The sequence below is a fragment of the Triticum aestivum genome, chromosome 4B (assembly GCF_018294505.1).
Source record: "Triticum aestivum cultivar Chinese Spring chromosome 4B, IWGSC CS RefSeq v2.1, whole genome shotgun sequence".
Taxonomy (NCBI): Eukaryota; Viridiplantae; Streptophyta; class Magnoliopsida; order Poales; family Poaceae; genus Triticum; species Triticum aestivum.
This window is the reverse complement of record NC_057804.1, coordinates 550,769,237-550,832,152: the sequence shown is the minus strand read 5'-3', so window position 1 is coordinate 550,832,152 and position 62,916 is coordinate 550,769,237. Positions and strand designations below refer to the sequence as shown.

General features: G+C 45.4%; 2 protein-coding genes and 1 long non-coding RNA gene across 3 annotated transcripts; all 3 read left to right on the top strand.

Moving 5' to 3' along the window:
- Nucleotides 1–11,675: 11,675 nt before the first annotated feature.
- LOC123095192 (uncharacterized) lies at nt 11,676–14,934 on the top strand. Its single transcript, XM_044516998.1, has 10 exons — nt 11,676–12,346; nt 12,484–12,807; nt 13,354–13,461; nt 13,625–13,666; nt 13,751–13,849; nt 13,935–14,026; nt 14,240–14,353; nt 14,454–14,486; nt 14,573–14,623; nt 14,705–14,934. Coding segments are annotated over exons 1-7 (1,251 nt in total). The 5' UTR covers nt 11,676–11,761; the 3' UTR covers nt 14,241–14,353; nt 14,454–14,486; nt 14,573–14,623; nt 14,705–14,934.
- A 2,499-nt stretch (nt 14,935–17,433) lies between these two features.
- On the top strand, nt 17,434–18,720 carry LOC123095190 (uncharacterized). The gene is made up of 2 exons (XM_044516997.1): nt 17,434–18,104; nt 18,262–18,720. The coding sequence occupies exons 1-2, from the start codon at nt 17,949–17,951 to the stop codon at nt 18,481–18,483; spliced, it is 378 nt and encodes a 125-aa protein (XP_044372932.1). The 5' UTR covers nt 17,434–17,948; the 3' UTR covers nt 18,484–18,720.
- Nucleotides 18,721–24,550: 5,830 nt separating this feature from the next.
- LOC123095189 (uncharacterized) lies at nt 24,551–25,691 on the top strand. The gene is made up of 3 exons (XR_006446118.1): nt 24,551–24,593; nt 24,677–24,775; nt 25,018–25,691. It is a non-coding gene; the product is annotated as an uncharacterized lncRNA (long non-coding RNA).
- Nucleotides 25,692–62,916: the final 37,225 nt, after the last annotated feature.

Here is a 62,916-nt window from a genome sequence, read left to right as displayed (position 1 = left end):
ATAGAATTCTCTATTCACCACCACCAAGTTAGTAGAACTTCATGATGAACTATAATGCAAGGGATGACGAACACGATTCCCGAGCTCTTTGTGATGCTGAAATCGACGAAGGTAGAAATCAAGAAAGAGCATCAAGTGTTGATGATTGACAAGACCACTAGTTTCAAGAAAAGGGGCAAAGGGAAAGAAAGGGAACTTCAAGCAGAATGGCAAGCAAGTTGTCACTCCCATGAAGAAACCCAAAGCTGAACCAAAGCCTGAAACTGTGTGCTTACACTTCAAAGGAAATGGTCACTGGAAACGGAAATACCCTGAATATTTGGTAGATAAGAAGGATGGCAAACTGAACAAGGGTATATTTGATATACAAGTTATTGATGTGTACCTTACTAGTGTTTATAGTAACCCCTGAGTATTTGATACTTGTTCGGTTGCTAAGATTAGTAACTCGAAACAGGAGATACAGAATAAACAGAGACTAGTTGAAGGGGAAGTGACGATGAGTGTTGGAAGTAGTTCCAAGATTGATATGATCATCATCGCACACTCCCTATACTTTTAGGATTAGTGTTGAACCTAAATAAATGTTATTTGGCGTTTGATTTGAGCATGAATATGATTTGATCATGTTTATTGCAATACGGTTATTCATTTAAAATCAGAGAATAATTGTTGTTCTATTTAAATGAATAAAACCTTTGATGGTCATACACCCAATGAAAATAGTTTGTTGGATCTCGATCGTAGTGATACACATATTCATAATATTGATGCCAAAAGATGCAAAGTTAATAATAATAGTGCAACTTATTTGTGGCACTGCCGTTTGGGTCATATCGGTGTAAAGCGCATGAAGAAACTCCATACTGATGGGTTTTTGGAATCACTTGATTATGAATCATTTGATGCTTGCGAACCGTGCCTTATGGGCAAGATGACTAAAACTCCGTTCTTCAGAACAATGGAACGAGCTACTGACTTGTTGGAAATAATACATACTGATGTATGCGATCCAATGAGTATTGATGCTCGTGGCGGGTATCGTTATTTTCTGACCTTCACAAGATGATTTGAGCAGATATGAGTATATCTACTTAACGAAGCACAAGTCTGAAACATTTAAAAAGTTCAAAGAATTTCAGAGTGAAGTGGAGAATCATCATAACAAGAAAATAAAGTTTCTATGATTTGATCACGGAGACAAATATTTGAGTTACGAGTTTGGTCTTCAATTAAAACAATGTGGAATAGTTTCACAAACTCATGCCACCTGGAACACCACAACGTTATGGTGTGTCCGAACGTTGTAAGCGCACTTTATTGGATATGGTGCGATCTATGATGTCTCTTATCGGTTTACCACTATCGTTTTGGGGTTATGCATTAGAGACAGCTGCATTCACGTTTAATAGGGCACCATCTAAATCCGTTGAGATGACACCGTATGAACTATGGTTTAGCAGTAAACCTAAGCTGTCGTTTCTTAAAGTTTGGAGTTGCGATGCTTATATGAAAAAGTTTTTCAACCTGATAAGCTCGAACCCAAATCGGAGAAGTGCATCTTCATAGAATACCCAAAGGAAACTGTTGGGTACTCCTTCTATCATAGATCCGAAGGCAAAACATTCGTTGCTAAGAATGCAACCTTTCTAGAGAAGGAGTTTCTCTCGAAAGAAGTGAGTGGGAGGAAAGTAGAACTTGATGAGGTAACTGTACCTGCTCCCTTATTGGAAAATAGTTCATCACAGAAATCTGTTCCTGTGACTACTACACCAATTAGTGAGGAAGTTAATGATGATGATCATGAAACTTCAGATTAAGTTACCACAGAACCTCGTAGGTCTTCCAGAGTAAGATCTGCACCAGAGTGGTATGATAATCCTGTTCTGGAAGTCATGTTACTAGACCATGATGAACCTACGAACTATGAGGAAGCGATGATGAGCCCAGATTCCACGAAATGGCTTGAGGCCATAAAATATGAGATGAGATCCATCTATGAGAACAAAGTATGGACTTTGATTGACTTGCTCGATGATCAGCAAGCCATGTTAAATAAATGGATTTTCAAGAGGAAGACATACATTGATAGTAGTGTTACTATCTACTAAAGCTCGACTTGTTGCAAAAGGTTTTCGACAAGTTCAAGGTGTTGAATACGATGAGATTTTCTCACTCGTATCGATGCTTAAGTCTGTCTGAATCATGTTAGCAATTGCCACATTTTATGAAATCTGGCAAATGGATGTCAAAACTGCATTCCTTAATGGTTTTCTTAAAGAAGAGTTGTATATGATGCAACCAGAAGATTTTGTCAATCCTAAAGGTGCTAACAAAATGTGCAAGCTCCAGCGATCCATCAATGGACTGGTGCAAGCATCTTGGAGTTGGAATATACGCTTTGATGAGTTGATCAAAGCATATGGTTTTATACAGACTTTTGAAGAAGCCTGTATTTACAAGAAAGTGAGTGGGAGCTCTGTAGCATTTCTAATATTATATGTGGATGACATATTGTTAATTGGAAATGATATGGAAATTTTGGATAGCATGAAAGGATACTTGAATAAGAGTTTTTCAAAGCAAGACCTCGGTGAAGCTGCTTACACATTGAGCATCAAGATCTATATTGATAGATCAAGACGCTTGATAAGATTTTTCAATGAGTACATACCTTGATAAATTTTTGAAATAGTTCAAAATGGAACAGTCAAAGAAGGAGTTCTTTCCTGTGTTGCAAGGTGTCAACTTGAGTAAGACTCAAGACCCGACCATGGCAGAAAATAGAAAGAGAATGAAAAGGCATTCCCTGTGCCTCAGTCATAGGTTCTATAAAGTATGCTATGCTGTGAACCAGACCTATTATATACCTTGCTCTGTGTTTGGCAAAGGAATACAATTTTGATCTAATAGTAGATCACTGGACAGCGGTCAAGAATATCCTTAGTAAGGACTAAGGAGATGTTTCTCGATTATGGAGGTGATAAAAGAGTTTGTTGTAAAAGTTACATCGGTGCAAATTTTTACACCAATCCAGATGACTCTAAGTCTCAATCTGGATACATATTGAAAGTGGGAGCAATTAGCTAGAGTAGCTCCATGCAGAGCATTGTAGACATAGAATATTTGCAAAATACATACGACTCTGAATGTGACAGACCCGTTGACTAAACTTCTCTCACGAGCAAAACATGATCATACCTTAGTACTCTTTTGGGTGTTAATCACATAGCGATGTGAACTAGATTATTGACTCTAGAAAACCATTTGGGTGTTGATCACATGATGTTGTGAACTATGGGTATTAATCACATGCAGATGTGAATATTGGTGTTAAATCACATAGCGATGTGAACTAGATTATTGACTCTAGTGCAAGTGGGAGACTGAAGGAAATATGCCCTAGAGGCAATAATAAAGTTATTATTTATTTCCTTATTTCATGATAAATGTTTATTATTCATGCTAGAATTCTATTAACCGGAAACATGATACATGTGTGAATACATAGACAAACATATAGTCACTAGTATGCCTCTACTTGACTAGCTCATTAATCAAAGATGGTTATGTTTCCTAACCATAAACATGAGTTGTCATTTGATTAACGGGATCACATCATAAGGAGAATGATGTGATTGACATGACCCATTCCGTTAGCCTAGCACTTGATCGTTTAGTATATTGCTATTGCTTTCTTCATGACTTATACATGTTCCTGTAACTATGAGATTATGTAACTCCCGTTTACCGGAGGAACACTTTGGGTGCTACCAAACGTCACAACGTAACTGGGTGATTATAAAGGAGTACTACAGGTGTCTCCGAAGGTACATGTTGGGTTGGCGTATTTCGAGATTAGGTTTTGTCACTCCGATTGTCGGAGAGGTATCTCTGGGCCCTCTCGGTAATGCACATCACTATAAGCCTTGCAAGCAATGTGACTAATGAGTTAGTTGTGGGATGATGCATTATGTAACGAGTAAAGAGACTTGCCGGTAACGAGATTGAACTAGGTATTAGATACCGACGATCAAATCTCGGGCAAGTAACATACCGATAACAAAGGGAACAAAGTATGTTGTTATGCGGTTTGACCGATAAAGATCTTCGTAGAATATGTAGGAGCCAATATGGGCATCTAGGTTCCGCTATTGGTTATTGACCAAGAATAGTTCTAGGTCATGTCTACACAGTTCTCGAACCCGTAGGGTCCGCATGCTTAAGGTTTCGATGACAGTTATATTATGAGTTTATGAGTTTTGATGTACCGAAGGAGTTCGGAGTCCCGGATGAGATCGGGAACATGACGAGGAGTCTCGAAATGGTCGAGACGTAAAGATCGATATATTGGACGACTATATTCGGAGTTCGGAAAGGTTCCGAGTGATTCGGGTATTTATCGGAGTACCGGAGAGTTACGGAAATTCGCCGGGGAGAAGTTTTGGACCTTATTGGGCCATACGGGAAAGAGAGAGGGGCTGCCTAGGGCAGGCCGCACGCCCCCCCAAAGCCTAGTCCGAATTGGACTAGGGGGAGGGGCCGCACCCCCTCCTTCCTTCCCTTCTCTTTTCCCTTTCCTTCTCTCCTACTCCTACTACATGGAAGGGCTCCTAGTTCTACTAGGAAAGGGGGAATCCTACTCCCGGTGGGAGTAGGACTCCCCTAGGGCGCGCCATAGAGAGGGCCGGCCCTCCACCTCCTCCACTCCTTTATATACGGGGGCAGGGGGCACCCCATAGACACACAAGTTGATCTACGGATCGTTCCTTAGCCGTGTGCGGTGCCCCCCTCCACCATATTCCACCTCGGTCATATCGTCGCGGAGTTTAGGCGAAGCCCTGCGCCGGTAGAGCATCATCATCGTCACCACGCCATCGTGCTGACAGGAACTCGTCCCCGAAGCTTTGCTGGATCGGAGCCCGGGGATCGTCATCGAGCTGAACGTGTGCTGAACTCGGAGGTGCCGTACGTTCGGTACTTGGATCGGTCGGATCATGAAGACGTACGACTACATCAACCGCGTTGTCATAACGCTTCCGCTTACGGTCTACGAGGGTACGTGGACTACACTCTCCCCTCTCGTTGCTATGCCATCACCATGATCTTGCGTGTGCGTAGGAAATTTCTTGAAATTACTACATTCCCCAACAAAGTTTTCACTTCATCAGCTGTGAAATTTGAGCCATTATCAGTGATGATGCTGTGGGGGACACTGTATCAGTGTACGGCCCCGGATATGAAGTCTATAACAGGTCCAGATTCGGCCGTTTTAACTGGTTTGGCTTCTATCCATTTGGTGAACTTGTCCACCATGACCAATAAGTATTTTTCTTATGGCTTCCCCCTTTAAGGGCTCCGATCATATCCAGCCCCCAGACCGCGAAGGGCCAAGTTATGGGGATTGTTTGGAGAGCGGTAGGGGGCATATGACTCTGATTGGCGAAGAGCTGGCAACCGACGCAATGTTGGACAAGGTCCTGTGCGTCTGCTCGGGCCGTTGGCCAATAGAAGCCTGTATAGAAGGCCTTGCTGACTAGCGCTCGAGCCGCGGCATGGTGTCCGCCCAGTCCGGCATGGATTTCAGCCAAGAGTTGCCGCCCTTCCTCTTCGGAGATGCACCTTTGGAGCACTCCGGTCGCGCTTTTCTTATGGAGTTCCCCTTCGTGGACCTTGTAAGCTTTAGAGCGCCGGACTATGCAGCGTGCTTCGTTTTGGTCTTCGGGGAGCTCCTGCCTATTTAGGTAGGGCAAGAAAGGCTTCGACGGGGCAATTACGGCCATGATTTCGTGGGCCGAAGATGTTATTTCGGTGGCAGAGCCTCCAATTGTGTCTGATGGTTTGGAATCTGGGGGTGTGTTCGGATCCGTGCTGGTATTGCCGGACTCCCCTTCCCATACTACGGATGGCTTGAACAGCCTTTCCAAGAATATGTTAGGTGGGACAGGGTCGCGTTTGGCGCCGATGCAGGCGAGGACATCCGCTGCTTGATTGTTTTCTCGAGCCACATGGTGGAATTCGAGCCCCTCGAACCGAGCTGACATTTTGAGGACGGCATTACAGTAGGCCGCCATTTTTGGATCCTTGGCATCAAAGTCTCTGTTTATTTGTGATATTGCGAGGTTCGAATCCCCGCGCACTTCCAGGCGTTGGATGCCCATAGAGACTGCCATCCGAAGACCATGCAACAAAGCCTCATATTCGGCTGCATTGTTGGAGTCTGTATAAAGTATTTGGAGGACGTACTGGACCGTGTCTCCCGTGGGAGACGTCAGGACTACACCTGCTCCCAATCCGGCCAGCATTTTAGAGTTGTCGAAGTGCATGATCCAGTTGGAGTATGCGCCGTACTCTTTAGGGAGTTCGGCTTCCGTCCATTCGGTGACAAAGTCGACCAGTACTTGCGACTTGATGGCCCACCGTGGTTTGTACATTATGTCGAACGGAAGGAGCTCGATGGCCCATTTAGCAATCCAGCCCGTAGCATCGCGGTTGTTTATTATGTCATTGAGTCGTACTTCGGAGGCTACTGTGATCGAACACTCTTGAAAGTAGTGTCGCAGCTTCCGGGATGCCATGAAGACCGTGTATGCTATTTTTTGATAGTGTGGGTATCGGGATTTGCATGGGGTGAGGGCTGTGGATACGTAATAAACCGGCTTCTGGAGCGAGTACTGGCCGACTTTTCAGTACCTCTTCGGTGAAGCACAGGGGGTGAGCAGCCTCTCTGTATCTGGACGTACTGTGGCATGCCGTCGGCTGTTGTTGTGTTTGGTGTTTATTCCGAACTGGTATTTGGTTGGTGTAATCGTTTTGGTGACTGCAGTCCCTCGCCGGGGTGTGTCCTTTAGATCCGTAGATGGACCTAGCTGCGCCAGCTTTCTTGTCCAGGTGCTCACGTAGGTCGTGTGTGGCGTCTGTGGCTGCTTTGTTGCGGTTATGGAGGTTATTCTTTGGTGGAACGACCTCGTCGTCGAATTTTGGTAGTAGCTTACGTTTTGGGTAGCTCTTTGTATGGCGATCATCGCCATATCTTTCTTTAGTGTCTAGCACTTTGTTCCATCTGTGGTTGAGCATTTCCTGTGTGGCCTTAAGCCGTTGCTTCTGCTTCTTCAGACTTCTAGCTGTGGCCATAAGCTTCCTGTGGAGGTTTTCTCGTTCCACGCGTTCTTCTGGGATGATGAATGCATCATCGTCCGGACTGTCTTCTTGTCCTGGGCCGGTTTGACGAACTCGTCCCTCTGGATCATTATCTTCGGGCGTCTGCTCCGAACTGTGTTCGGCGTGACCTGGTTCGTCCTGCTCCATCGCTGGTTCCGTGTGGTCGTTGTTGCTTTCGGGGTTGACCGGAGTATCGATCCTTCTAGCGCTCTTGCTCATATTTTTACTGTTGCTAGACTTGGAACGGTGTCTGCGCCGTCACTTTGGCTTTTGCCCGGGGGGTTTATCTTCCGTATTGTCACTGTCGTCCTCCTTGGGCGTATCCACCATGTATATGTCATGTGATGAGGCGGAATTCTGGTACCCCATAGATTCTGAATCTTCTCCTGCATCGTCGTCCATACCATCGATGCCTTCGGAGTCGAAGTCAAGCACGTTGGTTAAATCATCAACCATGGCTATGTAGTGGGTGGTGGGTGGGTAACGAATTTCTTCGTCGCCTGCTTCCCACTCGAGCCGGACATAGTTCGGCCCGGAATTTTCTATCAAAGAGAGAGTTTTTAACAAGTTCAGCATGTCGCCAAAGGGCGAGTACAGCAGGTCTAAGCCATACTCATCATGACTGTTCGGCGTTCCTGGCACGATCTGCTCCAGATGGCCAAGCGAATCGGTCCACAGTGTGAAGCCGCCGAACACGAAGATCTGTCCGGGGAGGAAAGTCTCACCCTGGACAGCGTCGTTGATGATGATTGAAGGAGCCATCAAGCCTTGCGGCAACGTCACAGAGGAACTCTCAATGAAAGCACCAATGTCGGTGTCAAAACCGGTGGATCTCGGGTAGGGGGTCCCGATCTGTGCGTCAAGGCTGATGGTAACAGGAAGCAAGGGACACCGATATTTACCCAGGTTTGGGCCCTCTCGATGGAGGTAAAACCCTACTTCCTGCTTGATTAATATTGATGATATGGGTAGTACAAGAGTAGATCTACCACGAGATCACAGAGGCTAAACCCTAAGAGCTAGCCTATGATCGTATGATTGTAATTGTGATCGGCCTTCTAAGGACCAATCTCTCCGGTTTATATAGACACTGGAGAGGGCTAGGATTTACATGGAGTCGGTTACAAGAAAGGAAACACAATATCCGAATCACCAAGCTTGCTTTCCACGCAAAGGAGAGTCCCATCCGGACACAGGCTGAAGTCTTGAGTCTTGTATCTTCACGCTTCAATAGTCCGGACGTTGTACACAGTCCGGCTGTCCGGATACCCCCTGATCCAGGACTCCCTCAGTGTGACTCACCCATAATGGAGTATGGGGGAGCAATCAACTAGTATTCTCGAGCCAACGTAATCAAGAAAGGTGGTCCAACTTGAGGAAGACAAGATCGCTATCATCTAGCTCAAGTGGACTATGTGCAAGGCAAATGTTTGCCCTTGATAGGTTTTCTATTTTACCGGTCTCATGGTGGTAGTTGGCAGACCGGGTTATATATTAATTGTCGTACTATCAAGGGGGCTCTCAAGTTAGTAGCTTGATCATATCGTTCGTAGAAAGCTCAAGCCATTGTATCCTTGCATCATCTTTTTTGATTCTTGTTTGGTGTTTCTCTTTGTGAGTTTTAGAGCTCATGGTCATTTTCATGACAAGCTCGAATTCATCGAAAATGGAGTTCATGTGCATCTTCTATGATGTTTTCGATGTTGGAGTTTTTACCGGTTCTTCATTCATAGAGGTTTCGCATCTCTATATCTTAGGCATACTCCCTCTGCCACTTCTTACTATAACAGTTCTCTGCTTGGATAGTTCTCGTCGTCAACTATCCAAAGCTTGAGTTTGCTCAATTCGGAGCTCATATGCATAAGCTATGGTAGTTCTGGTTTTCTTGATGCATCTGTTTTGCTCAGGGGCTTGCTTGTTGCACCCCTACGGTAGTACCGCTCTGGCCAGCGGTAGTACCGCTTGTAAGCGGTAGTACCGTTCCATGTCAGGCGGTAGTACCGCTTATAAGCGGACTTCTGCTGTTCCAGTACCGCGCGCACTTCCGCTTCTTCTGGGGGTTCTGTTTTTCATGTCGGGTTCAGTGGTATTAGGGCGGTGAGGTGCAACAATACCACCTATAAGCAGTAGTACCGTCCCGGTTGGGCAGTAGTACCGCTACTGTGATACAACCGTTGTGCTCTGCTCCGCCCTACCGCCTCTGCTCCTGTGTTTTGCATCTCCCGCGGTAGTACCAATGGGATGAGTGGTAGTACCACTTCGGAGGCTCTTCCGCCCCGAGTTTCCTCGCCTTTGCTCTTTTTCCTGGATCTACCGCCCGAGCAGTAGTACCGCTCCATGGAGCGGTAGTATTGCTTGTGTACGGGCTGAGCACATAACGGTTAGATTCGGGAGGTCCTATAAAAGGATGTCTTCTTCTCCATTGAACCTTATCCTTCCAGCTTGTGTTCTTCCCCCATTGTTGACCTTCTTCGAGCTTGCTATCTCTCAATCCCTCCATGGATTCTTGCTAGTTTTTTTGGAGGGGGGGGGAGAAGATCTATATCCACATTTCAACTAATCACTTTCTCCTCTATGTGAGGGGAACCCCTTGGATCAAGATCTTGGAGTTCTTGGTGTTCTCCTTCTTGTTCTTCCTCTCATTTTCCTCCATAGCTTTCATTGCTTTGGTAAGATTTGAGAGTGAGGGACTTGGGAACTCTGTGTGCCCTTGCCATTGCATTAGTTGCATCGATTTGGTTTCTCCACAGTGACACATGGAAGTGAAAACTTGAGAAGCTTATTACTCTTGGGGTGCTTGGTACCCTAGATCTTGTTCCTCTTGGGTGCTTGGGTGCCCTATACGGTTGGTGGTGCTTCGGAGCTTAATCATTGTGGTGTAAAGCTCCGGGCAAGCGTCGGGGTCTCCAATTAGGTTGTGGAGATTGCCGCGAGAAATTTGTACGCATTCCAATGACAGCCCCAAGGGTTGCCAAAGTGTACGGGTTCAGTGACTGCCCCCAAAGGTTGCCATTTGTACGGGTTCGATTACCGCCCTTAAATGTCTCTTAGTGGAATCACGACATCTTGCATTGTGCGAGGTCGTGAGGAGATTATGTTGGCCCTAGTGGCTTCTTAGGGAGCATTGTGCCTTCACACCGCATCAAACGGAGATTAGGATCTGGAAGGGTGTGTACTAAGTTTAAATAAGTTTTATGTACTTTATTTGAACCCAATTTGTGTTTATGTGCACCGAATTTGTGCTTGTGTCATTTAAATTAGTTTTACTCCGCGAAATATTGCAAATCGTTGACCAATTTTTAGAGAAGCAAAAGTGTTCATCTAAAGAATACTTGATCATTTACTCCTCTAAATTTTATGGGAAGTGTTGGAGTGGCTCTCCCTAGCTGTTTTTAAGATGCACGTTTTTCTCTCCCTAAAAAGAAACGGAAATACTAACGTCCACACGTGTGGGCGTTTGCATCTCGCCCACACACGTGGATCCACGTTCGTTTGTGGTTGCACGAATCTTGGTATGTTTGTGGTGCCATGTAGGACTGAGCTGATGTGTGGGCATTCATCCGGTTGTCCACACGTCCACTTTCACCACACGGAGGGACCGGTGTGTCAGCGTTTAGCAGTTCGTCCACATGTCAGTTTTCACTCATGCGCGGGGGCTGGTGTGTGGGCATTTATCAGTTCGCCCACACGCCTGTCTCCTCTCCCACACCCAAAGCTGCCAGTTGCCATGTATTTTGCAGGGTAGATGGCAACTGCCCTAGTGTGCTTGTAAGCAGATGTCAACTCTCTCTTTTACCCGAACATGCCAGTTGCCATGTGTTTTGCAGGGTAAATGACAACTGCCCTAGTGTGCTTGTAAACAGATGGCAATTCTCTCTCTACCCGAGCATGTTATTTTGTCATGTCTCTTTGTAGCGCTACACGGCAACTGCCTAGTGTTAGTACTTAGTAGGTGGCAACTCCTAAAGTTTTCAAATCATGTCAACTGTAGTAAACTAGATCATACATGGCAACTGCCAAGTGTAGTAGGTGGCTACCCCTAAAGTTTTCAAATCATGGCAACTATAGTAAACCAGACCATACATGGCAAGAGCTGCAGTTGTCTAAAAATGGCATCTGGCACTTAACCTGAGATGTCAACTACAGTTGAGCAACCATGGCAACTGCAGTTGTCCGACATGGCAACTATAGTTCAGCGACATGACAACTGCAGTTAAACAAACATGGAAGAGGGTCCGGACCATAGCAATTGCGAGGCGCGTGGTGACTGTCATGCGGGGCATGCGGGACCATGAGGTAGGAGGCCTGACGCACGGGCGTGTGGACGTTATTTATTTTGCCCACACGTAGACGTGTGAGAGGGGCCATCAGGAAAAAAAGTGGCCTGTGGGCATTACTTGTTTTGCCCATACATAGACGTATGGGCTGATCCTTTTAGACACCACATAAAACGTGTGGGCATACCCGTTAACGGCCACACGTGCGTTAGGTCAAAGAAAAAAAGAAACACGTTTTTCTGTTGGAGAAGCAATCGGGGGTACTCTGCCAGGACCGAAGAGACGGGACTTTCCCATGGCAGATTAGGTTAGGGTTTCGACGGATGCCGCCGCCGCCGCATCGCGTAAAGGGGTCGGCGAGCTCGAGCGGAGGGGGGGGCCATCGGCGCATCCCAAAGGTGGTGGTGGGCACGGGCTCGAGCGGAGAGATGCTGCACGAGCTCGAGCACCCACGGGCAGAGGAGGCTATCCACGAATCTGATCCCGACGAGTGTGTAGTCCATGTCAAGAAAGCAGAGTTTCACATGTCAAGAATGCTGCACGAGCACCCTGCAGAGGAGGCTGATACCAGCTTGAGCGGAGAGCTGCTAGACCAGTACGAGCACCCTGATGCAGAGGAGGCCGATGCTGCCAAGGACATCCATGAATATGATCCTGACGAGTGTGTAGTTGATGTCAAGACAGCAGAGTGGCACATACAAGATAGACATGAAGCGAAACTTTTGATCGAACAGCTGAATCAATCAGGTCTGGGAGAGGATATCAGCAATCAGGAGTTCCTTGCTTACTTTAACAAGCTGGCTCGCAGGCCTCCGTGGTTTAATCTTAAAGCTGGGCTGGAAGAAAAGGATCTCGATCAGCAACTCATTGACCATGCACTGTTCCGTTTCAGATATTACAAATACAAGGTTCCACATCCATCTTCACATGCATACCATGCATTCTATTGGGAGCATTTACCATTTCTTCTATGCTACATGTGCTGCATTATTTAACCTCATGTTTGCATTTAATTTGATCTTCTATGCCATTTCATTGTCTACAGTTGACACAGCCCAAGGAAGAGCTGCATGCTGGTAACCTTCTTGAGGAAGGAGAGGACGATAAGGAAGAAAGGGAATATTTAGCTATGTTGAAAGAGAAGCAACTTCTATACCATGAGGAAGGTGACACTACATCGGAAGAGGATGAAACTGAGGCTGATAACCTTATGGATAAAAATGAGGCTGATTTTAATCTGGAGTTTCTTGAGGAGAACAGATTTTTCATTAGCTTTGAAAAAGACGGAACACTCGATTGGTTTTTCCACCCTGCTTACTGCGAATGTGCTTCCCTGAGTGACTACGAACGGCTAGTCCTTCAAAATTATGTGAGTGATCTTCATCAATTTATAATTGTCGTCAGTTGTACTAGCACAAATGTCTGGCAATCACATTACAGTCTCCAAAGCTATGGCGGTCTTGTTTACAAAGAAGTAGAAAAACATAGCAGGACCAGATTATATATACACCAATTGCACTGAGATGTGAGTTCTTGGTACGTTTAGTGAGCTGTAGTAATCTTTGCTTTAAACAAAGTGTTCATAACGTTTTGATACACGGGAATTTGTAACTCATAAACTGAAATATGGCGACAACCAGAACAATATTCTTCCGCCTTGTTGCTTAGTGCTCACTATGAAAAGGTTCGCTTGTAGACTCTTTGACTGCCCCTAATGATTTTCTTTAAGCAGCTGAATTGTATTTTTCTGATAAATATTAGCCACCTCTTTAGTTCTTTATCATATGTAGTTTTAATTAAATTGTTAATTTTGCAGCTTCAAGTTTCTAGTTAAAATATAGTTGCTTTCGTTATAGCATGTCGTTCTGAACATTTCTAAGCAATCGGTTTTCTATCTCTATCCTTTTCAATGTAGGGCGGTACTGAGTACACCCGGTGGAGTTACTACCACAGCTACCTTCATAGCTATGATGTTGAACAAGAGTACGTCAAGTACTGTGAGGAATTATCCAAGCAACTGAAGGTATGCATCACAGATCATGTTAAGGAAATCTCTCTTTCTTTATGAAAAGGGGTTTCCCGCTGCCCCATTTTATTGAAAACGAGGCAGTTAAGGAAATTGTCTTTTTTTGTTCAACGCTTTCAAATTTCTTTGGACTAACAACTCTTTTTTTCTCTGGCAACAGTGGATGGAAGATTATATCGATATTGACCCCTCATCTATCAAAGTATGGCCTAACAAAATTCTTGGAATGTCACTGTAAATTATCTCTTTATCTTGTAGCAAGCTCATAACTTTGTTGTTTGTTCAGTGGGATTACGTATCTTCCCGGGGAGCTTATCAAGCAATTAAGATTGCTGCTACAAGCTTTCCCAAGATCACTCCGATTTTGGCTTACAATGGCTACGATGTAAGATCCCTCACATACATTAATTTAATGTAGCTTACAGTGGCTACTATGTTGTACCTGACAGCTGCATTCACTTGATTTACAGGAGTGTAAAGAGAGCATGGGCTATCATCATATATATTTGAAGGAGTATGATGGTTTGTATTTTGGATTTGGCAGCGGGTCAAAAAGGGGATGGTTAGTGTCTGCACATCTAAGCAACTACTCCCTCCGTTCGGAATTACTTGTCGCAGAAATGGATGTATCTAGACGTATTTTAGTTTCTAGATACATTCATTTTCGCGACAAGTAATTCCGAATGGAGGGAGTATTTATTAGTGGTTCCTTGTTTTTGCATACACTGTATATGCTTAGCAATGCATGACTTTTTCCTTGAATAATGTTCAAAAGAGTTTCAGAGCCGCTCTGGAGGACCTTTGTGTTCTGAACAGGTTTCCGTTACGGCAAAGTTTAATGCAAATAGCACTGGGCAATGAGTTCACCATGACGTCACTGGAAAAGGACGTATGTCAACTGTTTTGGTTATTAGATAGATAATTTGCACTTGTAACTAAATATTGCTTTCTGTGTATATGCTTATCTCTTTTCATCTTCTTGCCTTCAGTTCCGAACCTGCACGGCAGCCATTCGACCTGGAGTAAGTAGCGTCTTTTGTATGTGACACGCAAGTGTAATCCATTGAAATATTTCCTTTTATCTGATGTATGATCTGCTTGCCTTCAGGTTGAAGAGGATGAAGCCAAGGAGTTGATTGCAGACACAGTAAAAAAGCGGGTACTGTAACTTGTGAGTTCACCTCTGCATTATGCATGCTTTTGAAAGATGATTTATCTACTGAAATTTATTCCATTTCAGGTTGATAAGCCAAAGTTCTATGATGATTATATCAGAAAAAAGATAGAGATCGCACACATTGTTGGAATCCTTCCATCCGAGAAGACCAAGACTGACGCAACAGTATAATTAAGATTCTGAAGAATGGGATTATGAAACTGAACCACCCCTCGTCTTGCACTGTGCTGCCCACATCTAGTTGTTTGTGCAGCAATGTTATTGATCTAACAATATAATGTAATACATCATTTATGCAGGCTGGGATCAAATTTTAGTAGTTAACATATACTCCCTCCTTCCATCTATATAGGGCCTAATGCGTTTTTCGAGGCTAATTTTGACCAAATGTTAGAGCAATAATATATGACATGCAACTTGCACAAAGCATACCGTCAAATTCATATGCGAAAGGAGCTTTCAGTGATATAATTTTCACATTATGCATAGTCATGTACTATTAATCTTGTCAATAGTCAAAGGCGTTCTTGTAAAACACATTAGGCCTTAGATGGAAGGAGGGAGTATATGTATTATTATTGCGGGTAGAGATCTCGGTCTTTGATACCCTTTTGATGCGAAGTAGTCTTACATGATATACACGTATGGTGTAGTAAACAGAAGCACATAAATCTTGGCCACTATTTATTTTCTTACCCAGAAAAGGACGATATTATGCTGACCAAGTGGTGGCAAAAGACACAGAAAACTAAACACTCTGAAAATTCACATGGAGTGTGCTGTCAAAAAAGAGAGAGAAAAAACTACATGGAGTGATCAAGCGACTCACAGCTTCACTGCAGGAACTGAAACCAAAAGCTGTCAAACGAAGGACGAACGCATGAGCCAGAAAACTCTCGAGAGGCCTCCCAATCAACAAATATGTAATGATGCTGTTTAACCCTCAACATGGACCCATCTGTCTGAAATCACATAAATGGATAGTACAAAAGAATGCAAAAGTGCACCCAATCCACAAAATTCTGCGCCGGAAAATCTATGAAAATATCAAAAACAACAATTCTACCTCTAGGAGAGAATCATTGTCAAACTTGCTCTATAACATAAACCCACAATCAAGGCTGCACAACTTACGCTTCGCCCGTCCACACCCTCAGGTTGTACCTCTTGCAAAGGTTGCTCAAATGGCGACGTATGGTACAACACATGTTTGACACTTGTCGCAACGAGAGTTTTGTTGGTTTTTTCCACCTGGGGATTGTGGTTGACTATATGTGTTTCTCTTTTGCAAGATATAAGTTTCAAATCAAAATATCTCTTCAATCGAACATTGAAATTACATACCATTTTCACAGGTGCGTTCCTTGCACATATATATTTGAAATTAGATACCATGTCGATTGGTTCTTACGAGCTTTTTTGGACACAACTTGCACTTATAAGAATAATGAAATTGTACTTCATGCAGTAATATACTTGTACTTTTCATGGGGTAGTGTACTACTGCATAGTGCAACTTGTACTTCCCGCGTAGCGCAATCCGTACTTCCAGCACAACACATCATGTACTACAAAGGCAACCTGTCCTGCCCTTCCAATATAACATGTACTTTTAGGTGGATGTGCCAACATCTACATCATGCAGCCAGCCAACCAGAGTCAGACTCCAACTCGCACAAGCGTTGTGCACAACCTAGGCCGATTGACGTCACAACCAGCATAGACAGGGGAGTCGTGCGTATTCAATCAACGTCACAAGCAAGCAGACCTAGGCGGTAATTATTTTTGCAACATTGTTTGTTCTCATTTCTCGCAAGCAAGTAACCGACGCAGACACGGGCCCTGCATATTCAGTCAGACTGATCTTTTGAAAAGATCATCTGGGTAGCGAGCTGTTGGATCCACCCGTGATAGTCGTTCGATCCGTGTCTGCCAATCGACAAGTGTTTGCAACATGATCCATGTTGCGCTCGGAGGTTTGTAGCATGACCCATATTACCCGGGGATTTGCAAGACGAGGCTTTACAACATGAGTCATGTTATGCTCAAAGATTTGCAATATGACCCACATTGCGCTTGGAGTTTTGCAAGACGAGTGCTTTACATCATGAGCCATGTTGCTCTCAGACGTTTGCAACATGACTCACGTTGCACATCCACCATTGTCGGTGCTAGCAGTAGTCTTCGACCTGTTGCAGCGGGCGTTACCTTGCAACATTGCTCCCTAGCCCATAGCAGCATTAGCATGGACAAAAAGAGCACAGAGAAGTGCCGCTTTGCAACATTGATGGGGAGTTTGCAGCAACCCACACAAGTGGTGGCCACTTGCAGCACCTTTGACAATCGCCCGCAGCAGCCGATGGCATGTATCCGCTGTGGTTGTAAGCCCTCGCAGTAGTGCACGACAAGCTCCACCGCCAAGGGTAGGAAAGGGCAGGGAGAGATAGAAGAGGCTCTTGGAGAGCAGCTAGCAGCTCGCCAAAGAAAAGAAGTTGATTAAGTGCGAGAGAGCTGAGTTGCAGAGGGGATTGGTTGAAGAAGACGAGATAGGCCAAAGATGAGAAGCGACGCACTGGGCCCACGAAGGCACGCGACAATGTGTAGAAGACAGCCGCAACATGAGTCATGCTGCGTTCAGGAGTTTGCAACCTGGCCCATGTTGGTTCTCAAAAAAAAAACCTGGCCCATGTTGCAAATCAATTGGGTCAGACCGACGTGGACGCGGGTGTTCAAACAAAAAAAAAACTCTGTGTGTAAACGCCGGGGACAGTTATTAGCCGGATGAGCGCTACTGCCGCGGACGGATCGCGGATAGGGGACGGCGCGCTGCGGCCTCGAACGGAGGGGCGGTGACGACGCGTCTGAGGAAGGCGCCGGTGGGCACTGGCTCAGAGTGGAGAGATGCCGCCGGAGAAGCCTGCTGCGGCCTCGAGCGGAGGGGTGCGGACAACACATCTTGGGAAGGAGGCGGCGGCGGGCGCGGGCTCGAGTGGTGGAGAGATGCCGCAGAAGAAGGCTGCTGCGCCCTCGAGCAGAGGGTCTTCCGGCTCGGGTGCTCTTCACGGGAACTCTACTGCCCAGGACTCTGAAGAATCTGCCGCCGGGCACCCTAGCAAGAAGGCGCGCACAGCCTCGAGTCTGAAGATACCACAAAAGCGGCTTGAAGGAGAGCTCAGAGGTGCTGCACGAGCAGGAGCATCCCAAGCACTTTCAGGAATCTGATCCCAATGAGATTGTACATGGCAAGGAAGAAAATAAAGAGGTGCAAGAAGCCGATCGTCTGATCGAACAGCTGAATGAGTTGGGCATGGGAGAGGATATCAGCGAGGAGGAGTTCCTTGATTACCATGACAAGCTACCTCGCATCCCTACTTATATTGTTGCCCGTAAACTGACAAATGAGGAGCTCGACGAGCAAGATGTTCGCCACGCACTGTATCGCTTCAGATCTTACAAGCACAAGGTTCAGTCCACAGTTTCTATCTATATAACTATCTATCATCACACACCATGCATCCTGTTGCGTGCATTTAATTACTTGTTCTATGCTACCTTTGCTGGATTATTTAACCTCCTGTTTTTACTCGATTTGATCTTATGGGCCATCTAATTGTCTACAGTTGAAAGAGGAGGGAAAGGAAGATACATTTGACCTTAACGACATTTCTGAGGCCGACTGTGATCAAGCCTTCTTAAAGAAGCAGAGATTTTTCAGGCAATTCGAGGAAATTTCCACACTTGATTGGTATTTCCACCCTGATTACTGCAAAGGGGGTTCCCTGAATGACTACCAACGCCTAGTCCTTCGAAATTATGTGAGTTATCTTCTGTTGCATGGGTAGTCCCTCAATTTGTAACTGTGGTTGATTGTATTAGCACAACTGTCTGTCTGGCTGTTACAATCGCACTAAAGCCTCCAAAACTATGATCTGATGATTGATGAATCAACTAAAAGTCATGAGCTGTGCTATAATAATCACCAAGTATTGTTGCTTTGAAAAAAATAATGGAAAAGTATATCAGGGTCCGGACTGTCGACCAGTTACGTGTGCGAGTTCATGCTACATTTAGTGAGCCCCGGTAATATTTGCCTTAGACTAAGCTTTCGTTATATTATATTCTGAAACGTTTAACTCGTTAATGTATCAACTTATAAACTGGCAAGACTGATTAATTCAAATATAGTGTCAACTGACAAAATGTTCTTTCACCTTGTTGCTGACTTCTTTATCATATCTGCTTTGGAATAAAATTATGGTTTGGTGTTTGAAGTCTTCAGTTAAAATATACTCCCTCCGTCCGAAAAAGCTTGTCCCAACCTTGTCTCTCAAATGGATGTATCTAGCACTAACTTGGTACTGGATACATCCATTTGAGAGACAAGCTTTTCCAGACGGAGGGAGTAGCTATTTTGGTTATGTATTGTCCGTCGTTCTAATTTTTTCTAAGCAATGGGTTCTGTTGGATGAATAGCAACTGTATTCTCAGGAGGGCCAAAGGCCAATACATATACAAGTGTGTGGTGAAGTGCAAGAGATCCCTCATACAATGGGGATAAACCGAAAAGGGACTATACACATCTAACACCCCCCCTCAAACTCATGGTGGGTCGACAACACTGAGTTTGGAGAGAACAAAACTATGCTGCGCTCGAGTTTGTGCCTTCGTGAAGAAGTCTGCCAACTGTAACTCAGAGGGCACATAGTGAAGAGCGAGAGTCTAATCGTGCACAGCAGCATGCACAAAGTGGGCATCCACACCGATGTGCTTGGTGAGCTCATGCTTCACCGGGTCACGCGCAATGCTGATAGCACCAGTACTGTCTAACAATAAAGGAGTCGATGTAGTAGCAGACACACCAAAATTCTCAAGTAGCCAACGTAACCAGATCACCTCAGCCGTCAGCATAGCCATGGCTCGCAACTCAGCCTCTGTACTCGAGCGAGAAACGGCAGTCTGTTTCTTTGTCTTCCAGGCAATAAGAGAGCCACCAAGAAAGACACAATAAGCAGACAGTGAGCGTCGATCAGAGGGATCACTAGCCCAGGTAGCATCAGAGTAGGCCTGGAGCGCAAGAGAGCTGGAGCGGGGAAAGAAAAGGCGCTGAGAGATCGTGCCACGAAGATATCGTAGAACACGGAGGAGATGACTATAGTGGACAGAGGTGGGGTTTGAGACAAACTGACTCAGAATGTGGACATGATAGGAGATGTCAGGACGCGTAACAGCAAGATAGACAAGACTGCCAACAAGATGACGATAGCGAGTGGGATTAGGGAGAGGGTCACCATCAGAGGCACGAAGCTGAACATTGAGCTCCATGGGAGTGACAACAGTGCGCTCATCACCGAGAGCAGCGCGAGCAAGAAGATCCTGAATATATTTTTCTTGGGAGATGTAGAAGCCATCAGGAGTCGAAGAGATCTCAATCCCAAGAAAATAGCGAAGTGGACCAAGATCAGTCATGAGAAACTGGTCGCGAAGACGAGCCTTAACGAAGGCAATGTAATCAGAGTCGTCACCAGTGATGATCATGTCATCAACATAGAGAAGGAGAAGAGTCCGACCACGAGGAGACGTGTGGACAAACAATGCTGGATCATGATTACTGGGCAAGAAACCAGCAGCAGTTACCACAGAGGCAAAGCGCTCAAACCAGGCGCGAGGGCCTGTTTGAGACCATATAGGGAGCGGCGAAGTCTATAGACCATACCATCAGGAGCATAGTACCCCGGTGGTGGCTGCATATAAACCTCCTCACGCAACTCACCATTGAGAAAAGCGTTCTGAACATCAAGTTGAGAGATGGACCACTGACGAACAGAAGCCACAGCAAGAAGAGTGCGAACAGTGGTCATGTGGGCCACAGGAGCGAATGTCTCATCATAATCGCGCCCCTGCTCCTGTTGAAAACCACGGGCCACAAGACGAGCTTTGTAGCGCTCAAGGGAACCATCGGAGCGAGTCTTAATCTTGTAGACCCACTTGCAGGTGATGGGACGGACACCGGAAGGAAGGGGAACCAAATCCCATGTGCCAGAGCGCTCAAGGGCAGCGAGCTCTTCGGCCATCGCAAGTTGCCATTCAGGCTGAGTCATGGCAGTCCGATAGGAAGTGGGCTCAACAATAACAGAGAGACCGTACCGATCAGGGGAGTAGCGATCAGGCGGAGGGCGAGGCCGAGCCCGGAGGTTGTGAACCGGGGGAGGCGTGAGAGGTGCAGCAGAGGTGGAAGGCTCGTCAGAGGAGACATTCTCAGTACGAGGGCGACGAGTATAGTGGAGAGGAAACAGGGAGAGAGGACGACGGACTGGAGATGGTGGTGGAGAGGTGGAGGAGGAGGAGGGACAAGACGGGGTCGGTGGTGAATGAGAAGGAAGGAGAGGTGCCAGAGGAAGAGGTGACACAAGAGGCACACAGTGGGGCGTATCGGGAAGAAGGAGGAAGGAAAGGTCGTCGACAGAGAAACTCGAGGAAGAAGAACGTGGGTAGTAAGAACGAGACTCGTCAAAAGTCCCATCACGCGAGATGCGCAAGCGACGACCCACAGGATCCCAACGTCGATAGCCCTTGTGCTCATCACTGTAGCCAAGGAAAACACACTCAACTGACTGAGCAGTCAGTTTGGTGCATTCGCGGGGGGCAAGAAGAACATAGCACACACATCCAAACATACGAAGAGCTGAGTAGTCAGGAGAGCGACCAGTGAGACACTCCATAGGAATGCCCCCCTGAAGAGCAGTCGATGGCTGAATGTTGATGAGATAGGTGGATACGAAAACAGCCTCAGCCCAAAAATGGGGTGGAAGGGAAGCAGCAATCATGAGCGCACGAGCCGTTTCAAGCAAATGACGATGCTTGCGTTCAGCAACGCCATTCTAAGCATGAGCCCCAGGACATGAGAACTGGGCAAGAGTACCCTGTTCCGCTAGAAAACCACACAACAGCTGAGAGATATATTCCCCAGCAGAGTCAGCACGAAAAGTACGAATGGGCGTGGCAAACTGAGTGTGAACCATGGCAGCAAAACGTTTGTATATAGAGAGAACCTCGCTACGAGATTTCATGAAGTAGAGCCAAGTGTAACGAGAGAAATCATCAATAAACAGAACATAGTAGCGATGACCACCTTTCGAATCAAAGGGAGCAGGACCCCAGACATCAGAATGAACTAAGTCAAACGGATGCTGAGATACTGACTCACTAGTAGGATAAGGTAACTGAGTCTGTTTGCCAAGTCTGCAACCATTACAATGTAAGGAGACATCTCCAGATACAGACCCTAAGAGGCCCTGACGAACTAAAGAAGACAAGCGAGAGCCACAGATGTGACCAAGGCGATGATGCCACTGCTGGAAGGACGCAGACGAAGAGGCAGCAAGAGCATGGGAGCTGGCAGGAGTGGTGGCAGCGGAAGGAACACAAAGCCAGTCAACCTCCCAAAGGCCCTCTGACTCACGGCGCCGAGGGCCAGCACCAACCAAAGTCTTGGTGCGACGATCCTGAATGGAGCAAGAGTAGGTATCAAGAATGACACGACAACCAGAATCAGTAAGTTGGGCAGTGGAAAAAAGATTCATGGTAAGACGAGGAACATGTGAAACACTCGGAACAGAGAAGGACGGAGTGGAAAGAATACCACGACTAGCAACAGGAAGAGATGTGCCATCGGCAGTAAGAACATTAATAGGCGAATCAAGAGGTCGGAGAGAAGACAACGCGGAAGAATCAGAAGACATATGAAAGGAGGCTCCAGAATCTAGGACCCACGAGGATGTACCTGACTGTGTAGATGCCGGTGATGGTGAGGAAGGGGATGCAGTCACAGCAGCAGCTGAGCCAGTCGATGAGGAGCCCGAGGAAGCAAGGAGACGCTTGAGGCGAACAATGTCCTAGTCAGTGAGTGACGGAGTCGAGGAAGACACAGGAGTCCCGCTGAAGGAGGAGCGCCTCTGGTCTCGCTTCTTCTGACGACAATCAGGCTCTGGGTGACCTGGCCGGGAGCAGTAACCACAGACAATGTCACGTCGCGACGTGCCCTTCTCAGCATAAGGAGGATGACTCACCCCCCCTGGAGGAGTAGGGAGGAGCGGCTGAGCAGTGATGCGAGCAGATGAGGCAGGAGCCCGAGCAGCCAGTACTGACGGAACCAGAAGCAACCCAGCAGAGCGAAGGCGGGTCTCCTCAGCACGAAGCTCAGCAAGTATCTCTGAGATAGGAACACGACCACGAGCAAGCAAGTGAGCACGGCGAGGCTCAAACTCGGACCGGAGGCGAGATAAGAACTCATGGACCCGCTGAAACTCCAGATCAGACCGAGTAGTCTGACAGCAACGACAGGTTCCACAAACAACTATCCGAAGAGAGTCAAGCTGGCGCCAGATGGCAGAGCACTGGGAATAGAACTCATCAACAGAAGAATCACCTTGCTGAAGTGCGTGCTCCTGACGCACCACAGATAGGTAGAGAGCATCACCAGAGGGCTGATAGCGCTGACAGAGATAAGACCACATTGCTGCAACTGTGCCAAGTCCCATGAACACGGAAGCAAACTGAGGGAGGACACTCGCAGTGAGAACAGCAGCAGCGCGAGCATCATCATTGCACCACTGAGTGTAAGCAGACAGATCATCCCGGTACACAGAGAGAGCATCGGAATAGGCGGATACCCGCTGATCGTAAGCCTCAACTGCATCATCATCCAGAGCCTTGGCAGCATCCCGGTCAGCCTGAGAAGCTTCAGCAGCAAGGACCGGCGGCACCGGTGGGATTGGGGCCACGGGCGCAACAGGGCATGGTGGACAGGGGACCTCGCCAGAAAGAACACCCCACAGAAGAAATCCACGCATATGAATGCGCATGAAGCCTGCAAACTCGGCATAGTTGGTGCCATCAAAGATCACCGAGCATCGAGGAACAACCACATAGCCTGAAGATGACATACTGAGATGTCCCCCTTTTTATCTCTCCCTCTCTTTTTTTTGGTCAACAGACAGAAGGGACCCGATCTAGATCGGGCCAAGGCGCATGCAAGGCGAACCGCGAGCAGACGTCTCGATCCAGAAGCAGATCAGGGCACAAGGGCCTCGATCCAGAGGGAGAGACCAAGCCGGACCTGGGCGACGGGGCGCACAAGGCGCAAGCAGGGGGCAGCGGGGCGCAGACCGGGCGCCGGTCAGGAGGTGACGGGCGGGCCGGGCGCAGTGCCGGCGGCGGCTAGGCGCGGCCGGGAGGCGGCGGCGGCCAGGCGCTGCTGGGAGGCGGCGGCGGCCGGACGGTGCGAGGAGCCGACGGCAGCCGGGCGGGGCACGAGGCCAGCAGCAGCGGCCGCGGGCAGAGTAGCCGGCGGGCAGGGGCGACGTGGGACGATGCCTACGGGCGGCTGCGGACACGAGCTCGAAGTGGGTGGCCAGTTCCGCGGCAAGGAGATCCGCGAGGAGAGCCGGGTTGGCTGGATCCACGGCGAGGGGAGCCGGCAGAGGATGGATCGGGAGAGGAGCTAGCACGAAGTTGCAGCGTGCGGGGGAGAGGGGAACCTAACATCTGATACCATGTTGGATGAATAGCAACTGTATTCTCAGGAGGGCCAAAGGCCAATACATATACAAGTGTGTGGTGAAGTGCAAGAGACCCCTCAAACAATGGGGATAAACCGAAAAGGGACTATACATATCTAACAGGTTCTCTCTCTATCTTTATCAATGTAGGGAGGTTCTGAGTACGCCAGGTGGAGTGAGTACCATGAGTTCCTTCATAGCCATGACGTTGAAGAAGAGTATGTCAAGTTCTGTGAGGAATTGTTCAAGAAGCTAGAGGTATGTATCGCAGATCATGTTAAGGAGTTTTTATTTTATTTATTCAGTGTTTGTATATATATTTTGGATTAATCACTTCTTTTCTCTGCCAACAGTGGATGGAAGGTTATCTAGATTTTCCCCGGCCATCTCATAAGGTAAGTATGGCCATGCAAGAATCTTGAAACTACCCTCTCATCTATATATCTTGTAGTGCCCTCATAACTTCGTTGTTGTGCAGTGGGATCGCATATCTTCCCGAGGAGCTTTACAAGCAATTAAACTTGCAGCTACTACTTTTGAGAAGATCACTGCATGTTTAGCTTACTATGGCTACTTTGTAGGTTCCCCCATATGCGTTATTTTTACGTAGCTTTCAATGGATACCATGTACTCCCTCCGTTCACAAATAAGAAATTAGATGTTTTAGATATTTTAATATGGACTGCATACGGACTGAAATATGAGTGAACAAACACACCAAAACGTGTCTATATACATTCAATTCAGAAAAAAGTTTTGACATCTTATATTTGCGAATGGAGATTGTAGTATCTAACAGTTTTTGCTTTTTTTATTCAGGAGTGTAAACAGAGCATGGCGTATGACCGTACTTGGTATAAGGAGTTAGATGGTGTCCATTTTGAGATTTGGTGTCGGGTCACTGAGAAACAGGTTAGTGCTGATCTGCACTATAAACACCAGTCTGCATAACTAAGCAACTATTCGATGATGGTTCCTTGTTTTTACAAACACTGTGTATGCTTAGAAATGCATGATTTTTGCCTTGGATAATGTTCAGATGAGTTTCAGAGATGCTCTAGCGGAGGTTTGTGCGCTGAACAAGTTTCCATTACGCCAACGTAGAATGGAAGATGCATTGAAGCGGGACTACACCATGGAGAGATTGGAATCCGAGGTACTCCCTCCGTTTGAAATTACTTGTCTCGAAAATGGATGTATCTAGAACTAAAACAAGCCTAGATACATCCATTTCTGCGACAAGTAATTCCGAACGGAGGGAGTAGGTTGTTTTGGTCTGTGGATAATTTGCAGTTGTAACTTGATATTCTCTTGTGTATGTATGCTTATCTCTTTTCATCTTTTCTTACTCCAGTACCATACCTGCACGGCAAAGGTTCCCCCGGGAGCAAGTAGTTGTGTTTTTTTTGTGTGTGGCTTGCAAGTGTAATCCATTGGATTTTGTTTTATTATGTGATGTCTTGTCTGCTTGTCTTCATCAGACTGAAAAGGACAAGGCTAAGGAGTTGATTGCAAAGGCAGTTAAAAACCGGGTACTGTAATTTATCAGATCACCTCTGCATTATGCATTCTTTTGACAGATGATTTAGCCTGTGAAAATTTGTTCTTGTTTTCAGCTCAATAAGCCAAAGACCTATGCGCAGTACATCAACAAGAAGATACACATTGCACGCGTTGCTGGAATCCTTCCTCTGAAGGATTCGAAAGAACAGTGTAGTTAAGGTTCCGAAGAATGGGATTTTGAAATTGGTCCATCCCTTGCCCTTCTGCCAAGGACCTATGTTTATTTTCCTCTGATCTGAAGGCGTTGTTTCTAAGATTATGAAATTGGACAATTGGTCCATCCCTTGTCCTTTTGCACCGTGCTGCCCACATGTGATTGTGTATGCAGAAATGGTAGTGATCTGTAATATATATTGGTTTAGGTATAGATCATTTATGCTTGTTGGCAGCAAATATAGCAGTTAATATAGGCAGAGATTTTCTTGCCATTCAATAGTTTCTCAATTAGTAATTTTGTTTATATTTCCAGGGGAGAAAGAGAGGTAGTAGCTTTTTTATGCGGAGAATATAACATAATTGGATGCACGTACACTGTAGCCAGTAGATTGAATGGTTTTTTTTTGGAACGATGACGCTAGAAGCGTCCTGCTTGAAATTAATAAAGCCCACAGGCACCAGGTTCATCAGGTTACAACTCAGCGAAAGCAAAAGAGAATGTTCGGTCCACGACCGACATGAAACGGAACAGAAGGTTCAACGCGAAGGAAATATTACAACCGGCCAAATCATCCAGCGCTGAAGACCTAGCTAACATAAAACTCCCACAAAAGACTCCAAAAGCGCCACCGACTCGGCGGATCTTGTCTTGCCATCGCCTGGATAGTCTTGATGCGCGTCATGGCCTCTGACATATGCTCAGCATCGCGCTCCTTCCCCAGTGAAATCCACGCCTGCAGAAATAGATGGCATTTGAAGATCACATCTGCAGGATGGTTAGGGAATTTTTTTCTCAATCGTAATTTATTGCGCGTCGTCCAAATAGCCCAGAGCAGCGCCTCTACACAACGCCAAACGATTCTACTACTAGTCCCTTTCGTGGACTTGAGTATGGTAATTAAGTTATTCCCCGAGGCTGGGTTCCAGTTCGTGTGAAAGGCTTCACGAACAGCGCTCCAAGCGAACCTGGCCAGGTGACATCTAAAAAATACATGGTTTGCATCTTCACCTAGGCCACATACCGTGCAGGTACCATCAGCCGGACCGTTACGTTTGGCCACGTTATCCGAAGTGGGCAGCCTATTCCTAAACATTTGCCACATGAATATTTTAATCTTCAGAGGCAGACCTGCCTTCCACAACCCCTTAGCTATATCAAGCGCTGACCCTTCAGTTAGCTTGTTATAAAGGGACTTTACCGTGAATTTCCTCGAGGCTGTCAAACTCCACTCAACCAATTGAATGGGTTCACACGAAGCCTTCAAGATGACATGCATATATAAAAGATAAACAATGCACGTGTAGGCCAGTCAGAGGTCATCGTGATTGTGTATACAGACATATGTGATGGAGGACGCATAACCTCCCCTTTCCTCCCGCGCAGGACGCTAACCCTCCTGTAGAGGAGACCACTGACCAATCTCCGTCCATTTTCGGTTGCCTTTCCTTTATGGGCATGCCCGCTTTAGGGGACCTTATAATCTGTCTTTTCGAACATCATATAATCAATTTGGATCATGCAAAAAAAACATAGATAATGAAAGAAGAGTCAACCCTTAGGGCACGAGTGGTTTCCCTAGATGCTGGCGGAGCACCCTCCCCCTCTCTTCGCCTCCCTCGCCTCTGCCAGTGGGCGCAGTCGGAAGCCTGGCCGGCGCTGGCGGGGAGCTTTTCTTCCCCTCGCACAGGTGGCATGACGCGGGGCGGCTCACCCGGGCCTGGGTGCCATGCTAGGCGGCGGGCACGGAGCACAACGCGCACTGGCGCGGGACGACATCGACGGCGTGTCCGGGGTGCAATGGGCGATGCGGCAGAGGTGCTCGCGGGGGTCAGAGTTGGCGGCTTCGGTGCTCGCCGCCCAGCCATATCCGATCTCGCGAGGCGGGCCGTGGGCGGCGCGTGTCACGGGCGGCCACCTTGCGTGGCGTCCAGTTTGTGGGGGTGGCAGCGTGACAGAGGTGGTCGACCCCATCTCTTATACTCTTTGGTTGGTGAGTGTGGGCAGATGGCGGCGGCCCTGTTAGCGGGATGCCGGCGACTCAGCGGGGGTGCCATTGGCTGGCCGCTGGTGGTTGGGGCAAACTAGGGAGGGAGGCAGGGGACCTCCTGGTCCTACCGATGCCAAGATCTGGAGCTGCCAGACGGGTCGTGTCGGTGGTCCTTGTCCCTTGTGGAGCGGTGCGGTGGCTGCCGGTAACCCTCCCCTGCCTGGATCTGCCTAGCTGGGCTAACTTCCCGCCAAAGGGTTCGTTTTGGGGTGGAAGGAGGGCCTTTTACCTCTCACAAGTCGATGACCTCAAAGAGTGCCCCAAGATTTCTACCGGAGAAACAAAGACGAGAACATGCATCAACCCCTATGCATAGATTACCCCAATGTCACCTCGGGAATCCACGAGTTGAGTGCCAAAACACATATCAAGTGAATCAATATGATACCCCATTGTCACCACGGGTATTCATAGCAAGACATACATCAAGTGTTCTCAAATTCATTAAAGTATTCAATCCGATATGAATGAAATTTCAAAGGGAAAACTCAATTCATCACAACAAGATAGAAAGGGGAAAACACCATATGATCCAACTATATTAACAAAGCTCGTGATACATTAAGATCGTGTCAAATCAAGAACACGAGAGATAGATAGATTAAACACATAGCTACTAGTACAAATCCTCATCCCCGAGGGTGGACTACTCCCTGAAGGAAATATGCCCTAGAGGCAATAATAAGTTGTTATTTTATATTTCCTTATTCATGATAAAGGTTTATTATTCATCCTAGAATTGTATTGATCAGAAACTTAAATACATGTGTGGATACATAAACAAATATTGTGTCCCAAGTAAGTCTCTACTAGACTAGCTTGTTGATCAAAGATGGTTAAGGTTTCCTAACCATAGGCATGTGTTGTCACTTGATAACGAGATCACATCATTAGGAGAATGATGTGATGGACAAGACCCATCCGTTAGCTTAGCATATGATCATTCAGTTTATTGATACTGCTTTCTTAATGTCAAATACATATTCTTTTGACTATGAGATCATGCAACTCCCGGATACCAGAGGAATACCTTGTGTGCTACCAAACGTTACAACGTAACTGGGTGATCATAAATATGCTCTATAGGTATCTCCGAAGGTGTCAGTTGAGTTGGCATGGATCGAGATTAGGATTTGTCACTCCGTGTATCGGAGAGGTATCTCTAGGCCCTCTCGATAATACACATCACAAGAAGCTTGCAAGCAAAGTGATTAAAGAGTTAGTTAGGAGATGATGTATTACGGAACGAGTAAAGAGACTTGCCAGTAACGAGATTGAACTAAATATGGAGATACCGACGATTGAATCTCGGGCAAGTAGCATACCAACAGACAAAGGGAATTACATATGTTGTCATAAAGGTTCGACCGATAAAGATCTTTGTGGAATATGTAGGAACCAATATGGGCATCCAGGTTCCGCTATTGGTTATTGACCATAGAGGTGTTTCGGTCATGTCTACATAGTTCTGAACCCATAGGGTCCGCACGCTTAACGTTCATTGATGATACAGTGTTATATGAGTTATGTGATTTGGTGACCGAATGTTGTTTGGAGTCCCAAATGAGATCACAGACACGACGAGGAGCTCTGAAATGGTCCAGAGGTAAAGACTGATATATAGGACGATGCTATTCAGACACTGGAAAGGTTTCAGAGCATACCGGGTAGTCATCGGACCACCAAAAGGGGTTCCGAGAAGCCCCGGGAGGTTAATGGGCCATATGGGCCTAAGGGGGGGGGACACACCAGCCCAGAAGGGGCTAGCGCGCCCCTTATAAGGCCGCAACCCTTGGGAAGAGAGGGAAAGGGGGGAGTCGGCCTCCCCCTTCATTTCCTCTCCTCGCCTTTCCTTTCCCCCTTGTGCAAACAAGGTAAGGGGGGCGCCAAAGGGCAGGAGCCCAAGGAGGCCAGCGGCCACCCTTGGGGCGCCTCCTGGCTGCCTCCCCTCCCCCCACCTATATATATGAGGGAGGGGGCGCCACACAAAGGCGACGACAATCTCTTAGCCGTGTGCGGCGCCCGTCTCCGCAGTTTCGTCCCTCGGTCATATTTTCGTAGTGCTTAGGCGAAGCCCTGCGGAGATAGCATCACCACCACCATCACCACGCCGTCGTGCCACTGGAACTCATCCACTAATTCGCCTGTCTTGCTGGATCAAGAAGGCGAGGATGTCACCGAGTTGAACGTGTGCTGGACGCGGAGGTGCCGTACGTTTGGTACTTGATCGGTTGGATCGCGAAGAAGTTCGACTACATCAACCGCGTTGATAAACGATTCCGCTTATGGTCTACGAGGGTACATAGACACACTCTCCCCTCTCGTTGGTATGCATATCTATGGATAGATCTTGCGTGTGTGTAGATTTTTTTTTGTTTTCCATGCAACGTTCCCCAACAGTGGCATCCGAGCCAGGTCTATGCGTAGATGATATATGCACGAATAGAACACAAAGAGTTGTGGGCGGTGATGGTCATACTGGTTACCACCAACATCGTATTTTGATTTGGCGGTATTGTGGGATAAAGCGGCCTGGACCAACCTTACATGTCCACACACACGAGACCGGTTCCACTGACTGACATGCAACTTGTTTTGCATAAAGGTGGCCGGCGGGTGTCTGTTTCTCCTACTTTAGTTGAATCGAATTTGACTACGGCCAATCCTTGAAGAAGGTTAAAACAACAAACTTGATAAACCACCATTGTGGTTTTGCCGTAGGTAAGAATGGTTCTTGCTAGAAGCCCATAGAAGCCATGTAAAACTTGCAACAACAAAGTAGAGGACGTCTAACTTGTTTTTGCAGGGCATGTTGTGTGTTTTTGCAGGGCATGTTGTGATGTGATATGGTCAAGACATGATGTGATATACGTTGTTGTATGAGATGATCATGTTTTTTAATATCGACAACCGGCAGGAGCCTTAGAGTTGTCTCTTAATTATTGTATGAAATGCAAATACCATGTAATTGTTTTACTTTATCGCTATGCGTTAGCAATAGTTGTAGAAGCAATAGTTGGCGAGACGACCCCGACACAATGATGGAGATCAAGGTGTTGAGTCAGTGACGATGGAGATCATGCTGATGCTTTGGATATGGGGATCAAAAGCACAAGATGATGATGGCCATATCATGTCACACATTTTGATTGCATGTGATGTTTATCCTCTATGCATCTTATTTTGCTTAGAACGATGGTACCATTATAAGATGATCCCTTTACTAAATTTCAAGATAAATGTGTTCTCCCCGAGTATGTACCGTTTCTAAAGTTCGTCGTTTAGAAGCACCTCATGATGATCGGGTGTGATAGACTCTATGTTCACATACAACGGGTGTAAGCCAGATTTACACACGCAAAATACTTGGGTTAAACTTGATGAGCCTAGCATGTACATACATGGTCTCGGAACACTGGAGACCGAAAGGTCGAACGTGAGTAATATAGTACATATGATCAACATAGAGATGTTCACCATTGATGACTACCCCATCTCACATGATGATCGTACATGAGTTAGTTGACATGGATCATGTATCACTTAGATAACTTGAGGGATGTTAATTTAAGTGGGATTTAATTAGTAATTTGATGAACTGAACTTAATTTATCATGAACTTAGACTTAATAGTTTTGCATATCTATGTCGTAGATCAATGGCCCGTGCTACCGTTCCCTTGAGTTTTAATGCGTTCCTAGAGAAAGCTAAGTTGAAAGATGATGGTAGCAACTACATGGTCTGGGTCCGTAACTTGAGAAGTATCCTCATTGCTGTACAGAAGAATTATGTCCTTGATGCACTGCTAGGTGACCCACTCGCTCCCTCTAATCTATAATCTATGAATGCCTGGCGAACGTGGAATGATGACTACTCTATAGTTCAGCGTGCCATGCCTTACGGCTTAGAACTAGGACTTTAAAAAGGTTTTGAACGTCATGGAGCACATGAGATGTTCCAGGAGCTAAAGTTGATATTGCAAGCTAATGCACGGGTTGAGAGACATGAAGTCTCCAACAAGTTATATAGCTGCAAGATGGAGGAGAATAGTTCTGTCAGTGAACACATACTCAAAATGTCTGGGTATCATAACCACTTGACTCACCTGGGAATTGATCTTCGAGTTGAGAGTGTTATTGATAGAGTTCTTCAATCACTGCCACCAAGCTACAAAGGCTTCATGATGAACTATAATATACAAGGAACGGAGAAAACAATTCCCGATCTCTTCGTGATGCTAAAATCGGCGGAGGTAGAAATCAAGGAGCATCAAGTGTTGATGGTTAACAAGACCACCAGTTTCAACAAAAAGGGCAAAGGAAGGAAAGGGAACTTCAAGAAGAACGACAAGCAAGTTGCCGCTCCCATGAAGAAGCTCAAAGCTGGACCTAAGCCTGAAATTGAGTGCTTCTACTGCAAAGGAAGTGGTCACTGGAAGCGGAACTACCCCAAGTATTTGGCAGATAAGAAGGATGGCAAAGTGAACAAAGGTACATTTGATATACATGTTATTTATGTGTTCCTTACTAATACTCGTAGTAGCTCCTGTGTATTTGATACCGGTTCAGTTGCTCGTACTTGTAACTCGAAATAGGAGTCGCGGAATAAATGAAGATTGGCTAAGGACGAGGTGATGATGCGCGCCGGGAATGGTTCCGAGGTCGATGTGACCGCCGTCGGCATGCTACCTATACATCTACCTTCGGGATTAGTTTTAGACCTCAACAATTGTTATTTGGTGCCAATGTTGAGCATGAACATTATATCCAGATCTTGTTTATTGCGAGATGGTTATTCATTTAAGTCAAAGAATAATGGTTGTTTTATTTATATGAATAATATATTTTATGGTCATGCATCCTTGATGAATGGTCTGTTCTTGTTGAATCTCGATAATAGTGATACACATATTCATAATATTGATGCCAAAAGATGCAAAGTTGATAATGATAATGCACCGTATTTGTGGCATTGTCGTTTAGGTCATATTGGTGTAAAGTGTATGAAGAAACTCCATGCGGATGGACTTTTGGAATCACTTGATTATGAATCATTAGATACTCGCGAACCATGCCTGGTGGGCAAGATGACAAAAATTCCGTTCTCCGGAATAATGGAGCGAGCTAATGACTTATTGAAAATAATGCATACCGATGTATGTGGTCCAATGAGTATTGAAGCATATGGCGGGTATCATTATTTTCTAACCTTTGCAGATGATTTAAGTAGATATGGGTATATCTACTTGATGAAACACAAGTCTGAAACATTTGGAAAGTTCAAAAAAAATTCAGAGTGAAGTAGAGAATCATCATAACAAGAAAATAAAGTTTCTACGATTTGATCATGGAGATGAATATTTTGAAGGAAATATTCCCTAGAGGCAATAATAAAGTTGTTATTTCATATTTCCTTATATCATGATAAATGTTTATTATTGATGCTAGAATTGTATTAACCGGAAACTTGATACATGAGTGGATACATAGACAAAATACCATGTCCCTAGTAAGCCTCTACTAGACTATCTCGTTAATCAAAGATGGTTGAGTTTCCTAACCATAGATATGTGTTGTAATTTGATGAACAAGATCACATTGTTAGGAGAATGATATAATGGACAAGACACATTCGTTAGCTTAGCATTATGATCATTCAGTTTTATTGTTATTGCTTTCTTCATGTCAAATACATATTCCTCCGACTGTGCAACTCCCAGATATCGGAGGAATACCGTATGTTCTATCAAGTGTCACAACGTAACAGGGTGATTATAAAGATGCTCTATAGGTATCTCCGAAGGTGTTTATTGGGTTGGCATAGATGAGATTAGGATTTGTCACTCCGAGTATCGGAGAGGTATCTCTGGGCCCTCTCGGAGCCTTGCAAGCAAAGTGACTAATGAGTTAGTTGCAGGATGATGTATTATGGAATGAGTAAAGAGACTTGCCGGTAATGAGATTGAACTAGGTATGAAGATACCGACTATCGAATCTCGGGCAAGTAACACACCGATGGACAAAAGGAATAATGTATGTTGTCATAATGGTTCGACCGATAAAGATCTTTGTAGAATATGTGCGAGCCAATATGAGCATCCAGGTTCTGCTATTGGTTATTGACCGGAGAGGTGTCTCGGTCATGTCTACATAGTTCTCGACCCCGTAGGGTCCGCATGCTTAACATTCGATGACGATATTGTATTATATGAGTTATGTGATTTGGTGACCGAATGTTGTTTGGACTCCTAGATGAGATCACGAACATGATAAGGAGTCTTGAAATGGTCGAGAGGTAAATATTGATATATAGTACGATAGTATTCGGACACCGGAAGTGTTCCGGAGGGTACCATGTACATATTGGGTCACCGGAAAGGAGTTTCGGGCAACCCCGGCAAAGATATGGCATTAATGGGCCGAGGGAGGGACAGACCAGCCCACAAGGGGCTGGTGAGCCCCTTTCCCTGGCCACAGACCCTAGAGGAAGGAAAGGAGGGGGCGCCACCTCTTCTTGCCTTTCTCCCCCTTGGTGGGAGAAAGGGGGGGGGGGGCGCCACCTCCTCCTTCCTTCCCCTCATCACCAAAAGAAGGAAAGGGGGCGCCGGCCTAGGGCAGGAGCCCAAGTAGGATCCCTCATGGGGAGGGGGCGCCTAGAACACACATCAACCTCTGTTAGCCGTGTGCGGCGCCTCCCTCCATAGATTACACCTGAAGGAAATATGCTCTAGAGGCAATAATAAAGTTGTTATTTTATATTTCCTTATTTCATGATAAATGTTTATTATTCATGCTACAATTTTATTAACCGGAAACTTGATACATGTGTGGATACATAGACAAAACACCATGTCCCTAGTAAGCCTCTACTAGACTAGCTCGTTAATCACAGACATGTGTTGTCATTTGATGAATGGGATCACATCATTAGGAGAATGATGTGATGGACAAGACCCATCCATTAGCATAGCATATTGATCGTTCAGTTTTATTGTTATTGCTTTCTTCATGTCAAATACATATTCCTTCGACTATGAGATTATGCAACTCCCGGATACCAGAGGGATGCCTTATGTGCTATGAAACGTCACAATATAACTGGGTGATTATAAAGATGCTTTAAGGGTATCTCCGAAGGTGTTTGTTGAGTTGGTTTAGATCGAGATTAGGATTTATCACTCAGAGTATCGGAGAGGTATCTCTGGGCCCTCTCGGTAATACACATCATAAGCTTGCAAGCAAACGACTAAGGAGTTAGTCACGAGGTGATGTATTACATAATGAGTAAAGAGACTTGCCTAACGATATTGAACTAGGTATGAAGATACCGAGGATCGACTCTCGGGCAAAGTAACATACCGATGGAGAAAGGGAATTATGTATGTTGTCATAACGGTTCGACCGCTAAAGATATTCGTAGAATATGTAGGAGCCAATATGGGAATCCAGGTTTTGCTATTGGTTACTGACTAGAGAGGTGTCTCGTTCATGTCTACATAGTTCTCAAACCCGTAGGGTCCGCACGCTTAACATTCGATGACGATATAGTATTATATGAGTTATGTATTTGGTGACCGAATGTTGTTCGGAGTCCCGGATGAGATCACAGACATGACGAGGAGTTTTGAAATGGTCAGGAGGTAAAGATTGATGGTATTCGGACGCCGGAAGTGTTTCAGAGGGTACTGGGTACTTATCAGGTCATCGGAAAGGAGTTTCGGGCACCCCCGGCAAAGATATGGGCCTAATGGGCCAAAAGGGGGAATAAACCAGCCCTTGGTGCGGCCCTTCTTTGGACAGCAGGCCCTAAGGGAAGGAAAGGGGGAAGGGCTAGCCCCTCCTACGTTTCCCTATCATGGGAGAAAGGAAAGGGGGCGAGAACCTCCCCTGCCTTTCCCCCACACCTATATAAGGTAGGGGGGGGAGCACGGCTTGGCAGGGACTCCAAGTAGGATTCCTCCTAGTTGGGAACCTCCTTCGGCTGATCCTACCTCCCTCCCACCTATATATATGAGGGAGGGGGCGCCTATCACACAAGAGACAATTGCCTAGCCATGTGCGGTGCCCCCTTCCACCGTTTACACCCCCTGTCATATTTTCGTAGTGCTTAGGCGAAGCCCTACGGAAATAATTTCACCATCACCGTCACCACGCCGTCATGCTGCCGGAACTCATCTACTACTTCGCCCATCTTGCTAGATCAAGAAGGTGAGGACGTCACCGAGCTGAACGTGTGCAGAACTCGGAGGTGTTGTACGTCCGGTACTTGATCAGTTGGAGCGCGAAGAAGTTCGACTACATCAACCACGTTGTTAAACACTTCCGCTTACGGTCTACGAGGGTACGTAGACACACTCTCCCCCTTCATTGCTATGCATCTCCATGGATAGATCTTGCGTGAGCGTAGGAATATTTTTTGAAATTGCATGCTACTTTCCCGAACAGTGGCATCATGAGCCAGGTCTATGCGTAGATGATATGCACGAGTAGAACACAAAGAGTTGTGGGCAGTGATCGTCATACTACTTACCACCAATGTCTTATTTTGATTCGGTGGTATTGTTGGATGAAGCCGCCCAGACCAACCTTACATGACCACGTTCATGAGACCGGTTCCACCGACAAACATGCAACTAGTTTTGCATAAAGGTGGCTAGCGGTGTCTGTTTCTCCTACTTTAGTTGAATCGAATTTGACTGCGGCCGGTCCTTGTTGAAGGTTAAAACAACAAACTTTATAAATCACCATTGTGGATTTTGTGCCGTAGGTAAGAATGGTTCTTGCTAGAAGCTCGTAGCAGCCACGTAAAACTTGCAACAACAAAGTAGAGGACGACTAACTTGTTTTTGCAGGGAATGTTGTGATGTGAATATTGTTGGGGAACGTAGTAATTTCAAAAAATTTCCTACGTACACGCAAGATCATGGTGATGGCATAGCAACGAGAGAGGAGAGTGTTGTCCATGTACCCTCATAGACCGTAAGCAGAAGCGTTATGACAACGCGGTTGATGTAGTCGTACGTCTTCACGATCCGACCGATCCAAGTACCGAACGTACGGCACCTCCGAGTTCAGCACACGTTCAGCTCGATGACGTCCCCCGGGCTTCAATCTAGCGAAGTGTTGGGGATGAGTTCCGTCAGCACGATGGCGTGGTGACGATGATGATGTTCTACCGGCGCAGGGCTTCGCCTAAACTCCGCGATGATATGACCGAGGTGGAATATGGTGGAGGGGGGCACCGCACACGGCTAAGGAACGATCCGTAGATCAACTTGTGTGTCTATGGGGTGCCCCTGCCCCCGTATATAAAGGAGCAAGGGGGGAGGCCGGCCGGCCCTTGGGGCGCGCCAAGGAGGGGGAAGTCCTCCTCCTAGTGGGAGTAGGACTCCCCTTTCCTAGTCCAACTAGGAAGGAGGAAGGGGGAAGGAAAGAGAGGGAGAGGGAGAGGGAAAGATGGGCCGCGCCCCCCTCCCCTAGTCCAATTCGGACTCCCCATGGGAGGGGGCGCGCCACCTCCTGGGCTGCTGCCCTCGCTCTCCCCTCAGGCCCACTAAGGCCCAATACTTCCCCGGGGGGGTTCAGGTAACCCTTCCGGCACTCCGGTTTTCTCCGAAATCACCCGGAACACTTCCGGTGTCCGAATATAGTCGTCCAATATATCAATATTTATGTCTCGACCACTTCGAGACTCCTCGTCATGTCCGTGATAACATCCGGGACTCCGAACAAACTTCGGTACATCAAAACTTATAAACTCATAATAAAACTGTCATCGAAACATTAAGCGTGCCGACCCTACGGGTTCGAGAACTATGTAGACATGACCTAGAACTATTCTCGGTCAATAACCAATAGCGGAACCTGGATGCCCATATTGGTTCCTACATATTCTACGAAGATCTTTATCGGTCAAACCGCATAACAACATACGTTGTTCCCTTTGTCATCGGTATGTTACTTGCCCGAGATTTGATCGTCGGTATCCAATACCTAGTTCAATCTCGTTACCGGCAAGTCTCTTTACTCGTTACGTAATGCATCATCCCGTAACTAACTCATTAGCTACATTGCTTGCAAGGCTTATAGTGATGTGCATTACCGAGAGGGCCTAGAGATACCTCTCCGACAATCGGAGTGACAAAACCTAATCTCGAAATACGCCAACCCAACATGTACCTTTGGAGACACCTGTAGTACTCCTTTATAATCACCCAGTTACGTTGTGACGTTTGGTAGCACCCAAAGTGTTCCTCCGGCAAACGGGAGTTGCATAATCTCATAGTTACAGGAACATGTATAAGTCATGAAGAAAGCAATAGCAACATACTAAATGATCAAGTGCTAGGCTAACGGAATGGGTCATCTCAATCACATCATTCTCCTAATGATGTGACCTCATTAATCAAATGACAACACATGTCTATGGTTAGGAAACAAAACCATCTTTGTGTCAGGACCCCGACTCAATGCCACATCGATCTAGCATGTAACACCTCATATCACTTTGCGGCCTCACGCGCGGTATTCCCACGGGTGTCGCCTTACCTTTGCCCGGGACCGTTTGCGCCTTTTGGCACACGTATATGACAGTGTCGCTAGCATCCATATGATAAGGAGCCCGGGCTGACATGGCTAGTCGTAAACCCAAAGTGGCACAGACTTACAGGGACAGGCATCCATGACCCAGCATCGAACGTGTCGGTCATCAGCGAGTGAATCCAGGCTGTAGCACTAGGCTAGCAGGACTCCGGTGAACCGGGCTGTAGCGGGCTAACAGGACTCCGGTATTCATCGCGTGACATTTCCCCGAAGGGACAGACACAGGAACGAAGAAGGACACATGCTGGCCAGCCTAAGTGTTCCGGAGCAGTAGCAAGCTACCATGGCTCGGTGGAAACACTAGGAGACATTTCCCCGTAAGAGAGGCTACTAAAGATAAACAACTAGATGGTCAGATCCCACACATACCAAGCATTTCAATAACATACACACAATATGCTCGATATGTGCAAATACAACATGGCATCACAACATGACTCTATGACTCAAGTAATTTATTCAATAGGCTCCGAGGAGCGAGATATTACAAACATGGGTCTCATGACCCAACAATCAGAGCATACAAATCAAAGCACAAGCGGAAGCTATCATGTCTGAGTACAGACATCTAGGAATGAAAAAGGCTGAGAAGCCTGACTATCTACCAGATCCTGCCGAGGGCACAAGATCGTAGCTGAGGTAACAAGCTAAACGTCGAAGTCCACGCGGAATTACTAGTGAGACTGAAGTCTCTCTGCGAAAACATAAAATAGGCAAACGTGAGTACAAATGTACCCAGCAAGACTTACATCAGAACTATCTACATATGCATCATTATCAACAAAGGGGTGGTGGGGTTTAACTGCAGCAAGCCAGCTTTGACTCGGTGGCTATCCTAAACTACGACTGCAAGCGACTCTTTTGAGGTGGCGCACACGAGTCCACATATTCACCATATCAATACACCACTATGGATCCGCTCCCGTCTCCCTACGAGAACGCCATCCATAGCACTCACGCTTATCTTGCGTATTTTAGAGTATCCACTTTCACTTGTCTATGAACTGATATAAGCAACCCAGAAGTCCTTTTCCGCGGACACGGCTATTCGAATAGATCATATTAACCCTGCAGGGGTGTACTTCTTCACACACGCTCTCACCACTTACCGCCGTTTACACGACATGTACTCGGCAACCTTCAAGCGGAAGCCCAACGTGGGTGTCGGCCACGGCCTGCCTAAACACTCAAGTCTCTAGTCCAGGTTTATCGCCTATTCGGGTTCCATCCATGAGGAGATCCGGCCAGAGTTTCGCTCACAGCCCCAAATGATGTGAACAGGGTTCCCGAGACACCAAACGGGCGCCCGGTACACCGTGCCACGTGCCTACCGCATCACAGCCCACCCCTACGGTCAGCGCTGCCCACGGCCTCCAGCATACTACAAACACCAGAAACTACTTGCAACTCCTGGACAGAGGACAAGGGTGATCAAGAAGCCGAGAGGGTCCATTGGTTTCGGGCCCAATGCGTGGTAGCAGCTGAATCATGGATCACAAACACAGAACTCAGTTCCTGAGGACGGCTGCAATGAGACAACCCACCATGTACTCCTACATGGCCTCTCACCGCTACCTTTACCAAAACGTGTTCACACACTTAGCTCACACATAGTAGGACATGTTCACACGCCTCTGATTCATCCCCGATGAATCAGACCTGACTCAACTCTAAGCAGTAGCAGGCATGACAAACAAGCAAGAATGATTAGGCACAACAGGGCTCAAACAACTCCTACTCATGCTAGTGGGTTTCATCTATTTACTATGGAATGACAGGTCATGCAGAGGATAAAGGGGTTCAGCTACCGCAGCAAGTAACAGATGATTCGGTGTTGTCCTAATGCATTAAAAGAGAGCAGGAGCGAGAGAGTAGGATTGTATCGAAATGAACAAGGGGGGTTTTGCTTGCCTGGCACTTCTGAAGATAACATTGAGTCTTCATCAGTGTCAACGATCACAACGTCGATACACGTCTATCGAGAGGGGACCAATACCGGCAATACAGAAAAAAACATAATCAATGCAATGCACAATATGATGCATGATCATGACATGGCAAAATGAATGTGTTTTGGGCTAATGCAACTAGCCACAGATTAAATGAAGTTGGTTTGAATACAAGATTCAAATTCAAACTCCATATGTGATTATTCAAATGCCATTTAGTTGATTTGTGCTAAACAGCAGCTATAAGTTGTCTAACATGCATGAAAATGGTACAGATGGATTCCTTGAATTTTTCTGATAATTTTTCATATATAAATTATTTAATTTGGAGTTACGGTTGAATTTCTATGAATTTTAGAAGTTTTAGCTATTTTTCTGGAATTATTAAATCATTTAAGATTTATTTAAATTCCAGAAAGGAATTATTGCGTCATCATGACCTCATAGTGACGTCAGCAGGTCAACGGGCGCCGACCAGGTCAAACCTGACCAGTGGGGTCCACTGGTCAGTGACCCAGTCAACTAACCAAGTTAGTTAGCCCTAACTAACTTAGTTAGCCGGGCGGGGCCCGCATGTCAGTGGCCTATCTAATTAGCTAACTTAATTAGTGTTGAACTAATACTAACTAAAATGTCAGGGGGGTGGCCCACACGTCAGTGACACACGGGGAAGGTCAAACCTGGGTCAACTCGCCGGAGTTGACCCGCGACTCGTCGCCGGCGGAGCCAAAGACGGTGGAGGGGTGCGGGTTTCCTCCTCCGGCGACCAAATGGCCGGCGGAGAGCGTCTACGTGACGCGGGCGCTCGTCCGCATCGAGTAGTGGCAGCGGCTGGGCCTAAGATGGCCGGAGTCGTCACCGGCGTCGATCGTGGCGGTCGCCGGAGCTCGGGCGAGCTCGGGGTTGACGCTACGGTGGCCGGGGAGGCTCGTGCGGGGCACCTACGTGTTCCAGGCGGCGCGGGGAGGAAGCTGAGCATGACAGCCGGGCCACTAGGTGGCCGGAGGCACGTCAGCGGCGATCACAGACGGCGGCGGGTTTCGGTCATCAAGGGGGCGACGGCTACGGCAACCAAACAAAGAGGGAAAGAGGGGGAAACGGTGGCGGAGCTCACAGGGGTTGCGACGGTGGCCTCGGGGAGCTCGGGGAGGCGTCGGAGGCGGCGAATCGACAGCGGTGAGCTTCGGTGGCCGGCGACGGAACAGCGATGGTGGCGGTGTTGCAGGGCTTCCGGAGGGCCGTGGGTCGGTGGAGAGGGAAGAGGGGGTCGAGGCGGAGCCTCTGGGCTAGTCGGGGAAGCGAGGGAGGCCCGGTGGCCGTGGTTATGGCGAGCGGCGTCGGCGGCTGCGCTCTGCTTCGGGAGAGGGGGCGAGGGAGGCGAAGCAGGGAGAGAGGGAAGAGGTGCACGGGAGAGTGAGGGGGGTCAGGGGGATCGGGACGGCCTGCGGAAGTCGTCCACGCGGCCAGGAGCTCGTCGGCAAGCAGGAGGTGGCCGCGCGGCCGTGCGCGTGCGAGCACGCAGCAGCTTCGGGGCGAGGGGAGGAAGACGACGGAGGGCTGCAGTGGTGGGCTGGGCCGGCTGGGGGAGCTGGGCCAGGTAAGTGGCGCCAGGTAGGTGGCCCAGGTGGCCTTCTCTCCCTTTCTCTGTTTTATTTTTTTCTTCTGTTTTGTTTTATTCAAATTATTTTGCCACTGTTTTGAATTTTAAAATAATTCAAACAATGCCAAAAACTCCTCTGAATATTTTATATTGCTAGATGGACTTTTCCAAAAGCTTATAAAATATTTCAGGGGTATTTGAAATTATATTCTAATTATATGAATATAATTCAAATTCAAATAGTTAATGAATTAAATCCAAAGTCCCAAAAATAATCCCTTAAAAATGTTCAGTATTTTGGTTGGGAGCAGAACCCTTACCAAAAATTATCAAACATTTAAGAAGAGCATTTTGGAGCAATGGATGAGATTTCTAGGGTTTTTGCCCCTCTTTTATTTAAGTTTTTGAGGCTTCCAAAATTCCTCAGTTAAAGTTTCAGAATTTAAACATGATGCACACATGAAGCTAACCTAGAGCATTACCAGAAGCTAGGGATGTGACAACTCACCCCCACTAAACAAGAATCTCGTCTCGAGATTCAAGCATAGGGTAAGGTGAAGGGGGAACGCAACTAGTACAATCTTCACGATCCAGGTTGCACTTCATAGGAACGTTGATTCGATCACCATTATTGTCTTGTCGTCTTGCTCTGAGAAATCCTGTCAACATGACATGGAGGGAAGAGGGAGACTCTAGAAGGGTCGATCTTCTCGAAGATCGAACAACTCACGGAATGAGAGATAGGACCATCTCTCGGGTGGAGACACGAGATACACATCAAGAGGGGTGGAAAGAAACGGATGACGAAGGTTCACTAGGTGGACAACAATTCCACACTTAAAAAGGTGGTAAACGATTGTCAATGTAGCGAGGAGTTGAGTTGCCATGACACCACAATGAAACATCCTGGAGGAGGGTGATTCGTAGATTATTTCCTTAAGTGGCAAAAAGAATTACTTTTGATTCAGAGATCATTGAAACTCTTTAAACCAGCCTAAGACAATTCTCAAGCGATCATTTGGAGGGGGTCGGTAGAATAACATACCCGGATTAGAATGGATGATGTGGATTACCTTGTTGAAAACAACACAAGGAATGATTTTAGTAACTGGGGAGAAGCTCAATAGTAGAGGATGAATCCACTGTTGGATTGGTTATAGCATAACCGAGGAAACTAAGAGCAATCCCAGTTAGTGCCGATGATAACACGTAGCGCTTGTGCGTGCTCTCAAGAACTTGAGCATTTCCATATTCATCAAGGTTTTACCAATATTCGTGTCAAGGATCCTGGCAGCACAACTTACTACCATGATGAATGATGATGGATGATGCAGATGCAAAGGAAGATAACACTTCTCAGATTTCTTCTTAGCGAGGCCAAGGAAATAAAATCTGGATGATCGACCGAGAGACATTTAGCACTCCGCTTCTAATGTTCTCCTTGATGTGCTAGTGTATCCCATTCATAGATATGGTTTGATAACTAGAACATCAAGTAAAAGGTCGGACTTCGGGAGCAATAGAATCCATAAGGAATAACTACGGAGGTAAATCCTGCGAAATCCTTATGGGGAGGTGGCCAACTTCTTTGATCAAGATACTACAATAATAGGTCTTTCGGCTGGGTGGTGCTGGCCACGAAATCCACCTTACCAGTTATCGAGGAACCAATATTATAGTTCTTGGGAAATGTTCCAACCATCATATCTGCCTGAGACTCAGATCTGGTTGGTGTCAGGATATTCCAGACTCATCAAGTCTAGGAAGAAAAAAAATGAAAGTTTGCAACACAAATCGACGAGATGACGTTGCGAGATTCTCGGGGAATGCACTACGATAGTAAGCTCCAAAACATGAGCTGGTTCTGCTACAAACATGTGAACACGTTGTTCCAGACAAGCATGCCCACATGGTAGTCTTACAATAAAACACTACCGAGTTCTGGTTGGGAGCCATCATCGAGGATATCGAAGTCCTTCCATAAGTCATATGATTAGCTCTTATGAAGGAACTTCTTCTCCTTGAACAAATCAATTAGTGGCTTGGTGTGCTCGGGACACATATGGAATGAAGGTTGCAAGTCTCCAGACCACAGAATACTTCGCACGTGTGCATGACTAATTTGGAATGATTCCAGGGAAACAAAACAATCTTCCTCGAATTCATGGCGACAACTTGCATCAGATGCACATGAATTAGGGGAAGTCACTACTTTCATCCAAACATATGCTTCATGAGCTAGCATGAGCAAATGCTTTCAAAAGTTTCCAACACTAGCTTAATGTTCAGCAAAATTATGGAGAAGACAAGGATGTTGTCAATGGGCACAACAACAATTCATCTGGGTTTCCTTTTAAAAGGAATTCCATAGTTAAGTGAACACGTGATAGCATTGGTCAGACCCAAAAGATATAATGGTGTATGCTCGGGGGATCAACCACGAGTAAGACAACATTACGAGCACCGTTGGTACTGATTTGATTTGACGATAGCCCACACTCAAATCAGAGGATTGATAAGACAATAGATCCAGCAACTGATCACAAGGACCAATCGATGAAGATATCATCTTTCTTCAACACACACTACACAAGAATATCCCTTTGGAACGAACTAAGTCAGGCAAGCTTTTATCTTCCAACTCTCCAAGTTGTTGTCTAGCTTAACCAACTAGCTCCGGGATATCCATCACAGATTCTTGGAGAAAGGGTGGTTCACAAGAAACCAACTTGATCACGAGCTCAACATAACAGTCAGGTGACAACCTGGTAATACTTCCGAGAAGATATTCGGAAAATCACGAACCACTGATATGTTACTAAGATCGAGAACAATCTCGCTTTTGAGGGCAAGACGATATGATCAAATGAGTGAGGACTTGACAAGATCCTAACTCATCAATCGGAGGGTGCACCGAAATAAGGACTAGGTAGCACGATCAGTCTTAGAAGGATGATTCAAAAACCAACATACTAAGAATGAAATTATTATCCTTTAACTACCAAGCAACGAGGTTGCTGGGAGTATTGATTTCACACGCCATGATTCATTTGTCGGCATTCCGGTTACGATAACACAGGAACCGAGGAATGAACAATGATGGCGAGAAGTATCACTGTGTCAAGAGTTCATAGGATGGTGTGCAATTCCCATGACATTCTTGATATAAAGATGGTAATACTCCAAGGTGGAACAGAGTAAAAGTTGGATTGGCATTTTGATCTGCGGAGTACGACTTCTTTGACCCAATCCTGGATATGGAAGAGGTACTGGAGTTTGTTTCTCCTAGTCATTCAGGACGGAATGGCTTGACGGGCCACAAGAGTAATAGGCATCGACAAACGAATGCACGCATACTCTTGACTATCAATTGATAGGCGAGGGTCGGAAACAACTAAGATGGGACAACTCAAAAGAACATATAACTTTCTGGGTTGTGGATACATTGGTTGGTATGCTGAACAAAGTTCAACATAATTCTTCCGGATAACCCATGCAGAAAGGTTGAGCTGGCAGAGTCACAATATAGCATGGAGAACTCATAGAGGGCCTGTTGTGATCTTTTGATCCAACAAACTTCTGCCATAATGATTCATGGTATTTGGAAGAACGATATACCACGGACCTCGAGGACTATCGCAAAGGTTACTAATATACTAAAGGAACTAGCAACACTATCAACATGATGTAAGTAGGGTGAATCTCGGGTTCAAAGCCCAAGGAGTAGAATACCTACTACTAAGTGGCATCACGGGATGCTTTCGAGGATAAAAGCCAGAATCCTCACACTGGGATCACAAAACATTGCTAGATTACTAGGTGACTCCCTAAACACCTAGGGCCATAATAGTAACTCCAACATAAATGTCAAGGCAATAGAATACCTCAACTCAACAATTAGTGTGATTGAGCTGGCATAAAGGAGCATCGAAACCAGAGGGAAAGGATTTTGCAAATGCATCAGACTATTTAGAAATCTGGAATGGCTCGGACAGCATAACGACTGTAAATGCTCAGAAGAGATTTGAGACATTCACAAAAAATGGTGGCATAACCACTCAGAAGCACAATATCAAGGTCTCGAGATCAATAATTAACATACAGAAGTACTAGGAACTGAAACGAGGCTTAAGTCCAACAATCTATAAGTCTACGGATTAGTAACACGTAATCCTGATAGAAAGAAAAGATAGCCTAGTTCTTAATCCCCGTAGAAGAGAAGATGATGACTCAGATCAGAAGGCCATGAGGTATAAGGAGTAAAAGAGCCTTACGTTCCATCCCACAATCAATTCCCTTATATAACTAAAGAATTTCTAGACTCAACTTCGACCAGTTTGGCTTGGTAACCTACAGGCAGTCAAGCTCTGATACCAACGCTGTCAGGACCCCGACTCAATGCCACATCGATCTAGCATGTAACACCTCATATCACTTTGCGGCCTCACGCGCGGTATTCCCACGGGTGTCGCCTTACCTTTGCCCGGGACCGTTTGCGCCTTTTGGCACACGTATATGACAGTGTCGCTAGCATCCATATGATAAGGAGCCCGGGCTGACATGGCTAGTCGTAAACCCAAAGTGGCACAGACTTACAGGGACAGGCATCCATGACCCAGCATCGAACGTGTCGGTCATCAGCGAGTGAATCCAGGCTGTAGCACTGGGCTAGCAGGACTCCGGTGAACCGGGCTGTAGCGGGCTAACAGGACTCCGGTATTCATCGCGTGACATTTCCCCGAAGGGACAGACACAGGAACGAAGAAGGACACATGCCGGCCAGCCTAAGTGTTCCGGAGCAGTAGCAAGCTACCATGGCTCGGTGGAAACACTAGGAGACATTTCCCCGTAAGAGAGGCTACGAAAGATAAACAACTAGATGGTCAGATCCCACACATACCAAGCATTTCAATAACATACACACAATATGCTCGATATGTGCAAATACAACATGGCATCACAACATGACTCTACGACTCAAGTAATTTATTCAATAGGCTCCGAGGAGCGAGATATTACAAACATGGGTCTCATGACCCAACAATCAGAGCATACAAATCAAAGCACAAGCGGAAGCTATCATGTCTGAGTACAGACATCTAGGAATGAAAAAGGCTGAGAAGCCTGACTATCTACCAGATCCTGCCGAGGGCACAAGATCGTAGCTGAGGTAACAAGCTAAACGTCGAAGTCCACGCGGAACTACTAGTGAGACTGAAGTCTCTCTGCAAAAACATAAAATAGGCAAACGTGAGTACAAATGTACCCAGCAAGACTTACATCAGAACTATCTACATATGCATCATTATCAACAAAGGGGATGGTGGGGTTTAACTGCAGCAAGCCAGCTTTGACTCGGTGGCTATCCTAACTACGACTGCAAGTAACTCTTTTGAGGTGGCGCACACGAGTCCACATATTCACCATATCAATACACCACTATGGATCCGCTCCCGTCTCCCTACGAGAACGCCATCCATAGCACTCACGCTTATCTTGCGTATTTTAGAGTATCCACTTTCACTTGTCTATGAACTGATATAAGCAACCCAGAAGTCCTTTTCCGCGGACACGGCTATTCGAATAGATCATATTAACCCTGCAGGGGTGTACTTCTTCACACACGCTCTCACCACTTACCGCCGTTTACACGACATGTACTCGGCAACCTTCAAGCGGAAGCCCAACGTGGGTGTCGGCCACGGCCTGCCTAAACACTCAAGTCTCTAGTCCAGGTTTATCGCCTATTCGGGTTCCATCCATGAGGAGATCCGGCCGGAGTTTCGCTCACAGCCCCAAACGATGTGAACAGGGTTCCCGAGACACCAAACGGGCGCCCGGTACACCGTGCCACGTGCCTACCGCATCACAGCCCACCCCTACGGTCAGCGCTGCGCACGGCCTCCAGCATACTACAAACACCAGAAACTACTTGCAACTCCTGGACAGAGGACAAGGGTGATCAAGAAGCCGAGAGGGTCCATTGGTTTCGGGCCCAATGCGTGGTAGTAGCTGAATCATGGATCACAAACACAGAACTCAGTTCCTGAGGACGGCTGCAATGAGACAACCCACCATGTACTCCTACATGGCCTCTCACCGCTACCTTTACCAAATCGTGTTCACACACTTAGCTCACACACAGTAGGACATGTTCACACGCCTCTGATTCATCCCCGATGAATCAGACCTGACTCAACTCTAAGCAGTAGCAGGCATGACAAACAAGCAAGAATGAGTAGGCACAACAGGGCTCAAACAACTCCTACTCATGCTAGTGGGTTTCATCTATTTACTGTGGAATGACAGGTCATGCAGAGGATAAAGGGGTTCAGCTACCGCAGCAAGTAACAGATGATTCAGTGTTGTCCTAATGCATTAAAAGAGAGCAGGAGCGAGAGAGTAGGATTGTATCGAAATGAACAAGGGGGTTTTTGCTTGCCTGGCACTTCTAAAGATAACATTGAGTCTTCATCAGTGTCAACGATCACAACGTCGGTACACGTCTATCAAGAGGGGACCAATACCGGCAATACAGAAAAAAAACATAATCAATGCAATGCACAATATGATGCATGATCATGACATGGCAAAATGAATGTGTTTTGGGCTAATGCAACTAGCCACAGATTAAATGAAGTTGGTTTGAATACAAGATTCAAATTCAAACTCCATATGTGATTATTCAAATGCCATTTAATTGATTTGTGCTAAACAACAGCTATAAGTTGTTCTAACATGCATGAAAATGGTACAGATGGATTCCTTGAATTTTTCTGATAATTTTTCATATATAAATTATTTAATTTGGAGTTACGGTTGAATTTCTATGAATTTTAGAAGTTTTAGCTATTTTTCTGGAATTATTAAATCATTTAAGATTTATTTAAATTCCAGAAAGGAATTATTGCGTCATCATGACCTCATAGTGACGTCAGCAGGTCAACAGGCGCCGACCAGGTCAAACCTGACCAGTGGGGTCCACTGGTCAGTGACCCAGTCAACTAACCTAGTTAGTTAGCCCTAACTAACTTAGTTAGCCGGGCGGGGCCCGCATGTCAGTGGCCTATCTAATTAGCTAACTTAATTAGTGTTAAACTAATACTAACTAAAATGTCAGGGGGGTGGCCCACACGTCAGTGACACACGGGGAAGGTCAAACCTGGGTCAACTCGCCGGAGTTGACCCGCGACTCGTCGCCGGCGGAGCCAGAGACGGCGGAGGGGTGCGGGTTTCCTCCTCCGGCGACCAAATGGCCGGCGGAGAGCGTCTACGTGACGCGGGCGCTCGTCCGTGTCGAGTAGTGGCAGCGGCTGGGCCTAAGATGGCCGGAGTCGTCACCGGCGTCGAGCGTGGCGGTCGCCGGAGCTCGGGCGAGCTCGGGGTTGACGCTACGGTGGCCGGGGAGGCTCGTGCGGGGCACCTACGTGTTCCAGGCGGCGCGGGGAGGAAGCTGAGCACGACAGCCGGGCCACTAGGTGGCCGGAGGCACGTCGGCGACGATCACAGACGGCGGCGGGTTTCGGTCATCAAGGGGGCGATGGCTACGGCAACCAAACGAAGAGGGAAAGAGGGGGAAACGGTGGCGGAGCTCACAGGGGTTGCGACGGTGGCCTCGGGGAGCTCGGGGAGGCGTCGGAGGCGGCGAATCGACAACGGTGAGCTTCGGTGGCCGGCGACGGAACGGCGATGGTGGCGGCGTTGCAGGGCTTCCGGAGGGCCGTGGGTCGGTGGAGAGGGAAGAGGGGGTCGAGGCGGAGCCTCTGGGCTAGTCGGGGAAGCGAGGGAGGCCCGGTGGCCGTGGTTATGGCGAGCGGCGTCGGCGGCTGCGCTCTGCTTCGGGAGAGGGGGCGAGGGAGGCGAAGCAGGGAGAGAGGGAAGAGGTGCATGGGAGAGTGAGGGGGGTCAGGGGGATCGGGACGGCCTACGGAAGTCGTCCATGCGGCCAGGATCTCGTCGGCAAGCAGGAGGTGGCCGCGCGGCCGTGCGCATGCGAGCACGCAGCAGCTTCGGGGCGAGGGGAGGAAGACGACGGAGGGCTGCAGGGGTGGGTTGGGCCGGCTGGGGGAGCTGGGCCAGGTAAGTGGCGCCAGGTAGGTGGCCCAGGTGGCCTTCTCTCCCTTTCTCTGTTTTATTTTTTTCTTCTGTTTTGTTTTATTCAAATTATTTTGCCACTGTTTTGAATTTTAAAATAATTCAAACAATGCCAAAAACTCCTCTGAATATTTTATATTGCTAGATGGACTTTTCCAAAAGCTTATAAAATATTTCAGGGGTATTTGAAATTATATTCTAATTATATGAATATAATTCAAATTCAAATAGTTAATGAATTAAATCCAAAGTCCCAAAAATAATCCCTTAAAAATGTTCAGTATTTTGGTTGGGACCAGAACCCTTACCAAAAATTATCAAACATTTAAGAAGAGCATTTTGGAGCAATGGATGAGATTTCTAGGGTTTTTACCCCTCTTTTATTTAAGTTTTTGAGGCTTCCAAAATTCCTCAGTTCAAGTTTCAGAATTTAAACATGATGCACACATGAAGCTAACCTAGAGCATTACCAGAAGCTTGGGATGTGACACTTTGATTAATGAGCTAGTCAAGTAGAGGCATACTAGTGACTATATGTTTGTCTATGTATTCACACATGTATCATGTTACCGGTTAATACAATTCTAGCATGAATAATAAACATTTATCATGAAATAAGGAAATAAATAATAACTTTATTATTGCCTCTAGGGCATATTTCCTTCAGTCTCCCACTTGCACTAGAGTCAATAATCTAGTTCACATCGCCATGTGATTTAACACCAATATTCACATCTGCATGTGATTAATACCCATAGTTCACATCATCATGTGATCAACACCCAAAGGGTTTACTAGAGTCAATAATCTAGTTCACATCGCTATGTGATTAATAGCCAAAGAGTACTAAGGTATGATCATGTTTTGCTTGTGAGAGAAGTTTAGTCAACAGATCTGTCATATTCAGAGCCGTATGTATTTTGCAAAATATTCTATGTCCACAATGCTCTGCATGGAGCTACTCTAGCTAATTGCTCCCACTTTCAATATGTATCCATATTGAGACTTAGAGTCATCTGGGTTGGTGTAAAAGCTTGCACCAATGTAACTCTTTATGACGGGCTCTTTTATAACCTCCATAATCGAGAAATATTTCCTTAGTTCTCACTAAGGATATTCTTGACCGCTGTCTAGTGATCTACTCTTAGATCAAAATTGTATTCCTTTTGCCAAACTCAGAGCAAGGTATACAATAGGTCTAGTACATAGCATAGCATACTTTATAGAACCTATGACTGAGGCATAGGGAATGACTGTTCATTCTTTTCTATTTTCTGCCATGGTCGGGTTTTTAGTCTTACTCAACTTCATACCTTTGCATCACAGGCAAGAACTCCTTCTTTGACTGTTCCATTTTGAACTATTTCAAAAATTTATCAAGGTATGTACTCATTGAAAAATCTTATCAAGCGTCTTGATCTATCTATATAGATCTTGACGCTCAATGTGTAAGCAGCTTCACCGAGGTCTTGCTTTGAAAAACTCTTATTCAAGTATCCTTTCATGCTATCCAGAATTTCCATATCATTTCCAATTAACAATATGTCATCCACATATAATATTAGAAATGCTACGGAGCTCCCACTCACTTTCTTGTAAATACAGGCTTCTTCAAAAGTCTGTATAAAACCATATGCTTTGATCAACTCATCAAAGCGTATATTCCAACTCCGAGATGCTTGCACCAGTCCATAGATGAATCGCTGGAGCTTGCACATTTTGTTAGCACCTTTCGGATCGACAAAAACTTCTGGTTGTATCATATACAACTCTCCTTTAAGAAAACCATTAAGGAATGCAGTTTTGACATCCATTTGCCAGATTTCATAAAATGTGGCAATTGCTAACATGATTCAGACAGACTTAAGCATCGATACGAGTGAGAAAATCTCATCGTATTCAACACCTTGAACTTGTCGAAAACCTTTTGCAACAAGTCGAGCTTAGTAGATAGTAACACTACTATCAGTGTCGGTCTTCCTCTTGAAGATCCATTTATTTAACATGGCTTGCTGATCATTGAGCAAGTCAATCAAAGTCCATACTTTGTTCTCATACATGGATCATATCTCAGATTTTATGGCCTCATGCCATTTCGCAGAATCTGGGCTCATCATCGCTTCCTCATAGTTCATAGGTTCATCATGGTCTAGTAACATGACTTCCAGAACATGATTACCGTACCACTCTGGTGCGGATCTTACTCTGGAAGACCGACGAGGTTTGGTAGCAACTTGATCTGAAGTTTCATGATCATCATCATTAACTTTCTCACTAATTGGTGTAGGAATCACTGGAACTGATTTCTGTGATGAACTACTTTCCAATAAGGAAGAAGTTACAATTACCTCATCAAGTTCTACTTTCCTCCCACTCACTTCTTTCGAGAGAAACTCCTTCTCTAGAAAGGATCCATTTTTAGCAACGAATATCTTGCCTTCGGATCTGTGATAGAAGGTGTACCCAACAGTTTCCTTTGGGTATTCTATGAAGACGCACTTCTCCGATTTGGGTTCGAGCTTATCAGGTTGAAAACCTTTTTCATATAAGCACCGCAACTCCAAACTTTAAGAAACGACAACTTTAGGTTTACTTCTAAACCATAGTTCATACGATGTCGTCTCAACGGATTTAGATGGTGCCCTTTTAACGTGAATGCAACTGTCTCTAATGCATAACCCCAAAACGATAATGGTAAATCAGTAAGAGACATCATAGATCGCACCATATCTAATAAAGTGCGGTTACGATGTTCGGACACACCATAACGTTGTGGTGTTCCAGGTGGCGTGAGCTGTGAAACTATTCCACATTGTTTTAATTGAAGACCAAACTCGTAACTCAAATATTCGTCTCCGCGATCAGATCGTAGAAACTTTATTTTCTTGTTACGATGATTTTTCCACTTCACTCTGAAATTCTTTGAACCTTTCAACCATTTCAGACTTATATTTCATCAAGTAGATATACCCATATCTGCTCAAATCATCTTGTGAAGGTCAGAAAATAACAATACTTGCCACGAGCATCAACACTCATTGGATCGCATACATAGTTATGTATTATTTCCAATAAGTCAGTAGCTTGTTCCATTGTTCCGAAGAACGGAGTTTTAGTCATCTTGCCCAAAAGGCACGGTTCGCAAGCATCAAATGATTCATAACCAAGTGATTCCGAAAATCCATCTTTATGGAGTTTCTTCATGCGCTTTACACCGATATGACCCAAACGGCAGTGCCACAAATAAGTTGCACTATCATTATTCACTTTGCATCTTTTGGCATCAATATTATGAATATGTGTATCACTATGATCGAGATCCAACAAACTATTTTCATTGGGTGTATAACCATCGAAGGTCTTATTCATGTAAACAGAATAACAATTATTCTCTAACTTTAAATGAATAACCATATCGCAATAAACACGATCAAATCATGTTCATGCTCAACGCAAACGCCAAATAACATTTACTTAGGTTTAACACTAATCCCGAAAGTATAGGGAGTGTGCGATGATGGTCATATCAATCTTGGAACTACTTCCAACATACATCGTCACTTCACCCTCAACTAGTTTCTGTTTATTCTGTAACTCCTATTTCGAGTTACTAATCTTAGCAACCGAACAAGTATCAAATACTCATGGGTTACTATAAACACTAGTAAGGTACACATCCATAACATGTATATCAAATATACCCTTGTTCACTTTGCCATCCTTCTTATCCACCAAATATTCAAGGCATTTCCACTTCTAGTGACCATTTCCTTTGCAGTGTAAGCACTCAGTTTCAGGCTTTGGTTCAGCTTTGGGCTTCTTCATGGGAGTGACAACTTGCTTGTCATTCTACTTGAAGTTCCCCTTTCTTTCCCTTTGCCCTTTTTCTTGAAACTAGTGATCTTGTCAACCATCAACACTTGATGTTATTTCTTGATTTCTAACTTCGTTGATTTCAACATCATGAAGTGCTCGGGAATCGTTTTCGTCATCCCTTGCATACTATAGTTCATCACAAAGTTCTACTAACTTGGTGATGGTGACTAGAGAATTCTGTCAATCACTATCTTATCTGGAAGATTAACTCCCACTTGATTCAAGCGATTGAAGTACGTAGACAATCTGAGCACATGCTCACTAGTTGAGCAATTCTCCTCCATCTTTTAGCTATAGAACTTGTTGGAGACTTCATATCTCTCAACTCGGGTATTTGCTGGAAATATTAACTTCAACTCTTGGAACATCTCATATGGTCGATGACATTCAAAACGTCTTTGAAGTCCCGATTCTAAGCCGTTAAGCATGGTGCACTAAACTATCAAGTAGTCATCATATTGAGCTAGCCAAACGTTCATAACGTCTGCATCTGCTCCTGCAATAGGTCTGTCACCTAGCGGTGATTAAGGACATAATTCTTCTGTGCAGCAATGAGTATAAACCTCAGATCACGGATCCAATCCACATCATTGCTACTAACATCTTTCAACACAATTTTCTCTAGGAACATATCGAAATAAACATATGAAAGCAACAACGCAAGCTATTGATCTACAACATAATTTGCAAAATACTACCTGGACTAAGTTCATGATAAATTAAAGTTCAATTAATCATATTACTTAAGAACTCCCACTTAGACAGACATCTCTCTAGTCATCTAAGTGATCACGTGATCCAAATCAACTAAACCATGTCCGATCATCACGTGATATGGAGTAGTTTCAGTGGTGAACATCATTTGTTGATCATATCTACTATATGATTCACGCTCGACCTTTCGGTCTCCGTGTTCCGAGGCCATATCTGTATATGCTAGGCTCGTCAAGTTTAACACGAGTATTCATCGTGTGCAACTGTTTTGCACCCGTTGTATTTGAACGTAGAGCCTATCACACCCGATCATCACGTGGTGTCTCAGCACGAAGAACTTTCGCAACGGTGCATACTCAGGGAGAACACTTCTTGATAATTAGTGAGAGATCATCTTAAAATGCTACCGTCAATCAAAGCAAGATAAGATGCATAAAGGATAAACATCACATGCAATCAATATAAGTGATATGATATGGCCATCATCATCTTGTGCTTGTGATCTCCATCTTCGAAGCACCGTCGTGATCACCATCGTCACCGGCGCGACACCTTGATCTCCATCGTAGCATCGTTGTCGTTACGCCATCTATTGCTTCTACGACTATCGCTACCGCTTAGTGATAAAGTAAAGCAATTACAGGGCGTTTGCATTTCATACAATAAAGCGACAACCATATGGCTCCTGCCAGTTGCCGATAACTTCGGTTACAAAACATGATCATCTCATACAATAAAATATAGCATCACGTCTTGACCATATCACATCACAACATGCCCTGCAAAAACAAGTTAGACGTCCTCTACTTTGTTGTTGCAAATTTTACGTGGCTGTTACGGGCTTAGCAAGAACCGTTCTTACCTACGCATCAAAAACCACAACGATAGTTTGTCAAGTTGGTGCTGTTTTAACCTTCGCAAGGACCGGGCGTAGCCACACTCGATTCAGCTAAAGCGAGAGAGACAGACACCCGCCAGCCACCTTTAAGCACGAGTGCTCGTAACGGTGAAACCAGTCTCGCGTAAGTGTACGCGTAATGTCGGTCCGGGCTGCTTCATCTCACAATACCGCCGAACCAAAGTATGACATGCTGGTAAGCAGTATGACTTGTATCGCCCACAACTCACTTGTGTTCTACTCATGCATATAACATCAACGCATAAAACCTAGGCTCGGATGCCACTGTTGGGGAACGTAGTAATTTCAAATTTTTTCCTATGTACACGCAAGAGCATGGTGATGGCATAGCAACGAGAGAGGAGAGTGTTGTCCACGTACCCTCGTAGACCGTAAGCAGAAACATTATGAAAACGTGGTTGATGTAGTCGTACGTCTTCACGATCCGACCGATCCAAGTACCGAACGTATGGCACCTCCGAGTTCAGCACACGTTCAGCTCGATGACGTCCCCCGGGCTTCAATCCAGCGAAGTGTCGGGGATGAGTTCCATCAGCACGACGGCGTGGTGACGATGATGATGTTCTACCGGCACAGGGCTTCGCCTAAACTCCGCGACGATATGACCGAGGTGGAATATGGTGGAGGGGGGCACCGCACACGGCTAAGGAACGATCCGTAGATCAACTTGTGTGTCTATGGGGTACCCCCCGCCCCTGTATATAAAGGAGCAAGGGGGGAGGCCGGCCGGCCCTTGGGGCGCGCCAAGGAGGGGGAAGTCCTCCTCCTAGTGGGAGTAGGACTCCCCTTTCCTAGTCCAACTAGGAAGGAGGAAGGGGGAAGGAAAGAGAGGGAGAGGGAGAGGGAAAGAGGGGCCGCGCACCCCTCCCCTAGTCCAATTCAGACTCCCCATGGGAGGGGGCGCGCCACCTCCTGGGCTTCTGCCCTCTCTCCCCTCAGGCCCACTAAGGCCCAATACTTCCCCGGGGGGTTCCGGTAACCCTTCTGGCACTCCGGTTTTCTCCGAAATCACCCGGAACACTTCCAGTGTCCGAATATAGTCGTCCAATATATCAATCTTTATATCTCGACCATTTCGAGACTCCTCGTCATGTCCGTGATCACATCCGGGACTCCGAACAAACTTCGGTACATCAAAACTTATAAACTCATAATAAAACTGTCATCGAAACGTTAAGCGTGCGGACCCTACGGGTTCGAGAACTATGTAGACATGACCTAGAACTATTCTCGGTCAATAACCAATAGCGGAACCTGGATGCCCATATTGGTTCCTACATATTCTACGAAGATCTTTATCGGTCAAACCGCATAACAACATACGTTGTTCCCTTTGTCATCGGTATGTTACTTGCCCGAGATTTGATCGTCGGTATCCAATACCTAGTTCAATCTCGTTACCGGCAAGTCTCTTTACTCGTTACGTAATGCATCATCCCGTAACTAACTCATTAGCTACATTGCTTGCAAGGCTTATAGTGATGTGCATTACCGAGAGGGCCTAGAGATACCTCTCCGACAATCGGAGTGACAAAACCTAATCTCGAAATACGCCAACCCAACATGTACCTTTGGAGACACCTGTAGTACTCCTTTATAATCACCCAGTTACGTTGTGACGTTTGGTAGCACCCAAAGTGTTCCTCCGGCAAACGGGAGTTGCATAATCTCATAGTTACAAGAACATGTATAAGTCATGAAGAAAGCAATAGCAACATACTAAACGATCAAGTGCTAGGCTAACGGAATGGGTCATGTCAATCACATCATTCTCCTAATGATGTGACCTCATTAATCAAATGACAACACATGTCTATGGTTAGGAAACAAAACCATCTTTGATTAATGAGCTAGTCAAGTAGAGGCATACTAGTGACTATATGTTTGTCTATGTATTCACACATGTATCATGTTACCGGTTAATACAATTCTAGCATGAATAATAAACATTTATCATGAAATAAGGAAATAAATAATAACTTTATTATTGCCTCTAGGGCATATTTCCTTCAGTCTCCCACTTGCACTAGAGTCAATAATCTAGTTCACATCGCCATGTGATTTAACACCAATATTCACATCTGCATGTGATTAATACCCATAGTTCACATCATCATGTGATCAACACCCAAAGGGTTTACTAGAGTCAATAATCTAGTTCACATCGCTATGTGATTAATAGCCAAAGAGTACTAAGGTATGATCATGTTTTGCTTGTGAGAGAAGTTTAGTCAACAGATCTGTCATATTCAGAGCCGTATGTATTTTGCAAAATATTCTATGTCCACAATGCTCTGCATGGAGCTACTCTAGCTAATTGCTCCCACTTTCAATATGTATCCATATTGAGACTTAGAGTCATCTGGGTTGGTGTAAAAGCTTGCACCAATGTAACTCTTTATGACAGGCTCTTTTATAACCTCCATAATCGAGAAATATTTCCTTAGTTCTCACTAAGGATATTCTTGACCGCTGTCTAGTGATCTACTCTTAGATCAAAATTGTATTCCTTTTGCCAAACTCAGAGCAAGGTATACAATAGGTCTAGTACATAGCATAGCATACTTTATAGAACCTATGACTGAGGCATAGGGAATGACTGTTCATTCTTTTCTATTTTCTGCCATGGTCGGGTTTTTAGTCTTACTCAACTTCATACCTTTGCATCACAGGCAAGAACTCCTTCTTTGACTGTTCCATTTTGAACTATTTCAAAAATTTATCAAGGTATGTACTCATTGAAAAATCTTATCAAGCGTCTTGATCTATCTATATAGATCTTGACGCTCAATGTGTAAGCAGCTTCACCGAGGTCTTGCTTTGAAAAACTCTTATTCAAGTATCCTTTCATGCTATCCAGAATTTCCATATCATTTCCAATTAACAATATGTCATCCACATATAATATTAGAAATGCTACGGAGCTCCCACTCACTTTCTTGTAAATACAGGCTTCTTCAAAAGTCTGTATAAAACCATATGCTTTGATCAACTCATCAAAGCGTATATTCCAACTCCGAGATGCTTGCACCAGTCCATAGATGAATCGCTGGAGCTTGCACATTTTGTTAGCACCTTTCGGATCGACAAAAACTTCTGGTTGTATCATATACAACTCTCCTTTAAGAAAACCATTAAGGAATGCAGTTTTGACATCCATTTGCCAGATTTCATAAAATGTGGCAATTGCTAACATGATTCAGACAGACTTAAGCATCGATACGAGTGAGAAAATCTCATCGTATTCAACACCTTGAACTTGTCGAAAACCTTTTGCAACAAGTCGAGCTTAGTAGATAGTAACACTACTATCAGTGTCGGTCTTCCTCTTGAAGATCCATTTATTTAACATGGCTTGCTGATCATTGAGCAAGTCAATCAAAGTCCATACTTTGTTCTCATACATGGATCATATCTCAGATTTTATGGCCTCATGCCATTTCGCAGAATCTGGGCTCATCATCGCTTCCTCATAGTTCATAGGTTCATCATGGTCTAGTAACATGACTTCCAGAACATGATTACCGTACCACTCTGGTGCGGATCTTACTCTGGAAGACCGACGAGGTTTGGTAGCAACTTGATCTGAAGTTTCATGATCATCATCATTAACTTTCTCACTAATTGGTGTAGGAATCACTGGAACTGATTTCTGTGATGAACTACTTTCCAATAAGGAAGAAGTTACAATTACCTCATCAAGTTCTACTTTCCTCCCACTCACTTCTTTCGAGAGAAACTCCTTCTCTAGAAAGGATCCATTTTTAGCAACGAATATCTTGCCTTCGGATCTGTGATAGAAGGTGTACCCAACAGTTTCCTTTGGGTATTCTATGAAGACGCACTTCTCCGATTTGGGTTCGAGCTTATCAGGTTGAAAACCTTTTTCATATAAGCACCGCAACTCCAAACTTTAAGAAACGACAACTTTAGGTTTACTTCTAAACCATAGTTCATACGATGTCGTCTCAACGGATTTAGATGGTGCCCTTTTAACGTGAATGCAGCTGTCTCTAATGCATAACCCCAAAACGATAATGGTAAATCAGTAAGAGACATCATAGATCGCACCATATCTAATAAAGTGCGGTTACGATGTTCGGACACACCATAACGTTGTGGTGTTCCAGGTGGCGTGAGCTGTGAAACTATTCCACATTGTTTTAATTGAAGACCAAACTCGTAACTCAAATATTCGTCTCCGCGATCAGATCGTAGAAACTTTATTTTCTTGTTACGATGATTTTTCCACTTCACTCTGAAATTCTTTGAACCTTTCAACCATTTCAGACTTATATTTCATCAAGTAGATATACCCATATCTGCTCAAATCATCTTGTGAAGGTCAGAAAATAACAATACTTGCCATGAGCATCAACACTCATTGGATCGCATACATAGTTATGTATTATTTCCAATAAGTCAGTAGCTTGTTCCATTGTTCCGAAGAATGGAGTTTTAGTCATCTTGCCCAAAAGGCACGGTTCGCAAGCATCAAATGATTCATAACCAAGTGATTCCGAAAATCCATCTTTATGGAGTTTCTTCATGCGCTTTACACCGATATGACCCAAACGGCAGTGCCACAAATAAGTTGCACTATCATTATTCACTTTGCATCTTTTGGCATCAATATTATGAATATGTGTATCACTATGATCGAGATCCAACAAACTATTTTCATTGGGTGTATAACCATCGAAGGTCTTATTCATGTAAACAGAATAACAATTATTCTCTAACTTTAAATGAATAACCATATCGCAATAAACACGATCAAATCATGTTCATGCTCAACGCAAACGCCAAATAACATTTACTTAGGTTTAACACTAATCCCGAAAGTATAGGGAGTGTGCGATGATGGTCATATCAATCTTGGAACTACTTCCAACATACATCGTCACTTCACCCTCAACTAGTTTCTGTTTATTCTGTAACTCCTATTTCGAGTTACTAATCTTAGCAACCGAACAAGTATCAAATACTCATGGGTTACTATAAACACTAGTAAGGTACACATCCATAACATGTATATCAAATATACCCTTGTTCACTTTGCCATCCTTCTTATCCACCAAATATTCAAGGCATTTCCACTTCTAGTGACCATTTCCTTTGCAGTGTAAGCACTCAGTTTCAGGCTTTGGTTCAGCTTTGGGCTTCTTCATGGGAGTGACAACTTGCTTGTCATTCTACTTGAAGTTCCCCTTTCTTTCCCTTTGCCCTTTTTCTTGAAACTAGTGATCTTGTCAACCATCAACACTTGATGTTATTTCTTGATTTCTAACTTCGTTGATTTCAACATCATGAAGTGCTCGGGAATCGTTTTCGTCATCCCTTGCATACTATAGTTCATCACAAAGTTCTACTAACTTGGTGATGGTGACTAGAGAATTCTGTCAATCACTATCTTATCTGGAAGATTAACTCCCACTTGATTCAAGCGATTGAAGTACGTAGACAATCTGAGCACATGCTCACTAGTTGAGCAATTCTCCTCCATCTTTTAGCTATAGAACTTGTTGGAGACTTCATATCTCTCAACTCGGGTATTTGCTGGAAATATTAACTTCAACTCTTGGAACATCTCATATGGTCGATGACATTCAAAACGTCTTTGAAGTCCCGATTCTAAGCCGTTAAGCATGGTGCACTAAACTATCAAGTAGTCATCATATTGAGCTAGCCAAACGTTCATAACGTCTGCATCTGCTCCTGCAATAGGTCTGTCACCTAGCGGTGATTAAGGACATAATTCTTCTGTGCAGCAATGAGTATAAACCTCAGATCACGGATCCAATCCACATCATTGCTACTAACATCTTTCAACACAATTTTCTCTAGGAACATATCGAAATAAACATATGAAAGCAACAACGCAAGCTATTGATCTACAACATAATTTGCAAAATACTACCTGGACTAAGTTCATGATAAATTAAAGTTCAATTAATCATATTACTTAAGAACTCCCACTTAGACAGACATCTCTCTAGTCATCTAAGTGATCACGTGATCCAAATCAACTAAACCATGTCCGATCATCACGTGATATGGAGTAGTTTCAGTGGTGAACATCATTTGTTGATCATATCTACTATATGATTCACGCTCGACCTTTCGGTCTCCGTGTTCCGAGGCCATATCTGTATATGCTAGGCTCGTCAAGTTTAACACGAGTATTCATCGTGTGCAACTGTTTTGCACCCGTTGTATTTGAACGTAGAGCCTATCACACCCGATCATCACGTGGTGTCTCAGCACGAAGAACTTTCGCAACGGTGCATACTCAGGGAGAACACTTCTTGATAATTAGTGAGAGATCATCTTAAAATGCTACCGTCAATCAAAGCAAGATAAGATGCATAAAGGATAAACATCACATGCAATCAATATAAGTGATATGATATGGCCATCATCATCTTGTGCTTGTGATCTCCATCTTCGAAGCACCGTCGTGATCACCATCGTCACCGGCGCGACACCTTGATCTCCATCGTAGCATCGTTGTCGTTACGCCATCTATTGCTTCTACGACTATCGCTACCGCTTAGTGATAAAGTAAAGCAATTACAGGGCGTTTGCATTTCATACAATAAAGCGACAACCATATGGCTCCTGCCAGTTGCCGATAACTTCGGTTACAAAACATGATCATCTCATACAATAAAATATAGCATCACGTCTTGACCATATCACATCACAACATGCCCTGCAAAAACAAGTTAGACGTCCTCTACTTTGTTGTTGCAAATTTTACGTGGCTGTTACGGGCTTAGCAAGAACCGTTCTTACCTACGCATCAAAAACCACAACGATAGTTTGTCAAGTTGGTGCTGTTTTAACCTTCGCAAGGACCGGGCGTAGCCACACTCGATTCAGCTAAAGCGAGAGAGACAGACACCCGCCAGCCACCTTTAAGCACGAGTGCTCGTAACGGTGAAACCAGTCTCGCGTAAGTGTACGCGTAATGTCGGTCCGGGCTGCTTCATCTCACAATACCGCCGAACCAAAGTATGACATGCTGGTAAGCAGTATGACTTGTATCGCCCACAACTCACTTGTGTTCTACTCATGCATATAACATCAACGCATAAAACCTAGGCTCGGATGCCACTGTTGGGGAACGTAGTAATTTCAAATTTTTTCCTATGTACACGCAAGAGCATGGTGATGGCATAGCAACGAGAGAGGA

Coding starts and splice junctions, on each gene's coding strand:
- LOC123095192 (XM_044516998.1), top strand. CDS start 11,762: ATGCCGCCGCCGCCGCATCGCGTAAAGGGGTCGGCGAGCTCGAGCGGA. Junction 13,667..13,750: donor TTGACCCCTCATCTATCAAA/GTATGGCCTAAC, acceptor TTGTTTGTTCAG/TGGGATTACGTATCTTCCCG. Junction 13,850..13,934: donor TGGCTTACAATGGCTACGAT/GTAAGATCCCTC, acceptor CTTGATTTACAG/GAGTGTAAAGAGAGCATGGG.
- LOC123095190 (XM_044516997.1), top strand. CDS start 17,949: ATGGGAGAGGATATCAGCGAGGAGGAGTTCCTTGATTACCATGACAAG. Junction 18,105..18,261: donor TCAGATCTTACAAGCACAAG/GTTCAGTCCACA, acceptor AATTGTCTACAG/TTGAAAGAGGAGGGAAAGGA.